Source organism: Parus major, chromosome 2 (assembly GCF_001522545.3).
Source record: "Parus major isolate Abel chromosome 2, Parus_major1.1, whole genome shotgun sequence".
NCBI classification, from domain to species: Eukaryota; Metazoa; Chordata; class Aves; order Passeriformes; family Paridae; genus Parus; species Parus major.
Window position 1 is genome coordinate 6,117,912 of NC_031769.1, and position 62,601 is coordinate 6,180,512.

At 40.5% G+C, this 62,601-nt stretch overlaps 1 protein-coding gene and 1 long non-coding RNA gene across 6 annotated transcripts; one reads left to right on the forward strand and one right to left on the reverse strand.

Moving 5' to 3' along the window:
* Positions 1 to 7,085: 7,085 nt before the first annotated feature.
* Positions 7,086 to 13,964, reverse strand: LOC107216414. Its single transcript, XR_001525526.1, has 3 exons — positions 13,724 to 13,964; positions 7,963 to 8,124; positions 7,086 to 7,341 (listed from the first exon to the last, which is right to left on the reverse strand). It is a non-coding gene; the product is annotated as an uncharacterized LOC107216414 (long non-coding RNA).
* A 63-nt stretch (positions 13,965 to 14,027) lies between these two features.
* GALNT11 (polypeptide N-acetylgalactosaminyltransferase 11) lies at positions 14,028 to 60,685 on the forward strand. Of its 5 annotated transcripts, none has more exons than XM_015653451.1 (12): positions 14,028 to 14,095; positions 29,719 to 30,051; positions 33,783 to 33,906; positions 35,270 to 35,436; positions 39,770 to 39,895; positions 41,193 to 41,442; positions 43,713 to 43,830; positions 45,467 to 45,619; positions 48,192 to 48,410; positions 51,534 to 51,638; positions 56,832 to 56,969; positions 59,914 to 60,685. In XM_015653451.1, the coding sequence occupies exons 2-12, from the start codon at positions 29,757 to 29,759 to the stop codon at positions 60,043 to 60,045; spliced, it is 1,827 nt and encodes a 608-aa protein (XP_015508937.1). In that variant the 5' UTR covers positions 14,028 to 14,095; positions 29,719 to 29,756; the 3' UTR covers positions 60,046 to 60,685. The 5 variants fall into 5 exon arrangements, with proteins under 5 accessions (XP_015508937.1, XP_015508965.1, XP_015508945.1 ...); XM_015653479.3 differs by lacking the exon at positions 14,028 to 14,095 and adding an exon at positions 14,154 to 14,175; XM_015653459.3 differs by lacking the exon at positions 14,028 to 14,095 and adding an exon at positions 20,887 to 20,976.
* The last annotated feature ends 1,916 nt before the right edge of the window (positions 60,686 to 62,601 follow it).

The following is a 62,601-nucleotide window of genomic DNA, read 5'->3' on the forward strand; positions in this document are numbered from 1 at the left end:
TTAATATAAAGCTTAAATAGTTTTAACTTTGTATAGTCTGGCTTTCTCCATAGGGCTGGAACACAAGATTTGATGGCAGGGTACCAGCAATGTTCTTGTTAGTAGCAAAGACTCTTGGCATTTCAGCCCCGTGTTTCAGTTATGTATATGGATGTCTATTACTAGAAAATCAGAAAAATCACACAAACTTCTTATCCCATCACTTTTTATCTCAGTTTCCTGTAAGTCAAGAACATCTTATTCCCTGGGAGCTGAGCTGAGGAATGGAGGTACAGTGAAATGATCTGTATATGACAGTCAGTGATCTGAGAAGAAACTGAGCATAAATCTACAGAAATCACGGTTGCAAGCAAAACCAGATGACCACATTTGAACCAAATTGCACTAAATTAAATAAAATCTTTCTGTAGCACTCAGCATGATGTTATTTATGCCTTGAAACAGCATATTTCTTTCCCAGATCTTCCTGTCCAATCATTTAAAGGCTTGGTCCAAAAGAGATAACATAGAGAATCTGACTGTCAAAAGATCTGCTGCCAGCTGCAGTCACCTGCAGGGACTGGGAAGAAAGACATGACTGATGATAGCATCAAGACTTTGGCTGAGATTGTTACGCTTCATAAAGCTGTCATTGTTTGAAAAGTGATGTCTGTTCTGTCTGCATCATGATGGAACCAGCAGTGATCCATCCCTTGGATTCTACCCAAGGAAAGGCCAAAGAGAAACATTGAAAACAGAAAATGGGCAGACCACTGTTGCCTGCCTCTGCCCCCAACCACAACCCACATGAGCTCAGTTTGTTGTTTTGGCAGGAGAGCAGGCACTGAATAAGCAAGAGCTGAAACTGGCAGAACAGTCAGAAAAGTATTTAGAGTTGTTTATGTATGAATGATTGCAGGGTGGGAAGGGCAGACTTATTTGGATAGATCAGGTAAAGCCCTGGGGGCAGCACTGAAAACAGAGCCCTTTGCAATCAGATGAGTAACATGATCCTGGACTGCTTTCTCTTTTCCCTCTGTGCACACTCCAAGTTGCAGTCGAGCTTTGCCTTGGAGTACTTCTGAACGTTTCATTCACAGGTATTTGTTAAATCCTGCTATAGCCCAGAGGATGCCTACCACTTTAATCCTCTCTTAACAACTCCGATTTTTGGAGTTGTAGCCAAGGTTCACTTGCTAACTCTCAGCCTCAGGAAGCCTTGTAATATTTGGATGGTGTATTTACCTTCCTCTGATTTCATTACAAGAGTGATACTTCTATACTACCTCCTCTAAAGGAGGGACAGGTCCATCACTGGTAGCATAGGTGTGACACCACCAGCCATGTTTAACTGCATTCAAATTCAGAATAGTAAACACAGAACTGTGCAAACGCCATGTCTGTTTTGCAGAGTTAACCTGATTGAGAAATTGCAGCTATTTGAAATGTTTGCCGCTGCCTTTGTTGTGGGGATTATTCCTTTTGTAAACACAGCCACTGTGGGGCAGCAAGACATAAGCATTTGATGGAGTGTGCTTTGCCGTCTGCCTGCAGATGAGTGGGATGATGCAAATGTCACCACCCTTTGCCAGAAGCACATTTCCCCGGTCAGGGTGACTTGGTGACTTGGGAATCATGATAAGTTTTGAAGGTAATGTTGAGATAAGGCAGCACCAAAACTGCTTTAAGTAGTTTATATGTCTATTCTGAGAGAAGATGTCAACAACTCATAGCTTGAGGACGTTTGAACTTCCCCTGTGCACCGTGCCAAATTCTGCGTTCTCAGGAGGCTCACGCCTACATGCAAACAGACAAGTTGCTATTTGCTTTTGCCATTTTCCCAGAGGAAATGATGGTGCCAGACAAGTGTGAGCAGACCAACCTCATACAGTGCGTCTGGCTGCATGGTTTGTAACTCTGCAAATTGAAATGATGACCACTCCCACCACACTCTGGTCATTGCCCAGGGACACAGAAGGGTGACTCTAATCCAGGAGAGCATGAGATCCTCCTATGAACATCAAGGCTCCAGACTCAGACACACAAGCTCTTTCCAAATTTGTATCAGGGTTTTATTGGAATTCTCACCACTCTTCATTGCTTCAGATTCCTAGAGCACCTGCACTCAGCCTAAACAAAGATTTGGACCCCAGCTGAAGAAGGGGAATTGTAACTGATGCAAGATTGATAATGGAGAAATGACTACTGGAGTTCATAGTTATAATTTAGAGACATAAGTCAACTAAAACAGTACAGAAGCTATTTTTTTCCAAGTTGTGTCTTGCCATTAAAATGAGGAGATGCAGACTATTAAAACTGGTTTGGGTAAAACACAGAAAATCTACTTGCTAAAAATAGGAAATCAGATGTAATAGTCACTCCTGAGGACTAATTTTGAGCCAGATGTCTGACATGTTTATGTGTACTGTGACAGCCTTTCTCATCTTCCATTTGAAAAACCAAGGTTTTCTGACTTTAAATATAGTCAATAATGATTGTGAGTTTTATTTAATGCAAGTTGATTACTGAGCAAGAAAACAATCAATTTTAGTTTTCAGATTATCTATGTAATACATAATGTAAGAATTTTGTAAACCTTTCTTTGTCCTTTAAACATAAATCACAAGGAATAAAACCTTTAGTTCAATCAAAATTTGTGCTTCTTGATAGGCTTCCACATGAATTATCTAATTATATCAAAGAAGCAGATTAAAAGGATTTACTTAGTGATCCTGGTAAGAGGGGAACAAATGAGGAAGAAAAAATAATGGCAAACCTCAGAGTAATGGAAATTGTCCGTTTTGATTTTTTTCTGTAGGGGTCAAGATGTGAGAAGTGGATGCTGAAGTTATCCTTAGATAAGTCTCCCAGAGTAAGAGTTAACCATTCTAATTTAAATCAGTGCTACAGACTACACGATGAAGAGCCATGGGCTGAAGCGTACAAGTTTCAATGTCAGAAACAGCCTGGACATAACAGTACAGAGCTCTCTGCAGGTTAAAGGATCCTCTCTCTTTGTAGGGTTAAGGCACAATCTGAGAGAGTAAAGAAGCCACTTGTCTCCTCAGTCAGAGCATCATGTACATTAAAAATATTGTTAAAATGTGATTTTTTTTTCCCCTTTACTTCTTTATGGGACATTACAGGATACAGAGATCTGAAGTTTTGTGTTTGGTTTTGTTTTGGTCAGGTCTGGGGGGTAAATACTCTTCAATGTTAAATATACACATAAAAACACTTGGAAAGAAAATTTTTGAAGGCTAGATAAAAAGTCTTTATTTTAATACTAGCCAAATTGATTTTTACCTTTTTTGCTTTTAAATATTCTCTATATTCTTTACACATATATTTTTAGCTCTGTAGCCTATTACTGTATTTGTAGCTGGCTTCAGTAGTTTTCTCTACCTCTTCCCTACCCTGACAAGCAGAAAGACAAAACACATTCCAGAGGCTCCAAACCCCACGGGTCCAAGGCCCCTATCCTATCTTGGCTTTCTGGGAGCCAAGGTTGAAACCAGCTCTTTCAGACACATTGTCATAAAAAAATGTTCAGTTCCTGTCTACAAAGGGGCTACAGAAGTTGTGGAACCAAAAGGGGAGAATTGCTTCATCACTCATGTTTCTAATTGGAGATTCTTGTCAATTATACTAATTTGCTAAATTTATAGAACTGTATTCACCCTAGGTGGGGTGGGCACTTTTCCATATCTGCCCCTTGGAGGCCACCAGTAAATTATATTACCTCCTATACTAATATTGTCTTGAAAGTATGTTGCTTTATTTCCAGATCTTTAAGGCATCAAGTTAATACTCCACACACATGAAAATGATTTTGTTTTGGACTAGTATAAAAAGTATTAAAGCATTAAAAATGATGTGATTTTGGAAAGGAAGGATATATCTAATGCTGCTGATCACCAGCTTTTCATCACCCTTTGAAAGGTAAAATAATTGCAAAAATTGATGGGGACTGAACATAACTGGCTATCAAAAACCCTATACTGGTTTTAAAGTCAATTTGAAATAGGTAAGTTCAAAATTTCATAGTCCCAGGAAGAACCAGCCACAACTTCCCAACACACTGATCACCAGACTGTACATCAAAGCATGTGGTGTAATGAACTTCAGCCAAAGGCAGTGAAAATAAAACTGACTGGGAGATAAAGTTACCCGAGTGTGTTCAGGCTACTCAGTAATTTGCTTCCCCAGTGCACTGTTGTGGGGACCCACCTAGTGAAACCATGAAGAATTGCACCAGTCCAGAACATGAAAGAAAGGGACTGTTGAGCCAAGGAGACAAATAACTGAACAATATAATTTAGTATATTGCAAGTGGTGAAACATGTGGCAAGACGAGAGAGACCACAAATTCCAGCCAACCTAAAGTCACCATCTGGTATTGCTTTGTAACGCTCAGATAACTTGGTTTCAAAATCTGTTGCAGCAGAAGCTTGCATTTAGGAGAATGGATAATATCTTTTGGTTTAACTCAAACTGGTGCACTGCCAGACAACATATTTGGGACTCATGCTCAGCATTACCAGCCTGAGAGCCAACAAAATCTGGAGTTGGTCTTTGTAAAATCAGAAGAATGGCTTTGTTAAAAAATACTAGAAGCTATTTCCCTTTGTCTTTTCACTTATTTTTTATTTTTAATTTGATTCTGTTGGATGAGCCATCATTTTATGTATTTGTCAAATCTTTAAGGCTTTATTCCTGTGATCACAAGAACTGGAGGCTTTCATTACAATGAAAGCTGAAATTTTTATCTTCTTTCTTTTTGGCAACAAAGAGAAACAAAGGCTGTAAGAACACACCAGGATGGTTTGATTTACAACAGATTTTTAAGCAATAAAGTGCTGAAATTAAATTTTGCTACAGCCACTATCGATCTGTTCAAAGGGATTTTGCCATCATTTCCTCATTTCCCTGTCCTCACTTATTTAATCCACAAAAGAACGAAAATTTTCATTAGTAAAAAATCTCCAGAATATGCAGACATTAAAATCAGATACCTGTCTCAACAAGTGGTATTTTCTCTTGATGATACAAAATTATATATTTTTTTTTTTTCCATCACAAGGGCATACAAAAAGGATTGAGATTTGGATTAATTTACTTATGAAAATAGTTTATAATACTCTTTTTCCTCTTGAATGAATCAACAAACACATTTTATTTTGTCATCCTCCAAAAGAGAGTTGCAAATACTTAATATCCAGTTATAAACAAGTAATTTATAGCACAGGAACTCGCTCCCCAAACTCTTAGAATCACCTACTTTTGGTTCTGCTCTTGTCTACCCATATTTAGGTCCCTATGGTTTATGTGACTTTATTTCTTGAAAATTCCTGGATAATCAACACCACAGAACAACTTCTTAGCATCTAGAACTGCCACTTAAGTTTGTAGAAGAGCCATCCATACTCAATTTAGAGGCAACAGAATTCTAATTTATTTTACCCCAATCACAGATTACTTCTCTCTTCCTTGACAAGACTATTCCAAGAAAATCCTGACTTTTCTAAGTCCTCCTCATGCCAATCAGCCTAATCTCAGATTTTGGAATATTTCCACTTCTTTTTCATCTTATTTGAGATACTACTGCTACTTACTAGCATTTCTCTAACAAATGACACTTTACTTAAAATTCTACCTGAAATCCATGGCTGTAAGAGCATATCCCACTAGTCACTGCAGCACTACCTGGAACACAGGGACTCTGCTCATGGTTCTGGATTACACACAAACATCAAGGCACGCAGGCCATACTCAATTTCTACTTGCCCAGCCACTGCTGTCCCTGAAAGCAAGGGGAGCAGGCATTACTGTCAGAGCACTGGTTCTGGAGCAGTGATTTTTGACCTCAGTAATAGGAACAGAAATCCTTGCTCTCTAAAGCCCTCCTCTGGGGCTCAGTACCTTCTATTCCTCCCTTTTCCTCTGCTGAAATAGTTCCTTTTCTCCTGTCCCCTCCCTGCTTCTTCCTCATCTTATCAGCCCCAAAAAAGTAGAATTTGCTGTAAGAAGACAGAGTATATTGTGATTTGTGGTGAGAGGAATTCAGATACATGACTGTACAGGCAAGTTTGGGGATCCCCATAATCCTCACAATGCTATCTATCAAAGATATATCAGGGTGAAGAACAGAACTCCTTTCTCTGGGGCTCTCCAAAGCCTCTCCAACCTCCCTTCCACCTATAGTATCCATAAAATGCTGCTGACCCTTTCCCCAGTTGGATCCTCGTCACCATATGGGACCCCTGCTACTGAAAATATTACCTAAATCTGAGTATCTTACAGCTAATTCTTCTGATTGTAAATGGCAGTTAGATGCTAAATGGCATTGTTACCAGTCCCTCTTCTTCAGCTTTGTGTCCTTATGTAGCTTCCTGTACTTTTTACACTTTCTTATCCCCTGTCAATACTTCAGGTGTTCTGTCCTGGTGTTTTCTCCTGCTCTGACCATGTACAATATCTCAGCAGAAATACACCAGGGGGCATCTCACAGCTCACACAGAATTCCCTTGCTATTAACATGCTATTCCCCTAGAACAGCACAATGTCTATTCAGGATAGATTTCTGTGGTATTTATCTTTCAATTTCACCATTTTCCTCAGGCAGTTCACTTCTTTCAGAGCTTGACATTTTCAGATAGTGAAATAATGGTTTCCTCCAGTCATTCATTTAATTTAATAGGCCCCTGAATTGCCTTGAGCATTTTAATCATACCGATCTTTTCATGCTAAAATAAGGAGTAAATTTACATGTAACTGCACAGCTCTTGGGTACTGTATAGACCAATCAGAAGACTTATTTTTGTTTTCATTTATTGAAATAAAGTTTATGACACTTCTAAAACTTGCATTTTAGAAATACTGGTTTTTACAGCCTACTTTAACATATTTCTCTGGTAAGCCACAAGTTAATGGATCAACAAAGAGTACGTTGTTGATGGGGATTTTTTTTTTCTTGCTTTGCTTTCAATTTGCCTGGGAATTCTGAGAGAGGTCAGGCATTCCTGCTTGTAGTGATATTTAACTGCCCAAAAAGAAACTGTTTAGCTGCAAGTGGTTCTAGTCTAAAAAGATAAAGTAGGCACAGGTTGTGGAAGTAATAATTTTATCAACATATTGTACATAACAAATAAAGACATCAAGCAATAAATCCAGATTTATGGAGAGAGCACCTTGAGGGACAGTCATGTCTCCTAATTTTTGTCCTCTAAACTATAGGAATATAATTTCCTCTGCAGTTTCTCACATGTGCATAAGGTAGGAAACACAACTGCTCTCAAATTTCACATCTTCTTTGAAAAAACAGTGCAAAGATGAGGTTTACTGCAAACATATGTCAGGCCCCTGAAAAAGAAGAATGATTTAAAGTACAAGTTTGTAAATCACTGTCTGATTGTTCATGAAAATTGTTAAGTTGTGAATTTTTTTTAAGATGTGTTACTGAAACAGACAAGAAAGACAAATTGGAGGGGAGGGGCAGAAGAAAAAGGAGTACCACTCTGTGATTAAAATTGCTACAGAGAAGCAGGAATTATCCCCAGTTAGTAAGAAAGAGAATAATTTTATAAAACCAATGGGAAAAAGAAATCTAAAATGGAACTATGAATATTACTGGATAATCAGCCTTTCCTTATTACACATACATCCTTTTTATGCGTTTTTTAGTTCTAGGAAAGTGAAAGCCCATTCCTAAAAATGCAGAAAAACACCCTGTAGTATGAAAAAACAAAAAAGCATCCTGTTGTACAACAGATTTGGTGCTAGAGGCTGAGATATCTTTTGATGAAAGATTATACCTGCTGTGAGGAAAAAATTACCAAAAAAAAAACCCCTTTATAACAGAAATGCCAGAATTCAGGCTTGGAGTCCTAGTTTTAGTTTGAACTCTATCTAACCCCAGTTTATGTGACATAACTAAAGATTGTCAGACTGTTCAGGAAGTCTGAGTATTTCTCACATACTTACCTATGAAAATGACATTTTAGAAGTTTTCATCAAAACAGGAAGACAGAGTGATGCAACAGAAAAAGCACTGAAGGATTCACTTCTATTTTTTTTGTCTGCCACTGCTTTGTTGGATGACCTGGAACAAACAACTTCATCTTTCTGTGCTTAACTTCCACATCTCTAAAAAGAAGATAATGAGACTGAACTCCTCTGCAAATAAACTTTTTCCCTTCTCTTATCAGAGTTGAAAAAACGATGGAAGTAAACTCTTGGTAGAGCTGTAATATAGTTCACTGGTAAAAAGCCAATTCAATTATGAGACTTCTTGGGTTTATGGGATTGTTTTCATTCTCAAACTTTGCAAAACAGTCCAAAGTGGAAAAGAAATCAGCCCAGGCTGACTGGGCTCCAAAGCCTGTGAAGTGATCTGAGCACAGTTGAGCAACACTGGACAGAATGTTTAGTGAATTACTTCCCTCCACAGATTCCAAGGAAAGTTTTATTTCAGTAAAAAGAAATTCTAGAAAATGTAGCATCTCACTCCCAGATCTTAAGAGTGAGAACTTCTGAACATGAAAAACAGATGGAATTTAGTCAGCAACACCTCAAAGATAAAACACAACTTTTTCAATTCTGGAGAGACTCTACAGAAGAACTTAAACGTGTTAAGAAGTGCAGAAAAATAACAGCCTGGGCTGAAAAAGGACAAAAATTTGAAGAGAATTGAAGAGAGCATGACAATACTACTCTGTATGCTCAGTGCTGCAATTCCTTGCTAAGACAAAACTCTTTGCAAGATCCTTAGATCTGTGAATTCTCCCAGGCACTGTATGTCACACCACCGGCTCCTTCTTCATATTCCTGCAGATTTTAGGGCAACATCACACATGCTCATCATTCCAGCTTACTACTTGTTTCCTGCTTCATTACAATGGTTCATTGTAATACTTCATTATAATGGGTTAATATATTTAGCTGGTTTAGAGATCTTATCTGTGTCTTGTGTATGGGAAAAGGGAGAAAACCTGTTTCTTGTAACATATTAGTTTTGCTTGTTATTAGTTTTGTCTGTTTATTGTAACATATTAGGTTTGCTCTCATCTCTGTCTGAGCAGGATATTTGAGAGGTACAATGCTCTCCTGACACCAGCAATGCTAGAAGGAATTCTTTATTCCTTATTCTTTATTCTTTATTATTATTTATTGCACTGTCAAAGCATTCTGTCAATAAACAGCAAAGGTGCAGGAGCACAGCTGGTGCCCAATGAAGTTTGAAAAACGCTTTACAGCTTGTTCTAGGACATCCAAAAAAGAAACTCTTGAGCTTGCTGACTTGTTTTGTTAGAACTTTCATCAGCCTAAGAGGACAGCATTGGTGCTAAAAGTTTTGTATTTCTAACAAGAAAATGTAAATAATTTGAAGCTTGAGAGACTGAGGAAAAAACTCATTCAGCATTCCAAAACTCATTTAATTATCATCTAGCTTTTCTAGTTATCCTTCTTTTTGGTTTCTTTGCCCTGAATCTTAGCCTAAATTCTTCTTAGGCAAGTTGTGCTACTCTAACAAGACCTAACTGGTCTGATTCACAGATGACAGGGTGCAAAGCCTGTCATCAAACAAATTCATTCTGATTTCCCTTTGTGGGGGAGAAAAAAAAAAAAAATCTCTTTCAGCTACAGGATTTAATGGCTTAAGAATTTGCCATTCTGGGTGTCAGCAGAAGTATCTGTAGTTGCCCCAGAATTCTTGGCCACTGGGTATCTTCCAGTCTTAGGGAGTCATTAAGCTGTGTTCCAAGTGTCATTCCATATCCATGCACCATAATACAACACACTGTCACTAATCCTCCCCACAAGCCTCATTACCAACAGATCTGAGTATTTCAGGATGGCTTTTGATAAATAAGCTCTTGGATTCTTCCCCTAAATCAATACTTGCTGAATCAACTCACTGGTCTGACTAGCTAAGGAAACTTCAGGAAACAGCATTAAAAGCTAAGCATTATTCCCTCTGTACAGCCTGGCAAAGCCTACAAGTTCTGACACCTACACTGAAGTGTCCCCATGCCAATGTCTTCATCTGCATGCTAATTCCTCCTACAGTCGATAGAGAACTACTCAATACAGTTGATGAAGCAAAGAGCTACTCAGCTGTTCAGAATACACTGATCTAGCTGCCTTGAGGTGGTCTGAGCAGCTTGCTGTGCAACCTTGAGCAGGGTTCAGCTTGCCAACCATCTGTGCTCGGTGACAACTGTGGTGGACCGAAATATCAACAACTTCCACATAAGATTTCAGATAGAACAGGCATTTTTAGCATACCTGCTGCTTCTTGGAGCAGGAGGCCAGGTAGAAAACTCCTCAGTGCCTAAACTGGCACTCGATGCCTGCATTTATGTAACTAAATCCCACATTAATTCTCTGCTGAGTATAAGGGGAGCTTAGACATCTGGTTCACATGGAGACACCTACACACCGAAAACCAAATTTAGGTGCCTTAATCTGCTGGCTGAATTCACCCTTTTACTTGGAGATTTCCTCAGCTGGCAGCTGCATTAGCATTATGCTTAAGAGACTTCAATGGACATTTTTCTTATTTCCATTTCTAATCCACTCATGAGAACATTTATACTTTTGGCCTCTCCAATACACTTGTAGCAATTTACAACTGTAACTCTAGAGAAAACATACTTTCTTTTGCTTATTTTAAATTTATTGCCTGGAAATTTCACTCAGGATATCTAAATCTTATGCTGTAAGAAACACATAATTCACTTTCTCTCTTACAATAGATTTTTTGACCACTATCACATTCACATTCCTTCACAGAATTCCTTCAAAGTTAAACCATTCAAGCATATTCAAGTAAATTTTTAAAGTTTTTTTTTAAGGAAGCAATTCTGCATCTCCAGTAAGTTAATTGCTTTTCTCTCTACCTTTCTTGGTGCTTTAGGGAGAATTCCACACAATATTCAAGGTGTGCAAACATTTTTGATTTTGCAAATCTTTTCCATCTTGTTCTATTCTGGTCTCAGTGTACTGAATATCCTTTTTGCCTTTTCACCCACTCCAAAGCACAGAATTGATGCCTTCAATAGATGAGCCACAAGAGCTCCACAGATTCTTTCCTGAGTGCTCCTAATAAATTTAAGGGTATGTGGGATGATCTTGTGCTATGGGCTTTTCCTCCATGGTGGATAACAGTCTCTCCTATTCAGACATCTGTTTTTGCAAAACTATTTAGAATATAATCCCTTTGAGATCTCCACCCACTGTCAAATTTGATACACATGGTCCAAGATTTCAGAAGTACTTGAGAAGAGACAGCAGAACAGATAAACCCATATACATGTTCTGAGTTGTCATTTGACCTTATATCCTTGGGAAAGCAGGCAAAAAAAAACATGTCAAGTGGTCTTCAGCAAAAGTAACAATAGGAAGGAAGAGGTTTGAGAACAACCAGACAAATGTCCTGCTTCCTCAAACACTCCAAATAGAACTCTCCAGCACCTACAAGGGCTTTTCTATGCCACTCAAAACCAGAATCACTTAGAAATTCTACTGGGGAATGTGCAGACTGATTTCAGTCATAGACAGCCCATAGGCAAACAATTGTAACAGGAAAACACTGAAACAAATGCTAGTCCCCCCAATTATTGAAAGAATACTTGGAGTTTTCTCCAGTCTTCTCCATGACAGCTGGTCAACAAGCACTACACATCAGCTGGAGAAATTTGTTCTGAACAATCTGGATTTGTAAAAATAATACATATTAATTCTGTTTGGTTTAGGGGACATTTCCCTCCTTTTTCACAAAGTAGATGGCTCAATGTAGGAAAAGAGACAGGATTTAAAGAATAGCTTTTGTAGCTGACTGTCCATTTCTCTTGTGTAATTTCTGTGTCCAAGACATGACAACAACAAGAAATGAAATTTCAGTGAGTACATATGGGACCCAAATTTTGACCCCAACCCACACTGACACAGGATTACTTTGGGTTACGGCTTCTTGCCAGGACTTTTATATGAGTTCTTGCCTCTTGCTGAGAGCACATAGGAAGTGGGTCAATTAGTTAACACTAAGGAGTTATCACAGATCTTATTAAGCAATTGGGCTAGACAGATTATCATTATCAGGAATTTTGAGAAGTGAAACACGTCCCAAATACCTTACAGTAAATGACACTAAAAAGTATAGATTTATTAATTCTCTTAATAAAATGATAATCCAAGCACCAGGGAAATTCTTATCAATAAGAACTGATTAAATAGCTGGAATTACAAGGTGGGAAACAACTGGCCAAATTAGGACTTCCAGGCTAGTGTTTCTGCAGAAAACAGACAGCATATATGCTGAGCTGCTTTTACCTAAAAGAGCTTAACACACACTTGCAGTCCTTGGGTTAAATAATTATGAAAGAGGGATCAAAGGTGCATGTTAGCCATTATAAAGCAGAATTCTGAAAAGCTGTTTGATGGGGGGCTGACTGTGTGGCTATCTCATTTAACTGCACCTTGCTTTCATCCTGATCTCTGCTACCTCCTTACCATCCAACTACTAACCCCTCCACAGGCTGTAACTCCCTTTTCTCTCACTGCAGCTTCTGATTATGGATTGCCTTTTTGCCCTCTGTACTCTAATGCTCCAGCTCCAGCTCTTTGACAAGTTCTGGGTTCTGCTCTATTTTTGTTATTATAAAGCACCTTGCCATAATCTCTGGATACTGGGGGCAATATCCACCAAAGAATAGGGTTGGATGTGTCAACCCAGTTTAATTTCTACTTCAATAAAATAAAATCTGCCATGTGCCACTCAGGAGCTATAATTCTGTAATCTGGGTGTTTATAAAATAAGCTCCCAGTCCCGACTATGCCATGCAAATCTGAAAATGAGTTTGTTCTTAAACCTCACCAGGGTTTACAAACCCAACATGCCTTCCAGCTTCACCCCATCACCCTTTACCTGCCTGGAGAAACAAAACCTATCAAATCGGTCCAGCACAAAGATAGATCTGTGGTGTGGTGGGTTTAGAAAGCCAGTGGTTTGACCCTTTACTCTGGATATGAAAGATCTGAGGTTTCAGTATGACTCCCCACCTGTGAGGACGTAAATCTTGTCGCTATGGAAGCACATTAACTGCCAATCTCAGGTTACTTCAGTGTAGTTGTGACAGATTTTCCTCTGCTACGTCCCTCTTCCAGTTGAAGAAACCACCCCCTCACATTCCACACCGCAACTCAAGCTGTAGGGTGAGGGATCCAAGGCTGGTCAGCCCAGACATCTTCCATCAGCCTGACCTTTCCCTCCTCAAAGCTCCTGGATAAATACAGGGACTGGAGTATCTCTTTTATAAGATTTATAAGATTGCTCAAGTTGGTCCTGTTCAGTCTAAGGACTGAGAAGGGATCTCATTAATACTTATAAATATCTTACAGGTGGGTGCCAAGAGGACGGTGCTGGACTCTTTTTGGTGGTGCCCAGCAACAGGATAAGGAGCAATGGCCATAAACTAAAACACAAGAGGTTTATTTTCTAGATGAGTAAGACATTCTTTACATTGAGTGTGGCAGAGCACTGGAACAACTGCCCAGGAAGGTCACGGAGTCTCCCCTCTCTGGATCCAAATCCACCTGGACACATTCCTGTGTCACCAGCTCCATGTGAACCTGCCTTGGCAGAGTCGGGCAGGATGGGATCTCCAAAGAGCCTTTCCGACCCAAACAATTCTGTCCCAACTTCCAGGGGGCCATGTAGGGATGAAAAGCCCGAAACAAATACCTCGAGGGGCTGGAAAAGGCTCTGATCGTCACAAAGAGCTGCCAGACACCGTGTAAACCCAGTGCGATGAGACATACACAGCAAATCTGAGGGGAGGGAGTGAAAGCCGCACATCCAAAGCCCTGCACTCCTGATTCCCCTCACAGCTCGGAAAAAGGGACGCAGGCCACAGCCCCACAGCGCCTCGGCGATAGCCCTCAGGTCTCGCCATGTTCTCCGGCCGCCCCAGCCCTGCCTGTCATGGCGGCGGAGGAGGAGGAGGAGGAAGAGGAGGAGAATGGGGAGGAGAAGGAGGAGGAGGCAGCGGTCACATGGCGCCAGCGCCGCCACAGCGGGCGCCACAGCGGGCGAAGGGGTGATGCCACCGCCGCGGTGAGTGCGGGGTTGTGCGGGACACGGGCCGTGGTGGCGGCGTGAGGGGAGGCGGCCCCGGCGGGGGAACCGGCTCCGGGGTGAGGGGCAGCCCGGGGGTGCGGGTCGGGGCCAGCGGCGGTATCGGGCTCTCTGTACACCGTGGTGCTCGGTCTCGATGATCTCAGAGGTCTTTTCTAACCTAGTTGATTGTGTGATTCTGTTTTCCCGCCTGCCCTGTGGCAGCGGTTCCTGATCCCCAGAGGCTGGTCCGGTGCGGGGCTGCCCCGGTTCGGGTCTCGGGTGAGGTGGCAGCGGGAGGCTGCCCCGGCCGGGTCCCTGCCTGACCCGGGCCCTTGCTGAGAGCTCCTGGTTTAACCCGACCCCGGGGGGAGACCGAGGAGCTGCAGCGGGTTGTGCTGCACAAGATGAGAAATAACATAATTGCTGTTTCTTATAGTCTTTAAATGCATGTGAAGGCGCAGCAGCAGCTAGCCTGCAGGTTGACTGAAACTCTGCAAATCTGACCCGAAATGTGAGGATCGGTACGTCTTGGTGTTGCTGGCGCTGCTCCGGTCATTGATTCGTTTGTAGGGCGAGGTCAGGCATTGCTTTTTGGAGCGCTGTGTGATCCCGTGAAGTATTAAAGCTTTATTTTCTTCATGAGTGGGAAATTTATTTTCAAACCGTTTCCTCCCCCTTCCCCCACCCTCACCCTCCGCCCCCCCCTTGTTCTTCAGTATATACTTATACGCAACACTGAGGCTTCTCTCTTCCTTTTAGCAAATATATGCTATTCTTCGTGGCTGGTCTCCAGTTTTTCTAGTCAGTTCATTATTGCCATGTGGTATTTTTCTTTTTTTGTGCGTGTGTTAAAGCTTATAAGGAAAGCTGCAGCAGAACAAGCTGAAGCAAATGGACTGTTACAAAGTTACGTGCAAGGCAGAAGAAAGGTTCTCTGGTCCCTTGCTTGCAAGAAAACAGACTGATTGAGTAAGCCACCAAAAGCCCTGTGCTGCTGGCAGTGGGAGGCTTAGCAGGTCAGAATTCCCTGCTGTAATGTGGTACTGGAAGCAAACATTGTGTTTAGAATCCACCTTTCCAGACAGCTGTTTCACCTTTGTTCACTTTGTCACAGGTGTCAGCCTTAAAACTGCTGTCATAATTAGAACACTGATGCTCTCAATTATAGCATCTCTGTCAAGCTGTATCCTGAGTTGTTTTTCATATCAGTAGCAGGGAAGCTGCAGTAGACTCTACAGGACTTTAATATAATCAAAGTGCAGTCCCTACTTTTCTAAAGTAAAAAATAACATCTCATGACCTGGCTTTGTTGCTCTGCTGTAAACAATCAGTGTTTTCTCCATTTGGTCTAGAGTATTTGGAGCATTGCTTTCTGTTCGAAGGAAGGCTGAAATTTCTCAGTGCCAGCACAGTAACTCTGCAGTTGGGCAGGTTGTTAGCACTCTGCTAACATGCTTTGTTTTTCCCTGGAAAATGTATTTTGACATAAGATCAAATCCCTTCTCTTGTAAGAAAGAGTAGTCTGGTAGTCTATAAGTTATATGAAGTATTCTTGCATGCTTTATGAGATAGGATTTGCTTTTTTTCTTTCCTATGGATGCCATCTTAATAGGAAACTATTCCTGGGTAACTGATTAGCTTAAGCTGATCCAAGTGCAGGCTGTGCCCAGGAAAGGATGGTACCAACCTCTTCCTGACAGTATGTTTCTGCCATGCTGCCTTATAGAGAACCTCTAAATATGTGAAATAGTCCAGCTGGGATTCCTAGGCCTCATTTTAGAACAGCTTAAATGTCCAGGTGGTTCCAGATAAGAGGCTTTTGATTAACAAGCAATTGGCCTCCCCTGGTAGAACTGTCTCTGAAGAACTGCATGCATTCTGCATAAGCTTTTTCTCATCTCTGGGTAAGATAAGCTCCTGCAGAGTTTTAGGAGCTCTTCTGCAGCAGGGAAGGAAAGAAATAACAGTGCAGCTCTAATGAGCCTTCTTCTCCCAGCCTCAGATGAGGATGCCAGCAGGCGAAGTGGCATTTGTTCTGCTGGAAGAGAGTCTGACTGCGGATTTCAGGGCATGTGGCCCAGCTTCTACTATCTAATCACATTCTCAGAGGATGCAAATCAATACTGCATTATGTACAGGTGTAGCCCTGGATAGAGTTCCTGAAAAGCTTCTGTGTAACCATAGTTTATGAGAATGGGTGAGTCTGGTCATTTTCATAGTGATGTAAAATAACAGTGATTGAAGTGTGATTGAAGCACTTTAGGTGGCAGAAGTTCTGGAAACAGCAGGGCAAGGGGAATAAAGATAAATTATTGTATTTTGAAAATTTATCTACAAAAAATAGGCTTCCTCACAATAAGTGATAGAAACCCCATGGTTTTAATGGTAGGTATAGGGCATGTGTGTGGTGTGGGAGTCACATGGGTGAGGTTAGTAGTAGTAAAAGGTGGTAAAAGTGGGGATTTTGGATCTTCCAGTGAGAAAAAAACAGGGTACTAGAAGGGGTGGAGGTGGGGGAAAAGAACAGATGCAGGATGGTTCTTACATTACATTCCTGGAAGGTCCTCTAGAACAGTTGCAGTCTGAGCACCAGGCTGAGTTTGGCACTGTGGCAGCTGTGTGTTGATAACTTGAAGCAGAGAAGTAAAGGGAGACTTCCACTGAAGGGAAAAAGTAAAACTTCCAAGATTACAATCATTCCTTTCTATGACTGTTGCTTGTCAATTTCCTAAAGTGTTTGGTCTTCCTGATAGATGATAGTGCAGCTACAGGTATCCCCAAAATCAAGCAATTTCCTTTGGTACCATTAATTTTGGAGAGATGCTGGTTGCTGTTGCAGAATAAAAGTATGTTCTTGTATTTCAAGTGCAGAATTTGCTTGTTCTTTCTCAAAAAGTATTACAGAAGTGAAATCTGTTTCAATCCCCGTTAGAGTGTGGGAGGCAGATAAACTGTCCTTATCTAAGGTTGCTTTTCAAAACATATGGTGGTTTATGGAGATAAAAGCATTTGCTGTTGCAGCTGCTGTGTTAATGTATAAAGTAGTGTCAGTGGTAAGGTCTTGGATGTTAAAGCAGGATTTTGCAGCATGGGTAAAAGCATTTGTTCAGCTCTTTTTGTGTAAGAGTCAATAGTGTGCACCACAACCTTCAGCCATGTTCTAGCGTGTTTCTCATGTGAGTCACCATTGTGTAAGAATTAGTGTAAATGTTCTGCTTGAAAACTCTGTAAAAAGTAGAAATACATTGCAGCAAAAAAGGTGGAAAATTAGGAAGCTGATTGTACTGTTTAATTCAAAAATTGACTTCAAGTATACTAAATTTTTGGTATTTTGTTATAAGAACTTCTGAGCTCATTCCCCGAGATGTGAAAACATGCTAAATTAAACTGATGATGTTACTGAAATGCAGAGTATGGATTAAAGTGCCTGTAAACATGTGTTGTGTGTGTTGTATCTTACCCCTTTCTTATGCAGTCTGGCTTGGCAGCCTGATTCCTTTGCATGTTTGAAACTGGAACACAGTGCCTAGGGGTGAATCAGCTTTTCCACTGCTGACGCGGATTAGAGACCCCTGAGGTAGAATTTGGTGCTGCCTGCTCTGCCTGCTTTAGAGGGTGAGTAAGAAGTTGTGCAGGCCAGGGAGGAGTCCAGAGCTGCTACCCCATAGTGCTCACAAGTCTTTGATGAGTAAAATTCAGTTGTGAGCAGGCGATCTCTTGTGGTTTTCTGTCTTGTGGCAGTAGTAGCGTTGCAAGTTCTGCATTTCTGAGACTGAAGTTGGCTGTGACTGACAAGTTCTACCTTACCAGCTCTGCTACAGAGACTGTTCACATTTGGGCTCCAGCCTTTCCTGCCATGGAGCAGGACAAAAGTAACTCCTCTTGCTGCTCAAGAGGGAAGGAATATATACATGAATGGCTTTTTGGGGGCGACTGCCTACCTGCAATACCTTTTTGTTATTCCCAAGACTTCAACTACGAGGACATTGCACCATTTTAAAGTCAGATTTTAAATTGACAGGCTAAGCTAATAAACTTGCAGAGGCATGCTGAAAGGAAGGTACCTCAGTGAAGGGTTGCTATGTGCCAGACTGATTTAAGCAAATACTTAATGAATGTTAGAGGCATGTTCATGGAGGTCTTTTTAGTTTGTGTAAAACCATCCAAATGCTGCTTGGCTAAATGACACAGATTTTCTTGTGCAGACAAGGATTAAATTGGATGCTTTAAACCTTGGAGGTGGCCTTAATTAAAACACAGATACTTTTCCAGGAAGCACAAACTATCCTGGTTTGATTCAAAACCCCTTATGAATCAATCTTTGAAGGTATTTTGACTATTTTGCCAATTCCTCAAGCATAACATCAAGAACAAATGATGCCACTGTCTCTTTGACCCTTCCCATATTTTTTATTGAATATGTGTTCTAGAAGCATTTCTTTTAGTTTTCCATTTTCCTGGAATACCTAAATTTTGTCAGTTAGCATGAATCTCTTATCTCTGGTGTCAGCAGATGTCAAGACTCATCACCTATGAACCAAGAGATGGCCAAGTTCTGGATTGCACATTAACCTTCTGTGCAAGCAGAGTGTTCAGAGGTATGGCTCCTACTGAAGTGGAAAAATGTATTTTTGATCTGCTATTCATTTTGTTGCAACATCCTTTATTTCAACATCAAAATCCTGAGTATGTTTTCCCGTTAGAAACATTGGCAATAGATAAGTAGAAGAAAAGTGACCAAGAGGGGATGGAAAAGGAGTGGTGCACGACTCTTTCCTCAAAGGGATTTCTTATGAGAAGGAAAGACCACAGAGAAGGACTGAAACAATAAGAAAATTAATTTTTGGCATAACTCGTAGAAGTTTCCTGTCCTTATAGGCATTGTACAACATTTCTGCTAGTGACTTCTTTTAATCCAACAATTAAGGTATTTGTCTTAATGCATGCAAAGAGAGCCAAGACATTGAATTGCTGAGAATCTCATAAAAATCTGCAGCTGAACAAATACTTCAACCAGAGTGTCCCTTGGCTCAGTCTGGTACCTGTCCTGGTGCAGTCAATGAGTTGAAGAGAAAAGTAAGTTTATATCTTTAGGATTCCTCTCTTTTATTAATGTCTAGAGACATTTGTGAGAAGATAAATGACATAGAGAGAAATCCAAAGCAAGAAGATTGCAGAGTCTTGGTTTATCTCAGAATTTCTTACTGGGGAAAAATGAAAGATCCAAATGGCATGGATACTGTGGACTCTGTGCTAGAGCTTGAAGAGAAAAACTCCAAGTGATGTTGGTTTCTGGACATAAGAAATGCAGATGGACATTAAGATCAACTCATGCTTTTAGTATTTTTTCACTTCTTCTTTTTTTTTTTTAAACAATGACCATTAATCAACATGGAAAAACACAGGACATGGTACATTGAGGAAATCACTAAGATAGTGCCATCCTTAACAGCATGGAGAAATGCAGCAGGGTTAAGAACTCTGAGCACTTTAGCATGAGTTAAATATTTTCCTATTAGAAACGATCTAGTGATTTAAACTGTAACTTGTTTTAACCTCACATCTAATTCTGGGGCTATATTTTATCTATTGTTTATATTTTTGTTTGTTTCTGTTTGGTTTTTGTTGGTTTTTTTTTTAAACAAATCCTTATTGCTTATATCAGTTACTCAGACTTCATAAAGATGTTTAATCCTGAACAAAGTATTTTAATGTAAATTTCTGCCTATTGAAAAGGAAAACCCTGTAGAAAGAGAAATGAATTAGGTGATATGTAGGGAGTAGGCAGGGAGGTCTAGGAATTCTGTAATTGATGCTGCAGAATAAGGTGCAATGTAACAATTCTCATTAAGGCAGTTTCCAACTCTCTAGTACAAATGGTAACATACTTGCAGAGATTTTTCATTTTATATATGTTCAGGTAGAGTCTTAGGAAGTTTCCAGTGTCAGTTGGCAGATGTCTTTTGTGTATTTTTTTGTATCCAGCTGTTGACATCAGTACTGAGTTCTGCACACGTGGATGGTGGATGTGTTCTGGGAGCTACTGCAGAACCTGTGCCAAGTGCAATTTCCATGGCTGCTTTAAAACAGACTGGTCAACTCCACTTTTTACCACTGTCCCACTCAAAAGTCCTTCAGTGAGGTCTGTTTTGTTGACAGATTTGCTGCCAGCTTTTTTTATTTTTGTCAGGAGGGTTGCACAAATGAGGCCTGAATTTATTTTTTTGTCATTTTTTTAAGAATTAGAAAATGTGTTTTCACTTTCCTTGTAAAAGACTAGAAAAAAAGCCCAAAGCACTTTTGATGAAAATTTCTGAAGATGAACAGAAAACACACCTAGAAAATTTCTGTCGAAATCTGAGAATATTATGAAGTTCCTAGTGATTTAGAAAATGAGGAGTAAGGGAATTTTTATACAACTTAATGATCATTTTCTCTAGCATTACTGTGGTCTAGTCATGATGAATGTTACTGATTGATTATGTGAGTGGCAGGAAGATGGCCATGTGTATATGGCCAAATCCATGGATTGATATATAGATCATGCATCAGCTGAAAAAACCCCAAAACAACGTAATAAAAGAGATATGAAAAACAATTAAAACCAGAACAATATATTGATGATTTTGGGGCAGTGAATGCAGACAAATGAGTATGTGCAGCATTGGTGTCCTCAGAGTCATCCAAACGGGCCTGTTTTCCTACAGAAACCTGTGCTTGTTACCCCATTCCCAGTCAGGACTCACAAGCAGCAAAGTGTTAAGTTTCTGGCTCAGCGGCTCATTGTTCACTGGGAATGAAGACACGCTGCTGCTGCAGTCAATGTGCTCTCCCTGTGTAACCTTGCTCTGCTTTAGTGCCGACTCTTCTGGAAAAAGGTGAGGGTTCTACAGTTCAGTTGTTCCCGTAGAAGTGTCACTAATCCAATTATTGTGTATGAATCTGCATTTTCGTTGTTATTTCGGTGAGCTTTACAGATATAAACTGTGAGGAACAGCTGAGCAGATTTTAAATGTTTAGAAAAGGTATTAAGCAGCTTATTTGTGTGTAGTTGACCTTGCAAACTCTCTTACATTCTGCATTTATATATAGTGCTGAAGGGTTATTAAACTAGTATTTAGATGCATGGATCTTTAACGTGAGAGAGATGCCATGAAGAGGAACTTGCGGGGTGTTTAACCTTGCTGTTTTCTAAGCTCTATGGAAAGGAAGGGGCTGTATTAAAAAATGCATTGCAGCTTTCTTTGGAGACATTCTGGCTTCTTTCAGAGCTGGTTTTACTGATGAAAAGAAAATCTTACTGTTTGAATTAGAAGAAAGTATTTATTAGCAACAAAAAAGGCTGAAGGTATTTTTAGGACTCCGGGAATGGCATGACATGTATTTGTGTGCCAGATGGCTTAAAGGAACATCCAGCTCAGCAGCCTACGGAGCGTTTGTCAGGGGGATAGGTAAGAATTTCTTTCTTATAACTGTGCTTTGGGAAATAAGCTTTTTTTTTGGAGGGGAATGAGGACACTGCAGCAGCATGAAACTGTGTACTGTATAGTACTTATTTACCCAGAACTGAGAACTAGGATATTGGTAAACTTGTATTTCTTATCCAATATTCCTTGTTTTCTCTAATCAGGCTGGACTATTATGTTACTTTTTCTGTTGCACAGTGTGGTTGTAACTAAAACTGGTTTTCTTTTCAGCTGTTTGTTGACAAGAGATCCTGATTTACAAAAGTTTTCTTTCCAAAACTTATAACTGTTTTTTCCATTAAAATTGTGTCTTTAAATTAGCAAGTGAAATACTCTCACTTCATGGAGTGGAGTAATATGTGGGGAGAAAGGAATCCTCTATCAATTAGGGAAAAACCCGATATGTTTTGTTGTTGACAAAGAAGTGGAAGGTGTTACTGCAGAAGATACTTGAACATTTTTTTAAGGGTGCTTTTTTTTTTGAAATGCAAGTAGGTAAAGGAAGAATCTCACATTTTTATTATAAAAAAGCCAGTGTTTGCATACACTCTGGAATGGCAGCCTGATAAGTAAAGCTTTTCTACTGGAGTTGAGAAATTCCAAAAAGCTTGATAGGCAAATTTCCCTTCCTAGCGGAGGTGTTTCAGTGTATAGTTCACAGATTTGAAAACAATACTGTGCAATATTTAGACATCTCTGGTTAAAGCCCAAAAACTGAAGTGCAAATCGGTATATGAATGAGTCATTTGACGCTTGAAAAATAGTGAGGGCTAAGAACGTAAAGACTTAACAAGATGAATTTTAAAATTTGTCCTAAAACACTTCAAGCTTGTCAGACTTCATATACTCAGAATATAGTTTCATAGGTCTTCAACAATTCTTGCAACTAATCTATGTTGCTTTCTTTATCTTTAAAATATAATGAATATTATTGGTGTTTTAATGATATGTTAAGTGTTGCGCAAGATTTTGTATTCATTCCAGGAGGATTTATTTTAGGTGGTATGACATGGATTTGTATATCTGTGCTGAAATGACTAAACTGTTAGCTCTCAAAGCTTTGAAAGTTGAATTTAGAAGGGACTTGCAGAGGCTAATTAAAAATAGATCTTAATGTGTCATCTCATTAAAATGAATGGAAACAGTGGTCTTATGCAAGAGGACAGCCTATGGTCCACAGGATACTTATGTGAATGAGTGTTGGTGTGACTGAACATTAACATGATTTAACATTAGTCTTGTTTTTTTGTTCTTTCTCCTTCCTACCTTGCACCTTACTAAAAAGCCTGTGTCTGTTTTCTTGGCAACATCCCTGTAGATAGCAACAGGCTGCTATTTTAGTTTTCATCCCAAAGCTGTCTCTTCTGCAGGCTGAAGGAGCCCAGCATCCAGAGTTCTCACAGGGCAAGTGTTCCAGCCTGTGGCCATCTTGGTGGCCTTTAACTGACCTCACTCCAGTTTCCTGATGTCTGTCTTGTACTGGCAAATCCCTCCCTGGGTGCTGTCCTCTGCCTGTGGTCACAGGGAGATGTGGAACTGCACCCCTGGGTCAGCTGCCTTGCTCCTGTGGGTCCATCCCTCAGCTCTCCTTGCTGCAGGGCTGTGCTCTGGCTCTGGCTTAGCCAGACCTTGGCTGGTCCTTGTCTGCAGAGCTGTTCCTCAGGCTGTGCCAGCAGCCACAGTTTGTCTGTCCCAGGTGCAGGACTTGGCATCTATCCTTGCTGAATGTCACAATTTAGTTTCCTGTAGGCCCAGCCTACCTTTACATGAGTAGTTACCTGCTTGTATTCTGTCAAAAAAAAGACAATTCATAAAGTGAAATCACCCATCCCTCTGTAAGGTCAAAAATTAATGGTGGTTTTTAATTAAAGACAGAATGGTAGGTAGATCCAATTTAGTGATAAAACAATCCTATAGGAGGGTTTTTAAAGAAGGAGTTAAATTGGCTCAATGCTTAGATTCTGGAGCACATGAAACACTTTTATTTGGAAGTGTCTGTTACTTTTCCTCTGGCTGTATGTTAGTGGTTGTTGCTCCTGGTGATATGTGTTGGATCTGAAACAAAAGCTGCCCGAGGTGTGCCTTTTTCATCTTGTTGGTCTATTAACTCTGACTTGCCCTGAAGAGAGAGATTCTAATGGAAAGGTTGCATGGAAAAAAATAATTCTTGAGCAAGTGCAGGAGGTGTGTGAATAGCATCTCTGTGATGATATGTCTTATTGCAGTACTGCTTCTTCCTAATTTGGCCTCTGTTCATTGCACTGTTAGTGCTGTTGTTTGATAGTGATTCAACCAGTAAAATGGAAAGCCTGTTCATGGGTATCTATAACATCTTGGAGGCCAAGAAATGTAGGAAGAGTTAAGGCTATTAGAAGAGCAAACTTGCATTCGTGAGTAATGTTGTTTTATATTCTTATATTCTGCTCCCCACAAAAAATAAGAAAGTAAAAATTAGAAGCATCTATAGAAGGTCATGAAGCAAATTATCCAAATAATCTATAGAAAGATAAAGTAGTTTAATGATTTATTTTTCTTCTGGAATTCTCTTTAAAAATGAAGATTTTATACATCTGTTCCTTGCCTCAGTATGGTTCCAAAATACACAGGTAGTCTTGCAGGGGACTTGGGTAGTATGAGTTGTATATCTGTCTTTTCCTGATTTTTTTTTTTTTAGAGAAAAAGCTGTTCTTGGAAAAACTACAAGCAGACTTTAAGGTTTTCTCAAATAATTTTTACTCCTATTTCAAAAATCTTGAGGTTAGTCTGATCCTCTGTTTGACCTCTGACAAACATGAGTTTTGGCACAGTTATGAAATATCTACTCATACGGTGTGTTTACTAAACTGTTGAGGTTAATCCAAGCAGATGTCAGTGCTTAAGCAGTGGCAGGTCATAGAGTCTGTAGCAAATATTGCTCTTTAAGCCAAAATATTGTGGATTGTGGTTGACATTTTTTGCTTCCTTTAAAGATATCAAAGGCCAACACATTGGGCCAGTGTTACTGAGAGCTGCACAAGTTACTAACAACAAACCCTTCTGGGCTGTGGAGGAGAACACAGTTGTATCCTTGTTGGGCCAGTTATTAAATGAATGTAAATATTCCTGGGCTTGCTGTATGAAATTAATGTCATGGTAGTGGTGTAAGGCTGATAAAAGAAGCTGCTGTGACATGAAAAGCACAGTGAGTACTGCAGCTCAGGTCTGGCAGGTAAGCTCCTGGAGAGTTTTCCAGCTTTGTAATTGATTGAATTTAAGAGACTTTTACTGAATCACTTATTTTTAACCTTTATAACCTTTTAAAAAAATCTATTATTTACTTGTGCAAAGAACTGAGACTTATGTACTGGAATTTGTGAAAATTAGCAATATTTTACTCCTGGCATTTCTGGTATGTGGGTCTGCAAACTCAGTTTCAAGGCTTTTTCCAAAGGAAAATTGTCATACAATAAATATATGAAAGTCAAGTAGAGCAACAAGAGAGACACTGGAAGGCTGAATATTTGGTTAGAAACTCTCAGAATACTGTTCCTTTCAGTCTTGGTCTCTTTTGAGCTCATGCTGATGGAGGCAGCTTCTGTGATGTGTTTTTTCCTTTCTTGCCTCCAAACTGGGTTGTAATTTCCTGATGTAGGAGATACTGCCACCTTGGATGATTTGTGTTTGTTATGTTGAAGTGTCTCTGGATGCCTGAGTACACCAGAGTGAACACAGTGAACTCCATGCATCTCTAGGGCATGGGAATGAGTGCCTGTAAAATACTTAAAGGTGTTATCATTTATTACTTGCTCTGGAAGCTCCTATCTTGCCAAGGGAAAGAAAATGCCTTCTATTTATTCTGGATGTTCTTTACTTACTTGAGTTTTTTGGAAAGGAGAATTGTTTGAGGTGATATTTTACTTTTGGCAGCGGTACTGCTCTTCAGAAAAGAAGGGGAGATGCATGGTAGACCCTCAAGCCTAGTCTCTTTCCAAGAAAAATTGTCAGGAACTGTATTGTGAAACAATTCTTCTGTCTATGTTTAAATAATGGGTTATTCTTTTGTGGCATTTAGTATTTTTGTTTGCACTTGAATAAATAAATAGAAAAGGGTTTCAACTGTACAGTCCAAATAGCAATTTATTGGTGACTGGACACATTGTTACAGTATTGCATAGGTGAAAATTATTCTTATGAGCCCATTGGTTATCTGAATAATACAATTCTGCTTTTTTTTTATTTCAGTTGTTTTTATCTAGCGGTTCAAACCTGCCAGCTGTGCTTGAATTAGCAGAGCTTTAGGCTATTGAGTTAAAAATATATATAATCTCATTTTTTCATGCAACATGTGTCAGGGCTGAGAAGGATCCTAATACTTTGGATTTGAAAGGCATGTCCTTTGTATCTCCTGTATTCAGGAACAGGTTTTCTCTATTTCAGAAAAGAAAAAAAAAATTGAGGAAGAAATAAAGAAGGATTTGGCTTTTCTTAAGTTTTAAAATCCTGCTTGGAGAAACCAACTGGGTTTCTGGATGGATGTTTAAGACATTCATCAAGGTATTATGAATACCTTGGCTGAGATAGTTTTTGGGCAAATTGGGAAAATGCATTTCCTAGAAGACTTCACAACTCTGGAGTGCAAAGGAGTCTGGACAGAGTAAGACTTTTATTCACTGTGTGTACATGGAAGGAGGTCATGGATAAGGAGATGGCTGAGATAAGAATCAAGGGTTGAGTGTCAGCCTCTGTGAACTGAATGTTTCCTCCTGTGTCCTTGTGCCCAGCTGCAGACTCCTCCTCTCCTTCACCCTCTGGTACTTATCAAAATGGTTATTTTTTGTTGCACACTGAAATGAGTGGAGGGATTCTTGTTCCTTGGTATGTTGAAGAGGGGAAAAGATACATTCATGATTGTGATTTGTATGCATAAAAATGTAGGGCTGGAAAGGTTCTCTTGTTTCCTCAGGGCAGATCCAAAGCAGACTGACATGGCCAAAGACATGGAAACCTCTGGCCTAAAGCATATCTGTAAAAAGTCAGTCAGACTAAAACTGTCAAAAATAGGAGTGTGCAGCTCTGACACAGATTGTGATTCTGTCTGATTAAATGGTAGAAGTGGTTGAAATCCAAAGGACGGTGTTTGTGTAAATACATATGTGTTGGTGAATAAAGTCAACTGATAAGCCTCAATGTGCTTTTCATGCACAGGGTTAACTTTTTTTTTTCCATTCTGCTTTCAGAATTATCTACATAGTGAGTCTGTATTTTCCTGCCAAATAAATTACCAAATGTCTTGGTTGAATAGCAAGGTACTGAACGGGCACAGGCTGTGATTTGTGGGGGTTTGGCATTCTGTTTAAATGCAGTATTTCCACATCTTTATCATTTTACAAAATGCTGGAATAGTGAAGGAGAGGAAAAGGTGAAGCAGATCTAGCAAAGATCAGGTGGAAATAATACTTGGTTTATTTGGTTTTGGTGACTGCATTTGTTACTTTTGTAGCAGTAGCCAAGCATGAGCTTTTAGCCTGGTCAGAGATGGAAGGGATGTACAGCAATGTCTTCACTCTGGTGATTAGTAATTTATCCCTTCCTCTTTAATCTGAGTGTACCTGATGTCAGTCACAGCAAACTTTAACCTTACAGTGGCTGGAAGTACCACAGCAGCAGGTGTAGCTGTGAACTATGAAAGACATGCAAGGAACTAGGGGAATATTTAACCTGTGAGGAATTCTCTGTATGCCTGTCTTCTGACTGTTACCAGAGATAGAATAGATTATGTTAGTTTTTTATGCAAGCTGCAGTGTAGTTTCATCCTTAAACAACTCTGAAATGAAAAGGTTCCTTCTCTGTTACAGTAATTTTTATCTTACTAGGACAGTTCTGTCCCAAAGTGTCAGGGCATGTTAGGATTGTCCATCTGTGTTACCATAGTGAATGGAAAAACACCTCGAGCAGTTTTTGAGGAGCAGTGTGTTAGGATTGGACAAATCTTACAGCAGATGACCTTCTGGTGGCCATGCAAAAAGAACCTGGCAAGCACCCAGGTCCTCTTTTATGGAGAAGCAGTAATTGTCTGCAGACTGCCATGCAAGAAGAATTATTATAATGAGAGGCTATAACTGTTTATCTGCTCTTGCTCCTCTGCAGCCTCACATGCGTTTTCTGAGCCAGGGTTCACCTTGTGTTACTTGTGTTAGCACAGGGCGCGAGGCACTGGGGATTGGTCATCTTCTCTAACTGGTAAACCTATTCTGCTAGCGAAAATGAGGATTTTCTTCAATCATTTCTGCCCCAGAGCATTCTGTGCCTGACTAATTTCATGGCTTTGCTGTTAAGCAGAGAGATTTCTGTGTGAAAGTGTTAGAGAGAGAGCCTATTTCACAGAGAGCACAATTCATCTGTATGCACAGGGTCAGCCTGAGATTTAAACCCTTTTTAAGCTCCTTGGGCTCAACTGCTCCGTAGATTGCTGCCTTGCAGAAGTGAGGGAGTTTGACATGGTAAGAACAATGGGTAAATTATTTCTGAGGAGAGTGTGTTTTGGTATTTTGATTTACTCTATGGATATTTTATTCTTGGGAGATGATGACCTACTGCAGTCTGGGAAGTGTAAGTTTGAATTTTGACAGATCTTCTTTTTGGATGCAAGTCACTAAGGAGTCAGAATTACATATCCAAAGTAAATGGTGTCTTTATAATGTTCTTTGGGATCATTAAGAGCTTCTACCTTTATTTAATCGTTTCCCATGTCAAGAAGGAATAATTTGTTTATACTCATAAATGTTCTTGTTTGTTCTTTGCCAGACTGACCTGAAAACTTCTGGTAGTTTCTGACTTTCTGAGTAGTTTGAAAAGTGCATTAGCATATATTATTGACTCCCACCCCAATATTTGTTTTCTTAAAATAGAAGTTTTGCAAATGAAAGGTTATTGAATTATTTAATGACTTTTTGTTACTGTGCAAAGAATTTGTTGTGGTTAGATAGTGATTAAAGAAACAAATTCTTTGAGTTAGCATTTTTTCTCCCCTGAGTTGGGGGGACTGATCTGTATTGTTTATAAGGTATGTGGAGTTTTTTGTTAGTGTGGAGTTTTTTGTGTGTAGTTGGGAGTTTTTGTTTTCTTGGTTTTGGTTGGTTTTATTTGGTTTCTTTTGCAGGGTGGGGGAGGGTGTTGAGCCTTTTCAAGATTTGGGGAACTCCAGAAAGTGTACCAAATTCTTCTGGCCCATAAGTAAACTATTTTCATCAGCTTCATTGGCTTCACTTCACAGTTTTGCTTATGACATTAATGTTCAGTACAGCTTGGGAAAATTGTTTTGTGGATGTCTAAAGTAAAACTCTAGTCTGGGTTGCTTCCTTCCAGCTCTAGATGGGCATCTTCTCCAGGGAATATAGAAGCTTTTCTGGAGTCTTCGGAGGCCTGGAGGAACCCAGTAAATTACCTTAGAGCTTTTCCTCCTCCTATCCCATCTGTGTTCTTTTTGTGGAGAAGATTATCTGTAAATGTGACTGTCTTCATGCTGTGTGTTATTCAAATGCACCCCATGTTTTCTGGAACTCTTGGGACACTCATGAAGGCTGTTCTTAAGTCTGGGGCAAGAAGAACTGAACCATGTAGTTTTTTTGAATCCATGGTTTCTCATTCCATGCTTTAGGATAGGATCTGAGCTACAGAAATGGGTACATTTACTCTTGGGCAACTGGCTCAGAGTGGCCCTGCTTGAGCAAGAGTGTTGAACAAGGTGATCTCCAGATGTCCTTTCCAGCCAAAACAATTCTGTGAAGTATCAATTCTCTGTGTATAGTATATTTAATGATACAGTTATATATTTAATTCAAGGCAGACATACTAGAATTATATTTCTCTATATATTATATAGAAATATAATTATATATGAGGAAAATTAATAATTTTTGCCTTTAATTGTGGTGTGTCACTGGGCTCTTAGTGATTGCTCCATATTTTAAAGCAGTGGTGTCCACATTAAATGTGAAAACTGGTCACGTTTACTTTTTGAATGGGAGAGTGAAAAGGGATTTACTTCTTAAGGCCTGTGCTTAAATTTTAAGTTCTGAAAGTCATTTAATGGGCGACTAACTTATTGAATGTGTTTCATAATGTATAAGGTAACAGGCTGCACTCTCAAAATGCATATTTTTCATTCTTTTTCAGGTAATTGAGAATGGGCCCTCAAGGATGCTGAGTGTACAATGGGAAGTGTCACACTTCGCTATTTCTGCTATGGCTGCCTCTTCACATCCGTGACCTGGACACTTCTGCTCTTTGTTTATTTCAACTTCAGTGAAGAGAACCAATCCTTCAAGAATGTGCCCATCAAGGGGCTGGAACCTCAGAGGCCATTTCCAAAAAAATTCTATCCCCGTTTTACACGAGGGCCAGTTCATATACCTGAATTGCAACAGAAAGAGAATAAGATAGGAAACTCTTTTGGAAATCATATCCAGGATCCAGTTAAGGGGGAGATAGAATTCTCTCCTGAAATGGGTAAGTGGTTTTCAGTGTTGGTGACAAACTTAATAAAACAACAGGAGAAATGAGATAGTTTGCTGTAAAAAAAAATCTCAGGGGAAAGTGTATAATGAAGAAGTTTTGTTTGCAAAAATGCAGGTGGTACTTGTGACTCTCTTCATTAGGAATTACTTAAAATTTATTCTACAGTGATTAACCCAAAATACTCTTTCTAACATTTACATTTATGCTGTGTAAGTGCTGATGAAGACTGGGTTACAGCAGGGTCTGCCCTCGATGAACTAAGTCTTGCTTTCAGAAGGTTCAGTGTGTGCTTGTTTCGTATCTTACTCCTGTATTAATGAGGCTCAAATACATAAGCTTTAATTAACTGCAGAGAAGCTCTACTTACATGTAGTAATTAAAAATAGCTTGATATCAATAAAAAATGAAGAGGACCCATTGATTTAGAAACTATGCTTTGAGTATGACTTAATCTACAAGAAATGCATGTAGGACAAACTTACAATGCAGAATTGAGATGACAATAATTAGAGCCAAATCCTGCTTACTTTGTACCAGCAAAGGTCTGTATGTTTCACTAGAGCATGTTTCATCAATGAGGTGATTTAGTTTTGTGTTCCAAATTAAAATGCTTTGTGTATTCTAGTGCTTACAGCACATTCACTGCTGTGTTTAGATGTGCAAACAGGCACGTTGTGTACTGGATTAAAACGTGGTTTGTGTTTGGAGGCAGAAGTGTTGTGGCATTGGTTTCTGCTGATGCTTTGGAAATACAGCACAGAAACCTTCAGAGCCAGGGTTTAATGCTAAAATCTCAGTGAACTCCCCTGCCATAACTGTGGACAAATGGTGAATCACAATCTTTGTGAGTTTATAGAACTTTACTAAACTTCACTTTCTGAGTTGGTCATTAGACCTGTGTGAATATGTTAGAAAAATGGCAGTTCATGTTGCCCTGTGGCATCACAAGTGTTTTTCAGTTCACTGCAAAAAACCTGATTGCCAAGTGAGGTGAAGACCAGTCCAGAGGTGGCCATTTCTTTCCAACTATTCAGTCTGGGCCAGGAAAGAAATGGAGCTTTTAAACTGGGAAGACCTTTGATCTTGAGACCAAGTGACTGGTTTGGTCGGTGAAAGCCAAGGGGAGTTAGAGTGCCAGAATAAATTCTACAGGAATCATCAGGAGACAGCTCTTAAGACAGGATGTTGTAGGAAAGGGTTTCCTGAAGTCTGTCTAGGGTAGGACAGTGATAAACATGCACGGGGGAAAAAAAAAAAAGTGAAAAGAAAGTTGGTGTATGATAGTCAAAACCAAACTGTCATCTGGTAGGTCAGTTTATCTTTTCTTTATTCATTAATCTGTGAAAGCCACATATAACACTGCTGAAGTAAAGTCTAAACTGAGGTTTTGACTGCAAGCTCCTTCTTTTCCAAAGGCTTCTGTTTGCTATTTGATCTGAAATCTTTCATGTCTTTTGCAAGCATTTGATACTGTTCTTCATGAGAGGGTTTTAAAAATATTAGCACTTCATGAATATATTCATAAGATCAGAAAAATGTAGCTAGTGGTTGGCTAAGGATGGATTGTAGAATGAGACATTTGGGATGTGATTTAAGCTCATACTTGGTATGAAGAAAACATTATAAGGTGACCACAGTACGTTGTGCCACCGATTATGCCAGAATAATGGAGCTGGGTGTCTGAACTGACCAGCTGGAGACGTTCCTTTGGGAATGGATGTGGTTCATTAGAAGACTGACTGACCCCTTTAGGCTGCTAGGGCTGGGGGAGTGACACTGCCCCTGTAAACAGACCTCATTCCTACCCCCACAGCACAGCTCATCCACAGTGGGAGCACTCATCCATGAGCAGCACAGTCAGTCACAAGACACTGTGTGGCTGTGTCCCATTTGTCTCTCAGGTATCACTACCCGGCACTTCCCACTTGGTCCTGCACAAATGTCAGGGCGTTTACTCTTGAGCTGTTTGATAATGCAACTGCATTGCCATTGCTGAACTCAAGACTGATAGCCACAAGGTGGTAAATGTAAATGGTGAGAATATGGGTGCATGGAATTGCCTCCAGAATGTCATCTGGTACCTGTAGGTAGGCTTTGTCATTGAGACACAGCTGTTCCCTGAAGGCCCAGATTGATTACTTGTTTTAAAGATTTTTTCCTTTTCAAACTTTTTAAATGACTTCTCTTTTGTGTTTAACGCAACTCATTTTCTCCAGGCTTGAGCTCAGCTTGCATTTGCATAGCTGGTGAAAACTGGAGAACATGAGGTGTGGAGACAGGCTGAGAGGATTGAGTTTATTCTGCCTCAGAGAGAAGGCTGAGGGGTGAGATTTTATTGCTGTCAGCAGCAGCTGAATAGGAGGCTGTAGGGAAGGTGGAGGCAGACTCCTTCCAGAGTGCATGGGATTATGATAAGAGATTGGAAAGAGGGCATTTCAGTTAAGGAAGAAAAAAACCACATTCAGTGTGATGGTGGTCAAGTGCTTGAATGGGGAAATAAGAGGTTGTAGAATTTCCATCTTTGGAGATATTGAAGGCTTTCGAAAGTTAACTGCACTGGTTCTGAGCAACCTGATCTAGCTGGACCTGCTTTTGGGAAGGAGATAAGACCAGGTGTGTCCCTTTCAATCTGAATTTGTCTATGAATGTATGAAACATATTTTTCTGGAAGCATGTGAATGAGGAACCCTCTTGTTAACTATTTTCTTCAGATTTTGAGTGATATGGAGATATGGGCAGGGTGGAAGGAAATAACTTACATGATCTTTGCTTACTTCTTGTACTGAAATTTCAGTGAAATTTCCTGTGTAGCTTGATAGTAACTGAAGAGGTGACAGGCAGCTCCTTTTGTGCAGCCAGCTGAATAGAGACAACAAAAAATAATCACTCTGTACCTGAGTTGTTGCAGAAGTGGCTGGAGGCACAGGTGGTGGCAGACACCAGATGTCTCTCCCTCATGGAGTTGTGTGAAGTGCCACAATGTTTTGGTTCTGTTCCCATGGGTGAGTGTGTGGCTCAGTGAGAGCAGCCCATGGCACTGAGTCAAGGCAGGCAGGATGGCATTGAAAATTTCATCTTGGCTTATAGCACTTGGCATTTCCTAATACCAACAGTTACTTCTGCCATGCTTAGTAACAGTTGCCACTTCTGCTAAAATAATCAACTAACAGCAGCTCTGCTGGTGTTTTTACTTGCTGTCAAATCCAAGGTGAGATAAACAAAAGGTTACAGTTCTTGCACAGTTATTTTTGTTACCACAGACTTCAGAACTGCATGAAATTGGAGCTGCTATTGTGAAGATTTTTCTACCATTCTAAATGTATTTCCTCTCTCAAAAATCCCATTACAGACCCATCACCTGTAGGGATAGTTGCTGATTCATTGTGTGCCAAAGTCTATCCTCTGTTGCTTGTTTGATGTTGGTTTTAGGTGGTACTAAGAATTAGAGGCCATATGAGTGAAGGGAGGTAATAAACACAGTGGAGCCAGCAGTCTTTGGAGAAGGATTTGATTTTATTACAGTTGCAAGGGTTACTCCTAAGTGCTGCCTGTTTGTAAGAGGGAGCAGAAATAGTTGCACAAATAGACACTTTGCAAAACCAGAGGGATTTTTAAGAGCATAATGGATTTTAGAAGAGGTTAAAGCATATGTTTCAATCCTTGATTTCTTTCAAACAATGTTTTTGAGCCTGTTAGCTGATCTTGGCATGTTTCATTTGCAGGAATGATTTTTAATGAAGAAGATCAGGAAGTGAGAGACTTGGGCTATCAGAAGCATGCTTTCAATATGCTTATCAGCAATCGACTGGGATACCACAGGGAGGTACCTGATACAAGAGATGCAAAGTAGGTGCTGATTTGTGGCAAGAACATGCTATAGTTTCATGTGCTCAATGGCTTGTTATACCTGATGTAGTGTTTAACATTTTTGGTATATCATTTCTATCATACACTGTTCTATCCTCATGTGTTGCTGAAGGCAGGTTTTTCAGCTGTTTAATAGGAGTGCTTGAGGTTAGGATTTCTATTCCTTGGTCTTTTCTGTCTTTTCTGACTGAATATTATTTCTGGATATGTAATTATTTATTTTTTTTTTGTCAGCTGCTAAAAGTATGTGATAGGTTGCTCACTGCTCTTGAGTATTTTCTATTAAAGAACATATATTTTTCTATAATCTACCTGGTGCATATAGGGGGGAACAACTCACCTCTGCAACAATAATAAAAACTCCCAACACTGAAAAATAAATAAACTTGCATCCATTTTTCTAGTGGTTTTTCTGGTGTAGGTGAATGTAATTAATTGTACTTGCTGATTGTTTTTCCTGGAATTGAGCTTGTTCTAAGTAAATGAAAGCTTTTCTAATATACTTCTGGGTTTTCATTTATAATTTCTTATTCTTATTGGATCCCCCTATGCCTGGCATCTTCATATGGTGTTAATCTGTGGTACTTGGCCCTATTAGAAGTAAGGATGAGCTTTGAAAATAAGAAAAATTGATGATCTTTTGCTTTAAGTGGGATTCATCTTGCAGATTAAGATGCTTAGATAACTGCTTTTTAGTCACTTGTCTCTGCTTTTATCATAATTAGCAGAGATCCAGTCAGTGCAGTTAATGAAGCATGCAGAGCTCTTCAGCTTACAAAACACACTTGACAGCCTTAGGGTGAGCTGAATACTATTTAGACTGCACTGACAGCAGTGACTAGACTTAAGTGTCTTAATCTGCCCTCTGAATCCCAAGGTTGGTTGTGTAAATAGGTATTTAGCACCAGTGGAGTTTTTCTGGGATATCCAACCTTGTCTCCAGCAGCTGGCCAATAAAGCCGTGGTATTTTTGTGAGTCTCATGTCATATTTGAACTGTCTGAGCTACCTGAGGGTACTAGACTGTGTTTTGACAGCTGAAATAAGCCCTCAGTATCTTCTGCTCTCTGTCTTGAGGATCTCTGGTTCTTGTTCTCACCTCCGTCTATGATATCCTCTGTTTTCTAGTAAGCAGCAGTGTTAACTATGAGTCTGTATTATGTGGAAAGTAACTTACTATGCTTAGTCCTCCTATAGCTGTTACATGTCTGGGCTCATTATGTTCACGTTAGGGGTTCCTCCTACACATTTAATGCTTGTTTGTTATTTATGAAGTTCCAGCAGTGACCCAGCTCTATGGAAGACCCTCTGTAAATAGTGACAAAGACTGTTCCTGTTTGTAGATGCAGAGAGAAGTCCTACCCTGCAGATCTGCCCTCTGCCAGTGTGGTGATTTGCTTCTACAACGAGGCACTCTCTGCCCTGCTCCGCACAGTGCACAGTGTCCTGGACCGCACCCCCGCCCACCTCCTGCATGAAATCATTCTGGTGGATGACAACAGTGAATTGGGTGAGAGACTCTTTCAGGAATATTGCACTTCTGGGCAATTTCCTGTGCTTTATTGACTGGTCAAAATAAATTGTGGAAGTTCATAAAATTTGCATTTCATGATGCAAAACCAGTTTGTACTGCAGCCTATCACCAGAGTGCCAGCCAGTAGAGATGTGTGATGTCCTGAGATGCCCAAGATGACATCCTCTTTGCTACTGGTGCTATTTTACTGATGAGCTTTGTATCATACAGAATTTAACATTCAGAATTAGATTTTGAAGCTAATAATCATAGAATCAAAGAATGTTAGAATGCTGGGAGGAACCTTAAATATCATCTAGTCCAAACTCCTGCCATGAGCAGGGATACTTCCCACTAAACAAGATTGCTCAAGGCCCTACTCAACCTGGCCTTCAATGCTTCCAGGAATGGTGATCCACAGCTTCACTGGGCAGCCTGTTTCAGTGTCTGACAGGAAAGAATTTCTTCTTAATGTCTATCCTTAATTCTCCTTCTTTCAGTTTGTGCTCATTACACCTTATCCTGTCACTACAGTTCCCGATGAGTCCCTCTCCAGCTTCCCTGTAGGGTTCCTTCAGATACAGGAAGGTTGCATTGAGATCTCCACACAACCTTCTCTTCTCCAGGCTGAACCAGCCCCGGTTTTCCTCTGCCTTTCCAGGGGAGGTGCTCCACTCTTATCTCACCTCTTGCACACACTGATGAATGGGGGTCATGAAGCAGTTGTTTATAGTTTGGGTTTTCTTAACAGTTCCTTGCTTGGGCTGCTCAGGTGCTCAGGGCAGATGACAGAGAGGCCGCTACTCGCTGTGAATGCATCTGACAGGAGCACTCAGACACTCCCGGCTGCAGTCTTGCCGATGGGTTGCTGTGGCCCGATGGGAGCAGTGCCGTGTTTTGTACTTGCTCGGCATTTCGGGCCGGCAGCGTGCTGGGGCTGGGGCTCACCGTGGCTGGGTGGGCACTGCGTGGCTCTCGAACATCCTCTTGTGGCCACGCCGGGAGCAGCTGGCCTGGCTCTGGGAGCAGCCTCTGCTCCAGCAGGCATGGAGGGGCCCTGGAGGGGTAGATCCTGCAGAGCTGCTTTGCTCCTGGTGAAGGATTGCTACTTTTTCTCTCGATTGACAGACAAGGCAAAGACAGACACGCGATTCAAGCTTAGCACTCCAAAAGCCTTTCCTTTTGGCCCTTCAAAAGCCAAATACCTGTTGAGGAATGTGTTAGCAAAGCAGTTCTTGTCAGCAAGACTGTGCAAGTTCCCTGCTCGCCTCTTTACAAGTTCACTTCTTGCATTTTAAAAATTATTTTTAGATTGTATTTTTATTTTTTATAATTACAGCTCCCTTGATCTCATTGTTTGGTTACTGGTTTAAGGTCTCACTTGCTCTGAGAGACTGATTAGATGTGTCTGCTGTAGAATGGCATTCTCTTGTTATGCTGGAAGTTGATTTCTCTGAGGTCAGATCAAATGTCGAGATACAAGAGAGAACAAAGATCAAACACTGTTCCTTGCTGATGAGAATGTGTAATATTTAAAGCTTGTTTTGTTTTGTGTTTTGGGAGCATATGCCTTGCTATAAAGTGTCTTGTGCAATTTGTTTTGTATTCAGAGCTTGTCTCACTTCAAAACTCAGTCTTCTGAATGTGAGGATGCATTTGATTGATGCCTGTGTTGAGGCAGTAATACCATCTCTCTTCTGGTCTGTTAAATTGAAGCAATTAGTGAATTTGAACCAAATAAAGTTCAAAACATTCAAGTAGCTAATAAAGTCTTTCTGACTTTAAATGAACTTGTTCTGAAGCCAAAGGCAGGAGGAGGTATTGTTTACACAGAATGACTGCTCTTGATGCTAATGATCCTATGTTTCTGCTTCTGCTTAATTTTAATGGATGGATTCTTACAGCAGAGGAAAGGTGGGGACTGGGGATGGTTTTGGAACTGAGGAAATGGATAAAAGGTTTGGCTGTGCTGTGGATATCATGAGCTCAGGCAGATTGCTTGATCTTTATGCCCCTTTGTTTTGTTTTTTAATTAAAGATTAGTTTTCTTTCCATTACCTTTTTTCTGAAGTGCTGTTCTAGATGATATTCTCTCTAGCTTTTCACCTACAAATATGAGAGCAGTGCTACACATCAGTGCTGTTGAGCAAACCTTGGGCTTTTGCACCTAGTTGTGCCTCAAAAAGCATCTTAGACTCAATCATCAACAGTTCTACTAGCTAAGCAGGCATTGCCATGGCTCAGCCAAGCCCACTGTTGTATTTTTTTTCCCTTCCCTGAAAGGCAGGATTTCTTTTTCTGGTATAAGCTCTTTCTCCCTGATTTGGCCTTAACCTGTTATGGAAAAGCCTGAGGATGTGTTTTGAAGGCTGTTACTGGGGGCATTCTTCTGTGTAGAAGAAGAGATTGAATAACAGAAAAGGAGCCAATTGTCTGCAACTCAGTACTTTAGAACAGTTTAAAATAATAACACTCCAGACTCCCATCCTAGGGCCCATTTTGCCTTTGTTCTGCAGACATGGAAGAAGGCAATGCCTAAATTAAATTTTGAAGACTGGCTAAAAGGAAGAAATGATCTCTTTGGAGCAAAATTTCTTAGGCTGGATTGAAGCAATTTTTTGGGTTATATCAAAAGTAATCAGTGTTCCCATCACCAGTGGACATGAAGGTGACACACAAATACCCATCAACAGCAAAAATCCCAAAGTGTGTCTGAGACAAACCTGCCTGTTAAGAATGATCTCTGATATGGGCACAGTTGCCAGCAGAATGTCATTTTGTGTGGGTCAAAACTCTACTAGGCCTTACATTCTGCTGCCCAAGCTGATGTGGTGGACCTGGTTTAGCTCCTGGTGTGGATGTGACATATTTTCTTTTTTTTTTTCCCTATTCTTTTCAGAAGTTTGCAGATATGAAACTATTGATTTGCCTCATCTGCTGTAAGAGTTGAATTTGATAACTGAGCTTTTCTGCTTTGTTCTAGTCCATTGTTTCTGTAGGTGTACACTGTTCTTCTCTTGCTATAATGAATCAGGTGAAGAATGATTCAAACACTATTTTTAGGTTTGCAAATATGCCCTGCTTGTTTAGGTATCTCATTTGGAGCACTTTAGAGATGATTTAATCAATTTTCTAGAAGATTTTCTCTGACATCTTCCCTATTGTGTCTGGCATATGATGTCATTATTCCAGAACAGGGGAGAGAATTCCAAATGACCCAAATGAGAATGACCCAAATGAGTTCTGTCTGTATCTCCCCAGAGAATTTCCTTTGTCCTAGAATATTCACTAGCATCATACTTGTTGTGTGTTACCTTCTCACTTCTGATCCACCATGTTTCCTTGTAGTGCAAAGGCTTAACATTTGGAATTTCATCTGGGAATCTCAAGCCTGAAAGTTCTTATTCCTTCTTAACATTACAGCTCTGACTTCCACATATATGCCATTGGCATTTAGTCTTGTTCACAGCAACTTTAATGTTTTAGCTGACATTCATCAGAATGTTTATTTTGGCATATCCTCTGATGAAAGTCTGTCTGCCTCTCTATACCAGGGTCCTCTATGAAGTCTCAGTTTTTTTGTTTTTCTTTTCCATTTTATATTCCTCTTTATTTCTCCATAAGCTTATTAACTTATGCTTTTTCATTACTTCAGTCTTTATGTGTCCATCTTCTTTTCAGTAGTTCTGCTTTAATGTTAGAAACTTTACCTTGTTTGACCTTGGGTGAAAGAAGTATTGTTACTCTTAAAATTGCCATTGATGTTAGCTAAGTTACAGTAGTGTCCATAGACTCCAGTGAACTCTATACTCCTTCAAAAGCACAGGCTTGCCAGGAGAATCTTTGATCCTTTGGGTTTTAGAAAAGCAACCAGCTGTGAGTGAGTTGTACTTGGTATCTGTTGTTCTGTCAGTTAAGCAGGCACAGATAATATAAGGTGTCTTCCTGCTTCCTCTGAAAGGTGTCAGCATTTGTTTTCATGTATGGAATGTTGTAATTTAAATCATTTGCCTGCATGAAATGTTTATTGTTGCATCTGTTGCAAATGCCAGTCACCATGTGAAGAATTTGGAAATGTGTTTCTTTGAACAGATTTTTTTTTTTTTTTTAAGTCTAGTAGTTCCAGTTAAGTAATGTGCTAAAGGCATCAGAGAGGAAGTGTAGGATGTGGGAGGACTGTCCATATCATGCTCTTGGTATGAAGCTGTGCAGTGTAAGAGTAACATTTTGATTAAGATTTTGGCCATTTTTGAGTTCAATTTCTTGAGATTTTAAACAGAGCTTTCAGAATTTCTGTCCTGTTGTTGAACTTGTGTTTTGCTTTTTACAGCTGACTTGAAAAAAGACTTGAGTGATTATGTTAAAACTCAGCTTCCCAAAACCACAAAACTGGTAAGAAATGAAAAGAGGGAAGGCTTGATCAGAGGAAGGATGATTGGAGCCTCTCATGCCACAGGTACACTTGCTTTTTCTCTTTTCCTTGCATACTTTGATGATAAATTGATTGGATGACTTCTCTTTTTGTAGTGCAGCTTTTCAGGTGTTGGATTTTTGACCTGTTGTTACTTTAGTCCCCTGAAGGGGCTCTGCATGTCATGTCACACTCTAAGCTATACAACTTAGAATTATCCCAAATATTTCATCCTCTGCACTGTCTGAAATGATCATTTGGAAAGTTTGGAAATTTGGATCCAAATTAGAGTGTTTTTTAAACCTGGAGACACTTTGAGTGTCCCAGCTGTTGATTCTTCTGGAGACATTTGCTTTCAATAAAATGAGGTACTTTTTTAGAGTGGGTAAGTGAAATTGTGAAACAAAACCAGTATTGTGCTCTAAAAAAGTACCTCACTTTATTGAAAGTTGCGAACACAAGTTATCATCATCCCAAATCTTCCCTTGCCCTATATCTCAAACAATGTCTGCAGTGTTAATGAAACAATGTAGAATTTTTCCTATTCTTGCCCTGAAAGAATGTTGTCTCAGCAGCATCTCCATGTGGTCAATATACTGTAGTTGCAGCATATTTTTTGCATGTTTTATATGCAAACTTTTGCTCTAAAATGAAATCTGCTCCCTTTTAAGGTACACTCATTTGGTTTTTATGCTCAAATCTAATAGCAATATTTTTTTGTATAAGCTTTTCTGTTGCAGTGAGTGTTAATTGGGAAAACCAATATTTGGTGCTTTATAAACAGCCTTTACCAGAATGTGCTTTCAGTTAAATTCTCTGACATCTGAGAAAGTGTATGCTCCTTTTTTAAATAATTTTGAGTGGCAGGTTAGTCTGTTTATTGGTTTTTACCCATTAGCATTGTTATGGTATAATCCAGAGAGAAGATTGTGCTTGCATTTTCCAAGCTGTGCTAAAATTAATTTCATTTAGTGCAATTTTAAGTAATTTTTTTTCTCTTCTGTACTTCAGGAGTTCCATCTCCATGCCCAGTCAAATATTGTCTGTGGGGTGTCTGGTTATATTTGCACACTTCAAAGTTGTTTTCTTTAAAGCTGTTTACTATCTCTTCCACGTTAGTCTAGTGTTACATAAATTTTATGTTGTGTCATAAAGATGCTGGTGCCTTTTTAGACCAAATGATTGTGAGGGCATATCATAGATCAAACTGTTCTTACTGACTGTGGCAGGTAATCTCCATGTAAAATGCCAAGTATTGCTTTGTCTATTGCACGTGTGTTTGCACTGAATTGCATGTTTGTGTTTCATGGCACCAGGGATCTTTGTTTTGTGTGCTCTGCAGGGAAGGTGCTGGTGTTCCTGGACAGTCACTGTGAGGTGAATGAGATGTGGCTGCAGCCTCTGCTGACTCCCATCCGGGAGGATCGCAGGACTGTGGTGTGCCCCGTGATCGACATCATCAGCGCTGACACCCTCACCTACAGCTCCTCCCCCGTGGTGCGCGGGGGCTTTAACTGGGGCCTGCACTTCAAATGGGATCTCGTTCCTTTGGCAGAGCTGGAAGGACCCGAGGGTGCCACTGCTCCAATCAAGTAAGGTTCCTCCTCTGTGGTGAGAAGCTCTGTGTAACACAGGGATGATCAGAAGCGGTAGGGAGTGTTCTCTGGCTGTGCAGGTTCAGGAGCAGGTCCCTAACCTGTCAAATATCTGAGTTGTTTATTTCACTTAGAAACAGGGAACAGTAACCAAAACCATGTCACTTTAATTTCTTGCATTTAATCATGAATTAGATATAGGTTTTATTAGGTCAAGAAAGCACACTTCTAGAAAATGCTTATACAATAGCAGCTTTTGCTGAAGACCAAATTCTGAGGGAGCTTATGGTAGTTTGTATTAAATCTGACCAGTAATTCCACTTTTGAGCTATGCATTGATGTTTATTTCCATTCTGTTGATGTTCTTGGCTTAATAATTTTGATACTGCCTTTGTTCTAGGAGTAGCCAGCATATCCCACTAATATGAGCTATATAATTTCTGTGATGAAATGCTAAAGAATTACTAGACTGGGAAAATCTGTTTATGTAATAGGAATTAGTTTTTGCAGTCTTTTGAGAGTTGTTTTGAAACAAAAGTCTTGGTAAAGCTCAACACTGGGCCTTGAAAGTTACCTTCCTTATCTTTTAACCATTGATGGCTATGTGACCCATACAGAACTGGCAATATCTGGCTCTAGTGGATGTGTAGCTGATGTAAAATGGTGTCAGCAGGCACCTTCTATTAGAAGCAGACATGTATGGTTCAACACAAGAACAGAACTGTCCCAAGTGAATCCCTTCATGAAAAAAACACAGCTGCTACAGCAAAGGCAAGAAGTTTTTCTAGGCGCTGTGCTTTTTCTAGCTGCAGGTATCAATCTCAATACAGAATTCCGGTTTCTCAGGTGGAGGAACTTCCCCTTTTTCACAAACTGACTCCTTGTGGATAAGATTTGTCAAGTGAATCAGTGTTGGGTGTGTTTTCATTTAGATCTTGTTCTCTTTTCTTGGACTATACAAGAAGAGCATTTCTGCTGCCACAAACAGTTCCAGCACAAGGTTCTCTGCTGTCATCAGACAGCTCTGCAGTTGGCCTTCCCAAGTCTCCCCATCCCGTGATTTTGTTTGAAAAGCCAGGAAAATTATTAAATTATTTAACAGTTTGACTGGCTTGTTTGGAGAGTGTCACTGTGACAGTTTCTGAACCTGGAAGAAAAGGACAGACTGAAAAAATATGAGTGGGGAATCAGCATTGAGTGTTAAAATCCTTATTCTGTTAAAAGCTATTCTCACATTTAATTTGGTCAGTGGCTGAAGGTTAGCTGTTGGTGTGTTCAACACTGTTGTTGCATTCCTTCAACTGACTTTTATGAAAAAGTCCAATGCTAAAAAGACAGAGAACTTTATAGTTAAAGCAAGTGTAATAATCTGAAAAGATAAGCTTTTCTGAGTATGAAAGTGATTTTTCCTACCTGAAGGTCTCTGCCTCCTTTGCAAAAGAAGCTGAGATCGCTGTTGAGCCTTGAAAGCGAGTTTCCATCCAACAGAAAGTATTGCATTTTAGAGACTTTCCACAATGAAATATTTTGGTGTCGAGGTTAAAGGGAAAATTGAGAGCAACCTTTCAATCCAGTTTTTTAAGGTGACAGAAACTGTAGTAGAAATTTGTGTGAGAACAAGCAATGAAATATTGATCTAGGCTTGGTTTCATCACAAGGTTTTTTTGCAAGGATGGGAAAAAGAGCTTTTCCAGCCCATTGGATGTTTCAACTATCATGTTGTGTTTCTATGTAGTGTTTTCTGTTATATTCTTGTAGGTGATCTACGTATTCCAGTGTTGTGATACAGTAGGAATTCAATGTAGAGACTGAACAGTGAGGATCATGTGCTGATTTTTACAGAATAGAACACATTCTAGTAACATACAGGCAAGGTGGAAAACTGGCAAATGCCAGAGGGACCATCTGTATAAATACACAAACTGTAAATAACTTTCCAGTAAACTGATAATTGAGTCAGTGATGAAACAAAGCTGCCTCTGGCATTCATTATTTCTCTTTCTCTGTCTTATTCCTTTTCCTCAAGTTTACCAGGTAAAAAAATATGATTTATAGGTATTGGAACAATAGAAGATCACAAATATCAGTTTCACATTTTGAAAATGGTTTGAGACTACAACACATGTCTAAGTGACCGAAGAATTTAAATTGTATTATGTCAGTTTATAAATTTGGACTTTGGGACCAGCTGACTCAGCAAAAATTACTGTGTGGGGTTTTTTTCTGTCTCTAAAAGAAATTGAACTTCTTTCCATGTACCTTTGCAGGTCACCCACCATGGCTGGAGGGCTGTTTGCCATGGACCGCGAGTACTTCAATGAGCTTGGGCAGTACGACAGTGGCATGGACATCTGGGGAGGAGAAAACCTGGAAATATCTTTTCGGGTAATCAGAGAATTTACAGCTCTGTAGTTAAATGTTTGTGGCTTTTTCTTGGTTTGGTGTTGGAGCATTTCATAGTAACTGTAAAGAAGCATAGGAAAAGAAGAATTATGCAAGTTTTTGAAATTAGTTTATGAGCAATGTCTAATGAATTTCACAAATTGATTAGAAATGTGTCATTCACAGCAATATTGCTAAGATGTAAGTTTAGTGCATTTCCTTGGACAGTTCAGCCTTCTTTTTTAGGACCTGGAAATGTCAAGTTTTCTGGTACTAAATTGAGAGTCATGTAGAAGAGTCATCTTGGTTGGAAAAATAATGAGAAAATCATATTCAGAAGATCTGAAAATGATGCTGCAATGTATATATGCATATTATATATATGCTGTATGCTTCCTGTATTTTCTTTCATCTTCCCTGTCACTCCACTGAAAGAAAAACAACTTACTGTACTTAATGTCATGCTTATCTCTACTTTTGTAAAGGGCATTCAGCAACAGGTTTGACAAGAGTCTGCCTGAAAATGATATGCTACCATGACAGATATGAGAAGGGGATTAAAAGGTGAAGTTAGCATAAAAAAAACCCAGACAAACCTAAAACCAGACATACAAAGACTTTAGAGAATCTGTCAATTAGAGAAACCAAGATTAGAGTTCAAAAATAAGAACTGGAATTTCATACATTTGAGTCACTTCAAAGGAGTGTGTACTGAATAAATAAAATCTTTCAATTTTCAGTATAAATGTAATCATTAGGTATCTGAGTAGAAGTGTGTGGAGTATAAGGAGATTATTGTTGTTATCTTGTAATACACAGTTTCAATAAAAAGGGCTTTGAAACACTGGAGCATACTCGAGAATTTTGAGCTTCTGGAAGTCCCCATCTCTCTGGGGGAGGGTTGGAAAGAAGCCAAGTCTTTATCCTGTCTAGAAGAAATTATAAAAGTGACTTGATTAGAAACTGCTAATGTGGGAAGATTTTCTGGGACTGGAGAACATATTATTCCAGCAAAGGGGCAATGCTGGTAATTTGCTGGAAGATGAAGTTAAAAAATAAATTTAAAAAAAGGAAATGGAAATAGAGTGTGAATAAAAAGTAGATCCCTGGTGTCACAGATAAAGACTCCTAAATGTTCCTCAATGGGAGCAGTGCTTTTGAGTTCCCCTATCTTAGGAGAAACAAACAGCTCTGTCCAATAAGTTTCCATACTTAGTTCTCCAGGCTGCAGTAATGATGAAGACTGGTCTTCCTTATCTGTCACAGAATTGTGGGCAATTTTTATGCTCTTAAATGAATTTAGGTAACTTAATCTGCAGGATGAGTCCTAGCCCATATATCTCGATCTTTTCTGATAGTTCATTAGAGCAAAATATTTTAGAAAATTTTCTGTTTGGCCCTTGAAAGCCATGATGTGTTTTGTGGAAAGTGTGGTCATATGAGAAAAATAATCATTTGTAACACGGAGATCTAAAAATTTAGTTTGTCAGAAAACATGACATGAAGGCCAACATTACTGACATCTAATCCTGCATAATGTATGACCCTACCAAGGTATCCCTTGAAGAAGGAGAGAAGTTAGTGAGCAATTTGAACAATAAGTGAGCGATTTGAACATGTTCTATTTTTTGATGGACAGATCTGGATGTGTGGTGGCAGACTTGTGATCATTCCCTGCTCCAGAGTGGGACACATTTTCCGTAAGAGGCGTCCCTATGGCTCACCTGGGGGACAGGACACTATGGCTCATAACTCACTGAGGCTGGCACATGTGTGGATGGATGAATACAAGGTAAGAGACAGTTCTGGGTTATGAAATGAAGTAATTAAATGGTTATTAACTGGCTTGTTTGTCAATGAGCTGTGTCAGTGGGATCTGTTATGCCTCTGATGGGGTTTTCCTTCTGTTGTCTGTTCTCCTAATGTTAGTTCTGATAGGAATTCCTAAATTCTGTAGAATTATCATTTGGCTTTCAAGTGCTCAAGTCTCCTCCTTGTTTCTTTACTGCCTGCAGGAGATTGAGTTTTATGCCTTTTTAGTGAAGTTTAAGCTGATGGATGAGCTTTTGAAAGCTCTGCACTGCTTTGTGTCCAAATCAGTGTTATGTGGCAGCCATGTACTGTGCCTTCAGGTAGTTTCCATGTCGGTGAGATGGGGATTTTATTTTTTTTTGGCGGCTTGTTTGTTTTCTGTTTTAGTTAGCAATCTGCTTCTTAGTCTGTCTTGTTCTGGAAGAGCAATCAGGATTAACTTGTGTATTCAAGGGCAAGTGTATTACTTCCTTGTCTTCAGATCTTGATACTGATGCTTTTAAACATAGATCAGGTGTGTTTCTCAGCCCCTCATCTCTGAGATACTTAATGACATTTTGCCCTCTGAGACCACAGTATTTGCTATGTGCTCAGCTCCTGTGGTCCCTATAATTTGTATACAAGATATATCCTATTTATTTTATTTTCTTTAGAGGTTTATTGTTCATTCCCCATCCTTTACCTTGATCTTCAGTTCGTGGAACCTATTAGAGGCCATTAATTTATATTTCTGTTCTTCATCTCTGTAATGCTTTGGTAGATTTGATCTATCACTTTCCCTTTTACCAATGTCTGGGCACAGTTATTTTGTGATTAATGACAGCTTTCTCTGAAGCTTGGACTTAATTCTTCATTATAATTTCCAGCTGAACTGCTTTATCCAGCAAGCACTTGAACTACTGATTCTAGCAGTCTCTTATCACAGATTTGTGTCCAGAACTTCTTCAGCTGTTTCTAGTCTGATGCTTTGATAGCTGCCAGAGAATGTATGGAAGACAAGCTTGGAAATATTTTTGGTTTTATAAGAATAATGCAAATATGTAGGGCCAGTATAATTTACCAAAGCAATCTAACAATGCACAGTACAAAGATAAGACTTAAAGGAGTAAATATCAGTATTTAATAAATGAAATGGCATAAGGGAAATGATTCAGCAAAAATTTCATAACTGTCAAAAGCAAAATGCAAAAGTGTAAGTTAATGTATACAGTTGTAATAAATAACACATGAAAGGTAGGATACCAACATCTGTACTTCAACCAGGAAAAAGGAAATTGGAATAGGAGAGCTACTTTTTGAAGCAGACCAGATTGTGATGTCCACTCTGTCTCCAGACTTCCTCCGAGCTGGCCAACAGTCCAGTGTAGACCATATACACAGTTCCTCTGCTGGGTAGTTATTTTAACTACTGGGTAATCATAATAGCAGTGACGCATCAAGCACATCCAAATGCTCAAAGATCTTGATGAGGAGAGATGTGTGACTTGTCCAGAGGTGATGCTGTCTGTCATCTGAATATCAGATAGCAGGAAATAATTGGAAACTGTAAGAACCACATCATGGTAGGTGGATTCCAGATGCCTCCTAGAGATTAATCCAGCAAAATACAAACTGAATTCTAAATGGTACCTAATAAACAAATTAATATGCAAATACAGTGTCTTTTCTGTGTGTTCTGTAAATCTGTCTGGAATTAAATGCTGAAAGGGGATTTTTTTCTTGTATAAGCAATAGTATTCGTGTACATTGTACATTCATGGGTTCCTGTTTGTCCCCATTGTCTCTGCATTGGAGTCAAACAGCACATGAAATTGGGTTGGAATCTTAATCTGTCTTCACCTAACCTGTAAGATTCTGAGAATCATCATAAAATAGAATGTGAAAATAACATTGTAGGAGCCTTTTTGGAGGTGATGCAGATGAATGGAAAGAACTGGACATCCCAGAAAGCCCAGGTGGCAGTTCTGATTATTCACTTGAATAAGGTGTGGTCCCACTAAACTTCATGATATTAGTCCCATTTATGAGTCTATTCTGGAATGGTTTTACCCTGATCATTTGTAAAGTTGGAAGGCTGGAAACTGCAAGACAAAACATACGAATACCACAGCAATGAAAACAATCCATTGAACAATCAAAATAGTTTCAAGAAACCTTTGTCAGATGAGGCTGCTGATGATACATGCAACTCTTTTTCACTTACTGATTTTAGGATGCCTGTGTTGCCAATGAAATAAAGTCAGGGGCTGATTTGTTTTTTCTTCAGGTTGGCATCTAAAAAGATCAGCAAATTTGTACTTGAGAATTGTCTTCATCAAAAAAAAACCAAACCCCTCAGATAGAAAGATTAGCTCAGAGTTAGGCAAGATTAAATTTTGCTTCCTGTGACAGTCCAAGCATTCCAATTTTCTACTTCCAGTTTCAAACTTCCTGGTTGAAAGCACCAGCAAAATGAAGTGAAATTTTGGGAGTTCTGGAAACCGGAAAAAATTTGGAATCAGTAATCTGAAATTCTTCTCTCCTTTTCCCCAACCTGTTTCTCTTAAATACAGGAGCAGTATTTTGCTTTGAGACCTGAGCTGAGGATGAGGAGCTATGGAAATATCACCGACCGTGTAGAACTGAGGAAGAAATTGAACTGCAAGTCATTTAAGTGGTATTTAGATAACATCTATCCTGAGATGCAAATATCTGGGCCCAATGCCAAAGCTCCACAGCCAGTTTTTATTAATAGAGCGCAGAAACGACCAAAAATAATCCAGCGTGGAAGGGTAAGAGATACTTAAATATATAGAATTCCGGTTTTGTTGATTACTATAAGACTTTTTTCTTAAAAAATTTGCTCAAATACAACAAAAATAGTCTGTTTTCATAAGTTTTGTAACAAGCTGTCTTGAAAGTAAGAGGATTTTTTGTTGAATCAGTTCTAGTCTGATCTATATTTCAGGTCATCCTTAGATTAGATACTGTTCTGTGAGATTTCTTACCTGGAAGTTCTGAGTTAGGAAGTTTTGCTGTCTTTAGAATGTATTTTCATAGCTGTTTGTTTTGAAGATGGATTTGGATAGAGAGAACTTTGGCCTTAAATATTCATGCTCTGTTGGTTTATGATAAGAGTACAGTGTAATTAGCTTCCAAATTCGTTACTTTTACTGCGTAATTTTCTGCAAAGGTGAACATTTGCATCTGAGGCCGATGATGGCTTTTCTAATCTTGGCTGTTAGCTAATGAACAAAAAATGAGTTTTTTCTCCTCTCTTTTTTTCTTCAAAGTAGAAGCTGAGAGAAATTTTTATGAGTATTCATTAAGGAAATCATGATTAAATTCATGCCTTAGCTCTGACACCTTTGCTTATGGGTTTGTATGCAGGCAGAGTCACCAGACTCTGCTCTTTCCAGGGTCAAATTCACTTGGTGCGTGCTTTTCATGCTTCCCAAAAATAATGGATAGTTTCAAACCCAAGACAACTTTCTCAATGTCTTCTCTGTGGAAGAGAATACTCTAGAATAAACTGCTTCCTGTGCTCACAGATTATGCTCAGCAGGTTCCCTTTTAGCTCAGTAGTTGGAAGCATTTAGTAGTGGTGTCCCCACAGGGACACAGGCTGCAGTAGCTGCTGACAATTGCTGGTTCTTCAAGAAGTGAGTCAGGAGGACCTGTGTTCATGCAGGACCTATTTACACCATTAGGTCTTTTGCTTGGAAGCAGCTGTCTGGAAATCTTCAATTTGTGCAGTATTTTTATAGCAATATCCCAGCCAAGCTGTGAAGTTAGTTATGTGGTTTACCTGAATAAAACTGATACAATGGGCTGATTCCCCTAGTTGTTGGATGCTGTTACTACCCTAGTCAGACCTTTCTTCTTTTAAAAATTTAATAGCTTTCTCCTTTCATTCAGACAGAAATTTAACTGAGGAATTGTTGATGTTGGAGAGAGCTATTTGAGGGATCTGAATATCTCAGCAACACTTAAGGTTAAATCTCAGCAGTTATTTACCATGGTTTAATTTTGAGAAAAACTTTGTGCACTCCTTAAGAAATGGGGAAAAGAAGCAGAAAAATGCAGTTCCTTTGCTTGGCTCTCTGGGGTTCAAGAATTATACCCAGCATTGTATGAGAGAGTCAGCTTTGGCTCTGATGGTGGTATAAACTATTTCCAGATGCCTGCAAGGAACAGAATGATCAGCCAATGTCACCACTGCGTGCCAGACTCTTTAGGATTTGGGAGGAATCGCTCCAGATCTCAGTTTATTCTCAAAAACTAATTGGGCCACAGATAAGTGGTGGTTTGACAGCTGGGAAGAAATGTAATGATCACAAATGGTTGCAGCTGTTGCCAGTGTTATCCAATGCTGGCCATCATGGCCAATAAAAAAAAAAAAGACAAAAATCATACAAAACTCATGTTCTGTATGGTTTAAAAGCCTTATGTTGAGTGAGGAATGATAAAAGTGACATCTGTGCTAGATCTGGTGTGTGAGGAAATGTTACTTAGAATGTTACTTAGAATTTGTTACATGTGTGGGGAACAGGAGAAACATAGTGCACACCAGGTGATGGTTGATGTGCCTTAGGACAGCTATTTCCAGAAATGGTGTTTAGTGAAAAATATTATTTGGTATTTGTGCTAATTGTTGCTATCATGTGACTGAGCAGTTTTTTTTCTTTTTATTACTGGAAGTATATTTTGGTTTCTAAAAATTTGTAGAGTCAATAACAATGCCAAGACAGCTATGGATGTCTTCATAATAAAGTTCAGCTGGCTAGTTAATCAGCTTGGCCTGGAGTTCAGGACAGTAAATTCTTTTTTCCTCTACATCCAGCTCCAGATTGGAAATAAGTATTTTTAATGTGGGTGTCAGATCTGAGGCCCTGCCATCTCTCAGCTCATAATGTGCAGGCAGTGTTTGCTGCCTGAAGAGCCTGATCCCCAGCATGTAAGGGGAAGAAAAGGCTGAAAAGAAGTCAGAAGGAAAAAAAAAGAAAGCCAGAATTAGAGGTGTTTTGTCTCCCTGAGTACCTCTGTGTGGATACATCAAGATCTTAATGATTTTTTGATTCTTGAAATAGCACAACCTAAGCTTTGTACAGCAGAAAATGTCTCGGATGTCTCTTAGGGTGGGCATCATTGTTCAAATCAGGAGAGATTGCCAGCTTGCTGAGAGCCTCCTTGTTTGCTTTGATGGTAGGTGCTCACAATTCTGTATCACAGGACATGCTTCTGACCTGAATTCAGTCCTCTGGTACACCATTCCCCTAAATCAGGCTAGGCAGGGCATTAGAGCAAAAATAGTATTTGGATATTTGTAAAATGTTCTCTTCCTCCCTGATCCATCAGTAAAATACCATAGCTGGTAACTGTGGCTTTTCAGTTATGTAAATGCTCTTGAAAATCAATTTGCAAACAACATAAATCTCTGAAGTTGTTTTTATTTCAGTAATTCCTTCTCCTTTGTCAAGGAGATGGTCCTGTTCCACGAAGAGAAGCTGTAGGAGGATACTTATGTTTAAGCTCAACTGTAGTAAAATGCAGTTTTTATAGTACAGGCAATACTCCTGAGCAGAATTTGTGGGCCTCAGACTGCCATGGAGAGTGAAGAGGGCAAATAACCTTAACAGAGTAGAGCCAGCATGTGCTGAGCCAGGGTGTGTGTACTTCACTTGTACCAGAGAGAAATCTTGATGTAATTAAAAAACAAATTGAGACCGTTCATTGCAGTTTTTTTCTCCAAATTATCTGAAAAACAGAATCGTGTTTTAAAAGGGAAGATTTTTTTAATTACTGAGAGTGTTGGCTGAGTTTTTTTGAGCACACTAGGGATGTAGAGCTTTGAGCACACTTTGAGGTCTAGCGCTGTTTTTGACTCTGACTATCAAACTGTTTTCCTTTCATAGCTTTATCACCTTCAAACCAACAAATGCCTGGTTGCCCAGGGCCACCCAAGTCAGAAAGGAGGCCTGGTGGTGGTTCGGGAATGTGACTACAATGATCAGAACCAGGTATGAGATTCCCACTTATATTGAACAGTGATTCATGTCTTCAAAATGACCAATATGTTTTCCTACTGGCAAAGTGCCCTGGTGTGACATCTCATCAGCAGACAGGCTGCTCCCAGAGGGTCATTCAAACCACAGGGCTGGCCAAGGACACCGTGGAGCTCCTACTAATGCTGAGTGTTGGGTATTGTAATCAGCTGTCTTTATGGCATGAATCTCTGTATTTGGCTGAAGGCTGCCCTAAAGTGGCTCCTGATGGGTTCATAATCCACTGATTGGCACTTAAGAATTTGTAGCAGCTCTTTCAGCTGGTTCCTCATACTGGAATTTAAAGCAGCCCTTTCCTGCCCTGCTGGTGTTTATGTACTGTACAACCAGTCCTCTGCTGCTGAAGTGGCTGCAGTTTGGGATAAATGAATGATTTGTTGTTAAAGAAAAGGAATTCAGAAGATTCTTTGGCTATGGGTGAATTGCTGATCTGGAGATGAATTAGGGTTAAATGTGAAAACCTAATGAGAATTTTAGTTTTACTACATGAAGCCTTTGCTGTTTCACTTCTTTCATTTGACAGAAATTCAGGACTTGGATAAAAAGTCTCCAGGATAGAGAGATCTTCAGCTAATGCCATAAAGGCTTACATAGCTAAGAACTACACTTGAAAACATTATGATTTAGGAGCCCATGGGACCCAATTCTAAAAGCTAGGTTGGATCTAAAGAGAAAAGTAAAGACACAGAATAAATGGAGCATGGGATGTAAAACAGCATAGCTTTAGTAAAGGTGGATTGTGTTGGACTGCTCTATGACATGGGCAACAATTTTCAGGTTATGGAAACTGCAGCAGTGGAAGCAGAGTGATTAGTGACAGTCCCAGCAAAATGCTGTGTGCTTTGTCACCTAATGGCACTTTCTGCCTCCTACTTGTGGCCTCACCAGCTGAGTGTGACAGAGGAAGACAGAGGGGTGTTTGCAGTTCTCTGGATAAGTGTGGCTGGCTCTTGACATGTGGCCTTCAGGTCCAATTGTCAGACAGAAGCAAGTACAAGTACATCATTGTACTTCACCTCTGCAGCACTGAGAAATCATCACTGTGACCAAATTGCAGGTTCTTGTGTTAAAGGTGAATGAATTAAAGCTGGAATGAGAATGGAAGTTTTCCTATTTCATCTATTCCATTAGCTGTAAGACTGACAGCAAGTCTTGCAAATATAAAGGTTGTGTAGGTGTAATAGTAACTGATGGGCACTGTCATCACTGATTGTACCTTTGCAGTGCCTGAGCTGGAGTGCTGCTTTCTGAGCCATTCTGTCTTTGGGTGAGAAAGCCTGGGTATGATGTCCACACAGTTATGCTTCCCTTCTCTTTGTTGCAATATTTCTCATAATGAAGTGCCACATGCGTGAAAGAGAAACTCTGTTGGTTTTCCATATCAAAACTTTTTTTCTGACTTTTTTTAAGCCAGGAGAATGAACTTCAGTTATTCCTTTGGCACTGAGAACAACAATCAGAGCACAGATTTGTCTGTCTTTGGCTTCTCGTGGATCTGGTTTACTAGTGGTAAATTTAGCAATTAGTTCTCATAAAAAAACTGGCTGTGCTATCTTCTTTCACAATGATTTTGTTCTCCAACCAAGTATGTCAACCAACACTGTTTTTCTGTTATTAGACTTATTTTGTTCTCCTAATAAATCCCAAAAGTGCATTCAGCCAACTTGCTGTCATAACCTCTTGAACAATCTTGCTATAGATATGTGAGAACAATGTAGAGAAAGATGACACTTATTTAGCAGCTTCTGCTTCTAAAAATAGCAAGAAACATCCTGACTATTGGAAACTTTTAACTGCTGTTTCACTCAACTTGTTGGCATTTTCAGCTGGTTTTGCTCTAGAATTATCTCTTTTATTTGTCCTAGGAAAAAAGCCTGTGTTGGTCTGGTGAATGCATGTGAGAGTTTACCAGCCTCTCTAAAGTCATGGGGCTGGCCTTAAAAGCAATTCTCTTTTGCCTTTGGTTTATGCTTGCTTTGTTTTCACTAGTCTTCATGGCTGCTAAGGAGTTTCAAATTCTCATATAACTTGGATTTTAAAGAAATAACAGGTATTCTGTAGCTTTCAGTTGTATCAGCATTATGAGCAATCCTTTTCATTGTAGTTGACTTAGATGGTCATCATTAGGTAGAGTTGAAAATTAGTCAAGCACATCACACTGTCCTGTTTTCTCAGGCTTGACATGACTGACATTCAGGTCATATTTTTGCTATAGAAAGAAAATACTAGGGGAAGTGGTTCTCATATATAGAAAATATATTAAAAATTATGTCTTTAAGTTATAACGAAAACTAGAATGATCCACTAACTGTAATAGAAACAGTCTGGGATAATTCTAGGGCCTGAACAGAAATTTAGGAATAAGTAATGAAAGTCTTGTTAGAAGTAGCATAAGTGGAAGAGGTGATGGTATCTTATAGAACAGAGGTTTGAAGTGATAGAAGAGGCATCTGTGCTCTGGACCTTAAAAAATGTACTCAAGCACAGGAGTTCAGAAAAGGTCTGTTAGCATTACTGTAGCACTTAATAAATGTAAGAATATGTCCTTTACAAGCTGTTCAAGACTCAGACTACAAGGTTTTGCTCCCATGTGCAATTCTTCTGTAAGATCTTTCTCCTTAAATCTCTAGATCATGGCTGTTAACTTTTCTGACACAGCACATGTCTGGAGTGAGTGTGAAGATGTGCAAATTCAGTCTTGCTGTTTTTCCATAAACAATTGGAAACACAATTCTTTGGTCCCTCTAATGTTTGTTGTGAAGCATCAGTGGCACACTGAGCTGTGGAGCAGAGGGCACATATCTGCTTTGAATGACCTTCAGGAGGATGCTGGATTAGAGTAGCAATAGCTTCAAGCAGCGATCACAGCCCACCAAACTTGGCTGTTTGTGGTGATTGTCACAGGCTGCTTGGTGTTGTGATGCCATTGCTATCCATAATAACAGGAGCTGAAGTATCTGCAGATGGATGTGATGGTACAATGGAACATCTCCTCCTCAAGGCTGAGACAGCTTTTTTGTGTTTTTAAGCTGAATTTTTATCTTTTACAAACTGTCTGACAGAATAATAAAATCATGCCAAGCTAAGCAACAGATAATAACTGATGGAAGTACTGGAATACTCCATGGGTCATGGCAGGGATTTTCTTTCAGACAAAGGGCTGTTTCTGCAGTAGTCACTATCTTGTATTTACTGAAAATTTTCAATGTATTTTGCTAGTACTAATGACATTTGCAGATCAGATAAAAATGTGTATCCACAAAGCTTTGCCAGTTGGCCAGCTGTCTTTTGCTGCACTCCACTGATCTCTAAAAGCCAAAGGGTAGGCAGATGTTTCCTGGCATATTTCATATAATTTGAAATTCAGGAAAGGGCTGTGGGATTTGTCTGAGTCAGATGGATAAAGTCAAGTCCTGAAGGTACTGAAGTCCTGGGAAGCCTGAGTTTTAAATCTGTAAGTAGCTTAAACTACATTTTGAGGGGTCTAAATTAAATGTCCAGTTCTTCCTAAGCTGCACCTGTGTAAAACAAGTTCAGACTAACAGAGCTCATACTTTGGACCTCTTCCCATTTTTTTTTTCCACAACATCTACTGTGCTAGGTGCTGTGCACCTGCCTGAAGGTGTCCAAGCACCTTTCATGAACCTGTTGTCTGTGTTGAGGAGCAGGGAGAAAAAGCTGCGAGAAAGAGGCCAGTCCTACAGCATTCACCAAATTAAGTATTTCATTTAACCAAAACAATGATCAATTTCATTATGGAGAGGGGATTTTTCCATAACATCTGCCATTATTTGAGAACAGAAGTGATTCATTATACTCTAATTGCATCTCACTTATTTTGTTTGACACCAGTGAAAATGACCAGTGACTTTCCCTAGACCTTTGGAGCAGATCATTGCCATGTGTCTCTGGGGGACAGCAATTAAAGGTGCTGCTTTCCTCCTGAGTGTGGGAACTGGACACAGACAAAGTTTTAGAAACCATCATAACAATGCTCTCCTAACTCTGCTAGTTAAGAAGTGCATGCAGGTTGAAAATATCCTGCACCTATGTTGCTTCTTTTTTTAACAGATTAGATTTTTTAATGGTTGGGTTTGTTTGGTTTTCTGGGGGGGTTTTTGTTCTGTTTTTTTAGGATTTGGTTTTGGTTTTGATTTTTGTTTGCTTGTTTGTTTGTTTTTTGGGGTTTTGTTTTGTTTTTCTTTTTAGAAAATACATAGGAGGATAAAACAAGAGAGCTCTCAGAAATGAGAAGTAAATCCTGGGAAGGCACTTTTCTGCCTATAGACTTTGGACACTGTGCTGCCTACCAGGAGTTTGTTTCCTGTATGGGGCTGTTGCTCCTGACAGCCTTTAGCAGCAAGAGCTGAACATCATCCTTGCAGTCTTCAGCAGAAAATTAGTTAATAATTTTTGGAGCATGTAAAGCTTGCAATTGTGTAACAAAGAGACCACATGGGGTGGCTTTGCTTTCCTGGTGCTTGAATCTGTTAATAATCTGCAAATTCATAGTGATACTCTAATCTGGATTTGGAACCAAATTTGGGCCTATTTTTCCTCTTTCCTTTGTTTTCTACACTAAACACATAATTAGTTTGAAATTAATTTTGGCTGTCTTGTGTAAGCCTTTCTGGAGAAGTATCACATTGGATTTAATAACTTTCTTGTTTTTTTGCCATTACTCAGCTTTTGATTGAAGATCTGTTCCCTGTGTCACTGCAGTTTTCTCTCTCCATTTTTACCAGCTCATGTCATTTGGATTTGGCTCCATCATTATTCTTCCAGTAGTAATTCTCTCTGGCAAGTCCTGCCATTTCTCCATTCTCTCCTCCCTCTTGAGTCTTGCCATGCTTTCTTCATGACAGGGTTTAAACAGAAAAGAGTGTTTTAGAAGGCACAAAATGCCTGAGGTTGGGGAAAATTTTAATGTGATCCCTGCACTTCTTCCAAGGAGGCCTTCCTTGTGTTATAATTAGTCACTGTGATAATGAGCTGTGTGCTTTCCAATCATGCTGTCCAACTCACCGCTCGCTGCAAGGCCCTTCTCTGACATCCAGATGTTGAAGCATCTCCTCTGTAGGTAAACAGAAGATTCAAGGAAAGTGCCCTGAAACATTGCAATAAATGTCCTTCTATCTCCTCTTTCAGGTCTGGATTTACAATGAGGATCATGAACTGATTTTAAATAATCTGCTTTGCTTGGATGTTTCGGAAACTCGCTCATCCGACCCCCCTCGTCTCATGAAATGCCACGGCTCAGGTGGCTCACAGCAGTGGACATTTGGGGTAAGTGGAGAGGCTGGCATAAGGCACATTACTTATAATCAATGTCTCAGTCAGGGACAGTAGCACTAACAGGACATCAGGGTTGAGTTTAATTGTGACTAAGCCTCAGATGTACCAAGGCAGATACACTGCACCAGGCCCAGCCCATGGTTCAAGCAGCCTGTACAGAATTTGCAGAGCCTTTGATGGCAGCATTTCAGTCTTAATAAAACTTTTGCTGAGCTCTGGGACATACAGATCCTTTGCAACACAGAAAGGTTTCTGCAGCTCTACTGAGCCTTTCTTCTGCCAATCACAGCCACCCACAGCCCTGTGGATTATCTGGGATAGGCCAGAGAGAACAAAATCCACCACAGAGCTTTGTTGTGCTGTGTTTGCAGGACTGGGAGACCAGGAGGAATCCATGTGGTGATTCCTGCTTGATGAAGCACAGGGCACAGCAGTTGCTTCTGCCCTGTAATTGATCTCGTTAGTTTAATTGTTAAAGCCTAGAATGGCCAGTTCCACAAAACTGAGCCAGTGGTGCTCACACATGGAATTTGTCTCCTGGGAATTCACTCTGATTCACTCACATGCCCTCAGCCTAGCAGAGTCTGTAGCACCAACATGATTGAACGAAGGTGCTGCATCCCACAGCTGCAGGATCAAGTCCAGGGAGTCATGGATTCTGGTGACTGACATAGGTCTCAAAGAGACATGTCTCTGCTTGGTTAATCTCAGGAAACCATTTATTCAACACAGGAACAAACTCATCTTAAATCCAGAGAACCCAGAACAGAGGTAGGGTGGGGGTTTTATGGGGCAGAGCCGGGGTGGAGTTTTTTGGTCTGGGTCTAACAAGAATACAGTAAGGGAGAAGCCCCAGGGGCACAAACCAATCAGAACTCCCGGGCTGCCACCCCCACGAGGGGTCCAGGCTGGGGCAACTCTTCCAGGGCTCACAGGGCACATCACCTGAGGCAGAGGGTGGAATTTATTTTTGCCAAAGCTACACCTCTCACTTTCACAATGCTTATCTAAAATCTAATCTTTTCCCCCCTGAGTAGGGGCACCCCACACAAAGGGAGGGAGAGCCCTTCCAGCACAGCTCTGCACAGCCTCTTGGGTTCATACCATGCTGTTGGTTGGCAGCTCGACTTCCCAGGGGGTGACCCACATGTCCTTGCAGCCCACGATGGTGTGGAGATAGAGAGGCAGATACCATGTGAGTCCGGGGGTGTGTGTGTCTGACACTTGCATCAGCACTGCCACAGCTGCCCAGGGCAGTGGGAATAGTGAGCTGAGCAGTTCTGCTGAGCAGAGGTTATTGAGGGTTCTGCAGCTTGTGTTTGCAGGCAGGGATTTTACAGGAGCGAGGGAATGGCCTCATTGGGTACATGTTGGTGATGCCTGTGGCAGGGGTGGAGAATCTGCACTTCATGTGTGACACGTGGACCTCGAGCTGGCCATGGCCACTGTGGGAGGTGGATCTGTAACAGGGTCACATTGGTGCTCATCAGCGATCCACAAGGGAAGAGTCAAGTACTAGGATTGATTAGGAAGGGAATAGAAACCAAAGCAGGAAAATGTCAGCACACCATGGCAGTTTGTACTGCACATGCTGGTTCTCTCCTCTCAGAAAGGCTGAATTAGGGCTGAAGAAGGCTCAGAAGAGCATGGAAAGGCAAATGGAAGGTGTGGGGCACCTTTCCCATAAGGACTATGAGAGCTGGCTGGGACCCTTTAGGTATCAAGTCTTTTGGAACAAGGGGAAATCCATTGAGTGAGTCACTGATACAAGGAAATACTAACTGCACTGTCAGTTGTGGTACAAGCCTTAGATGGGGGGGGATATTGTGGAGGAGTGTTGTGTTTTCTTACCAGGTTGTCCTGCTTCACTGGACATCTGGTTGTGGCCATAAGCAGTGGCAGAGCCTGGAATGGCTGTTCTTGTGTATCTGCTCCCTCTGTGCAGGAGAGCAGGAGGTGGCTGTCCATAGGAGCATGCCCACGTGCAGAGAGCCATCCCAGACAGCTTCAGCAGGCTGTTAGAGGAGATGTCAGAGTCCTCTAAAGGTAGTAAAATAATAGGATCTGTTTCCTTTTCACTGCTGGCTGGGGTTTGGCCTTGCCCTGGCTGTGGTCACCCACCCTTCACAAGGCCTGTCATGATGTGTGCAGCTCCTCAGCGTGTGGGTGCTGATGGCAGTGGCACTGCTCAGGCATGGTCAGATGCAGAACGGGGACCTCTGTTCAGCCTGGAGAAAAGGCCCCAGGGAGACCTTAAAGAATCCTTGCAGTGCCTAAGGGGACTATAGGAGAGCTGGAGAGGGACTTTTTGCTAGAGCATGGAGTGATAAGACAAGGGGGAATGGATTTAAACTGATAGAGGGCAAGTTTAGATTAGATATTAGGAAGAAATTCTCTGCTGTGAGGGTGGTATGATGCTGGAACAGGTTGCTCAGAGAAACTGTGGATGCCCCATCTCTAGAAATGTTCATGGCAAACTTATATGGGGCTTGGAGGAACCTGGTCTAGTGGAAGGTGTCCATGCCCCTGGCAGGATAGCTTGACCTAAATGATCTTTAAGGTCCCTCCCATCCCAAACCACTCTAGGATTCCATGACCTGCCTGTGCCAACTAGAGCCGCGTGGGCTGTCTTTGCTGAGCACAGGGGAACGGGTTTGATCATCCCTCCAGCTCATTAAAAAACTGTGGCATAAACAAAATCCCAAATGGGGGCCTGTGAGGACGTGAGAGCCTTTGTTTCAAAGTCTGTATGTGGTTATGGGGTGTGCTGTACTCCACTGCTGCTGTGGGTCTAGTGTGCCAGGAAGGCTGCTGAAAGGCTCATCTGTCAGGAAGGAGCATCCCCTCCCCTTGGGCATCACTTTCAGCTCCAGTTTGACAATGGAGAACAGAAGTTTTAGTAAATACATCCCATCTGTCTTTTTGTGTGCTCTAGAAAAACAACCGTCTGTACCAGGTCTCTGTGGGGCAGTGCCTGAAGGTGGTGGATCCACTGAGCCACAAGGGCTACGTGACCGTGGCCATCTGTGATGGGTCCCTTCCTCAGCAGTGGCACTTTGAGAGCTGAGCCAGCGAGGAGGTGGCTGAGGAGAGTTCAGCTGAGCCCTGGTTCCCCTTCAGCCACGATCTGAAGTCATTCTGGTTTTGTGTGGAGCCCTTGGCTGCTACACCTGGCACAACCATCGAAGGAGCTGCTGGAAATGCCCTGCCCTGAGGAGCTGAGCGTGGGAAGGTTCAGGTGGTCCCTGGTCACACACTGAAAGCAGCAGCACCACTGCACAAAGAAGTGAAATTAATCATTGGTTCCTTGGATGATCCTGGATTATTGGACTGGTTTTAAGTAAGAGAAATCATGAGAGCAATGTAATTGTGAGATTTCAGCTTTGTGGATCTTCTAAATGACAATGACAGAAAGGAGTCCTCCTTGACTATTTCATGTGCAGTATCTCAATAATTTACATTTCTAGTATGGGTTTACTGGCCAAAATTATTTTACTTTTTCTGGAAAATATTTTTATTCCCTTTCATCTTCTGATAATTGTCAATTGTAATATTTAAATTTAGTTAATTTTAGGACATTTCATGTAGTTTAAGTTCTTTGCTGTCATTTGTCACCTCATATTTAAAACAAAGTAACTATTGCAAAGTCTATTTTGATGACTCATGACAGTAGCTGCATTTAAAATAAAGTATCATTTTTTTATTAATTTGTATGGCCTTACTCTTTGTAGCTGTTGGACCAGAAAGCACCAACTTAGACACTGATGCAAACTAATGTTCAGACAGTTTGGGTCTTCCCTTGTTTTCACTCCCTTTCTCCCTTCCTCACATCTTGGAAGGCTTGATAGTTTCTGGGTTTTTTCCTCTACTTCTGTTTTCATTTATTTTACTATTTCTTTGACTTCCTGCCTCAGCTTCTTCAGTGTGTGCAGGCTCCTGCAGAAGAGAAAAGCTGCTCTTACCCGGTGTATTTTCTCTTAGCACCGTTGTTGGCCTTGTTTCTCACTCCACAGCAGCCACCTCCCCTGGGATCTCGGAAGTGCCAGGACAGCCTCGCCCTTTCCACTTGGGCAGCAGAAACATTCTCCAACTGCACAAATACTCCAGCAACCCCTTACTGACCTTTTTGGCAGTGTGAAGCAAATAACGATAATGGCTGGAGTAATTACAGACCCACATCTTTCTGCAGAGAGGAGATTTACTTGTGCCAGACTCTGTTTGGTCCTTCAGCCACCTGCCACCTGCAGGAGGATGCAAAGGAGCAGGTAAGAATGGCCTGGCCACAGGGCAGCTGCTTTGCCTCCTCCACTCGTCCTGGAGGAAGTGAGCCCCTGGCAGGGAGAACCAGGTACCAGGGTTTAAAGGGCAGAACAAATTGGCTGAAGTGGAAGTTCTTCCAGATAAAGCATTATTACAACAGGAGTAATTAAGTTAGACACCAGTCAAGCTCCTTCCTACCAAGAAAAACCTCTAAAACCAACCCCAGCCCCCTTGGTCAGCTGAGCCTGTGCTGTGCCTTGCTCAGGGACAGCTGGAGTCTTGCCATCAGTTCCCAGGTGACTCCTGCAGTCAGGCAGGGCTTGCAGGGTAGGGCTGGAACATGGTGGCAGCTCAGGTGAATCCTTTCGCTGGTGGCAGTGGCAGTCTGGCCGGTTGCTGTGTGTGAAATTTCAGTCTTTGCTGGGGAGAAGGGATGGGCTGCAGCTTCATTTATGTCTGGCTCACCCTGACTGCAGCAGGTGCTGGAACAGCTGTTCCCAGCTGTGTGCAGGGCTTTTCTGTGACATTGGTGGTGGCAGCCATATTCTGCAGAAGCTGGGTTTGGCCTTTTCTTCTGTTGCCTTCGTCTTTTTAAAAAAAACAGTAAAAAAATCAGAAAACCCAAACAAATCCTCAAACAGGGGGAGCAGCAGCTTACTTTATTTACAGTCTGAGTTGGTTTCCACAGAGAATTTTTGACCTTTTGCTCCCAGAGGGGCAAGTTGGAGGCTGCTGTCACCAGGAGCGATGCCATTTTCCAGGAATAGATGGAGGTGATGGAGTTGTTCCTGCAGGGAATTCCTGGCCACAGACAGATCTGGTACAGACACACAGCCAGGCCATCACCTGAGAGAGGGGGAGAGATCTCTGCTGGGAAAACACAGCCCTGGGCCAGGGGCCTGTTCCCAGCTGGGCTGCCTGGTGTAAGCAGAAATTCCGAGTTTTGCCCTGTATTTGTGACCACTCCCAACTGCCCTGGGAGGCTTTGGTGAAGAGGAAGCACAGAAGGAAAAGCCTCATCCCAGCGCAGGCACTGTCATAGCCCCAAGCTTGTTGCTGTCATACTGAGAATTTATTTGTAAAGAAGGAAACTCTGCCTGGGGCTGATTTTTAAGCCCCTGCATCAAATACCTTTTACTCGCTGGCTCCTGCAGCGCGTGGGGCTGTGGCTGCCAGAGGAGAGACCGATCCTGCAGCAGCCAAAGTGCAGCACATAAATAACACCAGGGAACAGCTCTGGCCTGGCTGCTGCCCAGTGCTCCCTGATAAGTCTTGGAGCCTTTTTTTAAGTCTGGACCTGAGCAGACAGCTTGCTGGGAATGTCTCTGGTGTCCAGCACTGGAGTCAAAGCAATCCAACTCCG

Coding starts and splice junctions, on each gene's coding strand:
- GALNT11 (XM_015653451.1), top strand. CDS start 29,757: ATGGGAAGTGTCACACTTCGCTATTTCTGCTATGGCTGCCTCTTCACA. Junction 33,907..35,269: donor CCTGATACAAGAGATGCAAA/GTAGGTGCTGAT, acceptor TCCTGTTTGTAG/ATGCAGAGAGAAGTCCTACC. Junction 43,831..45,466: donor ACCTGGAAATATCTTTTCGG/GTAATCAGAGAA, acceptor TTTGATGGACAG/ATCTGGATGTGTGGTGGCAG.